Source organism: Ixodes scapularis, unplaced genomic scaffold, assembly GCF_016920785.2.
Source record: "Ixodes scapularis isolate PalLabHiFi unplaced genomic scaffold, ASM1692078v2 PGA_scaffold12__126_contigs__length_90152505, whole genome shotgun sequence".
Classification (NCBI taxonomy): domain Eukaryota; kingdom Metazoa; phylum Arthropoda; class Arachnida; order Ixodida; family Ixodidae; genus Ixodes; species Ixodes scapularis.
This window is the reverse complement of record NW_024609838.1, coordinates 38,436,823-38,508,911: the sequence shown is the minus strand read 5'-3', so window position 1 is coordinate 38,508,911 and position 72,089 is coordinate 38,436,823. Positions and strand designations below refer to the sequence as shown.

The window sequence follows — 72,089 nt, the reverse complement described above, 5'->3', positions numbered from 1 at the left end:
GAAAGACAAAATGGATTATATCAGGATTTATATCTTCTGATATATGTCATTGTTTTGCTCTGCGGAGCGCAAGTTTATCTGCTTCTCGCGCGTGGGTTGCAGTGACATCAGAACGCCGAGCTCTGATTGGCTCTGATGGAGGGATAGTGGGTATACACCTCGAAGCAAGCAGCCTTGAGGTTCATACTCACTATCCTTCCGTCAGAGCCAATCAGATCTTATCATTCCGATATCACCACAACCGCCTGCAAAAAAAGATGATCTTGCGCTCCACATAGTCATAGCCAGCATTAAAAAAAAATAACGGGTGGGCGTGACGAGTCTTATGAATAATATCATTGCCCCGCAGCCAATGAGACCGTCGTATGAGCCAACGAAAACGACAAGGAACCAATCCCGCACCCAGCGACATAATAAGCCTCACCCCGTGTTTCTTGTTCTTTAAGTGAATAAAATGTTATCATACAATGTCATAGACTAGAAAGTGGTGAGATGACTTCGGGGTGAGCAAGTCGTCTGCTTCTTGCGCAGGCGTTGTAGTGACTTCGGAACGATGCCGATCTCGGATTGACATTGATTGAAAGGATAGTGGGTAGACTCCAGTGCTGGATCCCTCGAGGTCTACCCTCTATTTGTTTCAATCCGCCAATAAGACGTCGACGTTCTGACATACTCGCAACCCCAGCCAAGAAGCAGATGAACTTGCGGTCCGCATAGCTTCCTGTGTTCTGTAACAGTTCTCTGTTATGTGAACAACACAACACTTAGCTATGTACTACCGGACCAGTCTGCAAAAATGCAGTGTTCAGTTACACATTCTGATCTACAACACGACAGGCAATATGAGTGTTGTGGCGCCTGCGAGTTAAGTATGAACACATGTCAGGTGTCCTCGCGAGCTGTCGTTTATATTTTGTAAAATAATTAAACGTCTCGTTAAAACATGGCTTACACGTAAACACGTGAAATACGCACGCACCATTAATTTCTCGAAAACGCGGTCACGTTAGATTTGAATAAGATATTCGGATTAGCCTAGCTTGTCCCGCCGCGCGCAATTTGTTGCACGCTGGTCACGATGTACGGATCGTTTCGTGTTTCGGATGTGTGCAACGCTCTTGACGGCATGATCAATGATAACCTCGCAAAAGGCTTATCAGATATAACCTTGACCGATACGATTAGGCGCGCAACTTAAGGAATCGGTATCTTCTTGACCCGCATGTGATCCTGCCTCGACCAGAGGACCCCGCGCTCCAAACAGCGCAAGCGTGAATACTAAAACTCCGTGTTTTTCTGACCCCATTCGCGGAACCAATTGAGTTCCAACGCTGGAGTGGACTTAGATTAAAACTTTGTTTTCCCCTGCTGCTATACCGCTTCTCCGATTGGATTTCCGCACCGAAGCTGTGGTCCACGGTTAGATTAAAAAAGGGAAAGATATACTGGTGTTTGGTTTTTATTTGCACGTCTGTTTTGGACCGTTTGGCATCGCCTCACAGCTCGGAGTGTTATGATTACTTCAAGTCCCCCCCCACCCCCCCCCCCCCTCCAACCCCTCCACCCTCCTCCACCCAACTGACATGATCCGATTAGGGTCCAGTCAGCGCTCTCTTCGGTGAGAGAACAAAAAGCGAAGATAGCCGCCCCTTCCGTCAGCCTAGAATAGAGAATTCTGATCCGATTGGATTGATGCTGTGCGTTGCTCGGCATTTCGGCTGGGTCGAAGCTCTTCCTTAGGAAAAAAAAAAAAATAATTCTATTTTATTTATATATTTTCTTCGGCGTCCTCCGCTGTTTATAAAGACTGGGTGTTTTCAAATTATACGTTTGAGGGCCGGGTAAGAACTGTTTCTCGAATATATTTTAGAAAGCGTATCGTTTGTTTATTTCTGTTTGTTCAACAACAATAGAAACACTGAAATCTTTTAAGTTCTCCCCCGCGAAAAAACAGTATTAAGCTTGTTAAATTCCACAAGTTTTATAATGCAACATAGGTAAAAACGTCAGTACCCCCCTCTGAAAATGAAGATATAACGAATAACATAAGAGAAATATGACAGATATGAATCTAGCTATAGATGGGTGCCACCCAAAACATTTGCAATTTTGTTTTTTTTACAGCGAAAATGAAACAACGTATTCTCGAATGCTGATTCTCCGTTCCATTTTCGTACTTGTGATCCGTAACCGATGCCAAACTTTTAGAACTAACCGTTATGCTATTCAAAATGCTTAAGTGATGTTCTGCAAAATTTTAGAAAAGAAAATGGCGGCCGATTTAGTCTTCGGATAGAGGGAGCTAAATGGTGCCAGTTACCGAAATTTGACCCCATTTCCCCATTGAATTCTTTTTAGAAAATCACTTATAACATTTGAATAGGAGAATGGTAAGACCCGGAACTTTGGCACCTCGTTAGCACCGCTGGCGCTATGTTTGGGCGGAAACTTTGCACTAGGCAATGCGCTAAAAAACAAACAAAAACATTTTTTTATGAGGAACGCTGAGTATGTTGCAATTTTTGTCTCACACACTTCGTATGAATCTCCCGCAGTGCATTGTCCGACTTGTAGCTCCAGAAAATATAATTCCACAACTTAAGAATTGGTACTACGTTATGTGTTGCTACGATTTGAACTGCAACGCTTAGCATTATAATTTTATAAAGAGAGCCTGGTACCGAGCAATAAACTAGTAACCACGGTGCGATTAACTAAGGTGTTGCTTTCGAATACCCCGGCTATCAAGATTCAGGAAGCAGTACAAGTGGTTCGTTTAGCGTGCGGACGCTCGTTTAATCCGAAGAAGGTTGTGCATGAAGATACAAGGACTGAACATAAAAGAAAACGGAGCGTTGTTTGTATGTCCAGTATTTCGTTGGAGCGCGTGAGTTGTTCGTCGCCTTCTTGTGAAGTACTACGCTTCCAAATACTTTTGTGTTTTGTGTCGGGTAAATTCGTGGAAAGGTCTCGGAGAAGAGTTTTCTCGCCCCACTGCTCGTAAAGAGCATACGAACAATTTCGACAGTCACCTTGACGGCACGGCGCAGGACAGCTAATGTACGCGGATCATCCTTTTATCACTTGCTGCATAATTGATAGTTCTAGTAATTTACGACCTCGATGTTATTGAAGAACGAAAAATATTGACGACAATAAATCTGGCCAAAACATTTAAATAAAAAGCCCAACAGTAAAAAAAAAAAAAAAAAAAAAAAACTAGTTGCGCATGTTCGCGAATGAGGACGACACAAATATTTTTTTAAGCCAGAAATCTAAGGCTTCACGTTCATCTTTTAATAGAAGAGTCTTTCTCAAGATGGCATTAAAAATAGCGAAGAGGCTGACCGCTTTGTAGGGAAAGCTCCAAGCTTGGTACCATCAGTCCACGCAACCAGATGACCCACAAATATTTATGGCCCTGGTCTCTTTTCATTTTGAGTGTCAGCACCGAAGCAACTTATTCATTCTGCCAACCACGCGCCCTTGAAGGCTTTTTTCGTCAGGCCTTGCTCATTCTGCGTACCTGAAGACGCAGTGCAAGGTCACCAGCAAGAACCTAAGAGTTGACAGGACACAGTCACCACCGTGTTCCCCGTGCAGCGTCATTCGCAATTAATAGCACTCATTTTGGAGCCGTGCTGTTTTTGATGTAACGAGAAGTTCTCTTCAACAGAAGCGAAGTGTCGAACACATACTGTTTACCGTAGCCTAGTTGTTTGTCTTTCCCCGGGAACCCATTGCTCGTAAGAGGAAGGTTCTGAAACTGCTCTTGAGTCTTCAATCGAAGTCATGTTTTCTCAACTTGAAATATTTACTTCCTTCACCACTGATAGCTCCTTTTTTTACGGATTTTTAGAGCGCGGCTCGTAGGCGCCCGTTCCCGCATGTAGCGATTTCGGCGCTGCCGTCGCCGTCAGCGAAACCGCCATATGCAGGAACGGGCGCCGAAGTGTCCCATGACGCAACACTGCGCGCGTTGCCTTATGGGGCCCCTACCGTACCCTAATAATAATAATAATAATATTAATGATAGTAATAATATATTAATATCATTATACCTGATATATATATATATATATATATATAAATATATATATATATATATATATATATATATATATATATATATATATATATATATATATATATATATATATATATATATATATATATATATATACCGGGTGTTCTTTTTATTCTCACAAATTTGTCTAAAAAAAACATAAAAGCTACACTTATGCGGTTTGTGCGAGTGAGTTATACGCCCAGGGGGACATTATGTGGGTGACTAATCTTTGCGATAAGTCGGCTAATTAATTAATATTCGTTAATTAACATTTTAATTAGTGAAAATATGCATATACTTTCAATTAGAAACTTGTTCAGCGTCATCGCAAACCACTAAATCAGTCATTTTCTGAAAGACTTTGAGCGCGTGAGAAGCGTAGTAGTGCACTAAAGTTACCACTCGTGGAGCAGGCACAAGGCTAGCGGTTGTCGTAAGCCGCGCGCGCGATTTTTCCGAGTCTTATGAGAGCCCCAGCCTTGTACCAGCTCCATGAGTGTTAACTTTAGCGCACTATGGCGCTTCTCACGCGCTCAAAGTCTTTTTAGAGATCACTGATTTGTGGGTTTGGAACGACTCAGCGAATTTCTAATTGGAACCATATGACTATATTCACTAATTAAAAAGTTGATTAACGAATTTTAAATAATTAGCCGACTTATTGCAAAGATTAACTACCCCACTCCCCTCCCCCCCCCCCCCCCCCCCGCCCCCAAAAAAAAAAGAAAAAAGAAGTTTCCCGGGCGTATAACTCACTCTCACAAACCGAATAAAACCGCATAAGTCTAGCTCTCATAGCTTTCTTTAAACATATCTGTAAGCATTAAAAAAAGCATCCTATATATATAACGAAAGTGGGGGAGATACAGGAAAGGCCTTTCTTTACTGCACCGACGTTTCAAGCGGGGACCTATTTTCTTCAGGGTGAATGGTTGTGAAATGTCCTCTTCTTCTTGTTGATGTAACGAAGAAGACGACGACGGCTGGGGCAGTGGCGTGCCTGACCATCACGCGCCAAGCTCTGCGCACACGGCCCGGCTGCCAAAACATCCTTTCTATCTCATTGAGTGGACGCGTCAGTGTCATTTGCTGCCGGCCGCACATCTTCGTAACAATATATAAATATATCATCCTTACCAACACTATATCGCAAAATCAAAATATCCTGGGAGCTGCGCTGTAATTTCGCATTCGAGAGAAGAGTCAACATCTGCAATTTTTCCTTTTTGAATTTTGTCTCTCCCTCTCCCTTTTTTCATTCAAACATTTCTGCGTTTGCCGTGAGTTGCTTTGAACGAACAAACTGCCGGCAGCATGAAAAGCCCGCGATGAAAAAATGCAATACCACCGGACTAAAGAAGTTTTTTTATTAAATTATTTGTAACATATTGCACTCACAGTCAGCCAGTCTAATTTAAAGAGAAAAACTTATTTTAATGTATTAAAAAAAACAATAAAAAACGTGCTAGTTTCCTATTTAGCATCGGGCTACCGTTCTTATAGTCTGCCCTTAATTACAGAAATACTATCTTGATTCATTGTTACAGTTTTTTCGTTTTTTTTTCTTTTTTAATCTTGAAGCTACATATAGCAGAAACGGGGACGTAGATGTAATTATCCCACATTATACACACGGACTCTTCTCACATAAAACTTACGTGTTGTCTTTTAAATTTTTACTTAATTTTGTTAACTTCATAACCATCAGACCATTATGATTGTTTTCACTGTTTTCTACCTCGGAATTCTTCATTGCAATGTTCGGGTGTCTTGAGGGACTGTAATATTCCGAGCAAGCCACCTCCTGTTTCTCAACGACTCGCCATTTTCTGCCTCTAGTACGTCGACATTGCTTCGTCTTCGTTGTAAATACAGCGATAAAACTGACTTTCGGATGAGATGTAATTTATACATGGCGCAAACCAAGAAAGCGGCCCGCGTTGCCTACGCATAAAATGTCGGAGCCATGCCTCGCACTGGCCGGTGGTGGAAGAACTTGCATATTGCCGCGGCCTCGTGCCCAAACGACGGCTCCAAGGAACCGCGTAAAAAATTTATGGCGTTTCTACCGCTTACCTTTACAGGCAAACCCGGACGTTAGCGCCGAGTGGGTTTCCTACCACGTATACCTTTTGCAGAAAAATACGTAAAAACAAAAGAGAAACTGAAAAAGAGAAACGGAAGGTGCCAAAGGAATGGAAAAGAAACCGCAGATACGGAATATTAGCAACAGGAAGAATGTTCGTCCGTCCTTTGTGACCCTTGGGGAAATTGGATGCTCCTCCGGAAAGACAATTTCTTAAGGGCGAATACCGAAGATGACTTCTACATTCAATATCGCGAGGCCGCACATTGCCCACGTCAGAAACTCTGTTGGTAATTTCGTCGTTTTTTAGTTTGCCAGCTGCTTTTTTTTTTTGGCGGAAGGAGGAGGAGATGTTATGTTTTATTGCGGCGTGCGTTCTTTGAAAGAGTATTCTCAATATAAATTGTAGCGGTGTGGCTGCACCCGCATCCTCTTTACGGAATCTTTAGGCTGAGAGGAAATATTTTTACAAATGCACTTCGAAGGTTTAGTCTCTTTTACCTAGTCAATGATGCAAGCCGGCTTTGTCTTTCTGCTTCTCGGCACAGACATTGTAGCGCGTTTCTAGCTGACTGAATATTATTTTAGGATACGGCGGCCTGAGAAGACCATCTTTAATCTAAGCCTGCGGTAGACTCTTTTTCCATAATAGAACAACTCTCGAGATGTGACAAACAAGACATGGTGGCCGATGAATACGATGACATAAGCCCTTGGGGCCAGCAACACTCTTAAGGTTACGTAACTTTAAAAAAAAAGAGCAGTTTTTTTTTTTTTTTTTTTTTTTATAAACTAACATTATGAAAACGAAAACCCGTTTTTTCATGGAAACGTCTTTTTATATTTCTGAATGTCTTTAATTTCAGTTAATGGTGAATGCATAGTTCTCAAAACGAGTAGACCATTTCCAGAAAATGTGGCACCCTCACTCTTTATTTATACGTCATGGGAATAATGAATAGCACGTGAAAAAGAATGCACAAAAAAAATTTTGTATGTTGAATATTTTGGCATTTTAGAGCACGAAGAGGGCATATCGGTGACAAAAACAGAATACGTGTATATTCTGCTGTGTGTTTTTTATGCATTTTTGTGTGTTTGAAATCATTAGGACATAAGAGGATGGTTCGTGTCGTTTTTTGGACTCTGTTTCATATTAGGGTGTTCCTCGCAGAGCCTACCGGCCACCGAAGCTCATCTATAACTAGGGGCATGTTACACATGACTTTCCGTCTGGGCGGTGCGACGCGTGGAGAGTGAAGTCACGTGGCATACGCAGCGTAGAACGCTGGATTGGTTCACATGTCTCGTAACGTCCGAGAGTATACAGGGTACACACGAACCCTGTATACCACTTGTGTGGCACAGGGCGCACGATTCCCCGCGCCGCGCGCTGCAGTCTAGGGTCGCCGGGTCGCTTTTTGGGATTTAGAGGAGATATATTTTGAGTATTCCAATTTTTCTTCCCGAAAATTCGTTTTTTTCTTCATAACACCCATAATTAAGCGAAACGAAATATGAGGAATCGGTCGCGTCCTCAAAAAAGCTTAGCGATTCGAAAGCATGAAGAGAAAGAAGATTTCCTGACATTCCCTCTGAAGTCAAATCAGTTTGACATCGCTCATACCACTTAACCATCAGAATTGTGATGTTTAGGGCGTCTGAGTTTGGCCTGTAGTCTGCCTTATTACATGTACCAGAAGGGGAAACTTCTTTAAAGCGTGTGTAGTATAAGGAAACACCTGGTATACCTGTGCGAGTAAACCGAAGGAGCGCATGAAACAACTATATAATTTTTTTTTACCTGCAGCCTTAATTTGAGACTACCTACGCTTACCACCATTGAAAGCAAGTTATTGTCCACAAATGCGCCCAACCGGGGCTCTAAATAAGCTAGACTTCAGATTAACGAGACTCCAGCCATGTTGGTTCTTAAAATCATAATTATCTGAAGCTTTATCTTAAGTCCTAGAAAACGGTTCTCTGTCATTCATAAATTTCGCAACAGTCCGCGGAAAGAGCAAGGCTATATTGCCCGAGTTTCTCGACATCCTATCTGGAGCTCAGGAAGACGCATTTTTGAATTGTAGAGATCGCCAATTGCACCCACTTTTCGGTGAGCACAAAAATGGTAGCGCCCACAAGACAATGGGTAAACAGGGTGCCGATACCCAAAGCGCATTTAGCCTGTTTATAATGACACTACTTCTGACCTTGGGGAAAATGCAAACTTCAACCCGCGAAGAGTATAGCCCTGATGGTGGATTGCCGAATCGCCCCTAAGTCGGTGATTGGTTAAAATATGAAATGCTGTAAAAGCTCGCTTGCGAGCTTCCAACCTTCGACATCGCTTTGGTGTCTCCTGACCGCGTGCAATCAAAGCACGATGGAAGGCAACGAACACGTGCTGGAGGCGGAGCTTTTACCGCATTGTTAGCCTGTCACTGACTATACCGTGCTTCACTAGGTGGTGCTGAAATATGTTCAGAAGGCATGCATTCCAATTTATAGCTCCCCATGACCCCTTAGAAAAGCTATACCTCACGTTTATTAGCGACTTCTGGGATCAAAAGCTTCTCTCCGGCCGAAGTTCGCGATCGGGAAAGTCGTAGCTCCCTCTAGTATGATAATGCCTGCCTAACCGCCGGTTCACGACGAAGAAAGCATGCCAATAAGAGCCAGGGAAATCCTGTTCGTGACGTCACAAAAAGAAACCATGAAAGGCCTTTACCGAAGCAACTCGTCATTAATAGTCTCAGACATCTTAAGAAATGCAGGGCGTGACTTATTAAGCTCCTGATTCTTGTTTCGTGATTCATTCTTCGTTGTTCTTATCAACTACTGTCTCTATCTCATTGGCCGCGGAGCGATTATAAGATTAGTGGAACTTGCCACGACCTGCGTCTCTTCAGTTTTGAGTATTGATGGTTGTGTAATCGGAAACCAACGCTTTGAATTTTCACGTTGCCGCCTACCCGAATCGGTTGATGATTCTACGCGTATAAGCGGCTGCAAGAATCTTGCTTGGGCCAATCAACGAGCCTTTCGCGAAAACTGAACCCCGCGTCCGTTTTTTCTGCATTTTCCCCAGAGCGCGCGTCTCCGATGTCGTTTTCTAAATAGTGCGTCGGGGAAATTGCGTCAACGTCGAAAGAGAGAGAGAAAGAAAGAGGACAGCCGAGCGTCGCGTCGCATCAGCCAAGCAAGTTTCGAATTACCCTCGATAGCAGGCATGCAAATTCAAAGCGAGGACCATCGCCAACCCGGAAACTGCAGGAGTAATGGGGAACCTGCGGCGTTTGAAAGGGGACACTCGAGAATTGCAGAATCCCGCTCGCTCCTCGGCTCTCCGTATCAGCTTACGATGAATCGCAGTGGACGCTACGAGCTATCCCAGCCAATCCAGCGTTGCCAACGAATCACGTGACTACGCTGCGCTTCGTCCTCAATGTCTTACGTGACACTCACACAATCATTGGATTGGCTCCCACGGCTCCTAGTACACGCTTCGGTCCATCACGAGGTGAAACGGAGCGTAGTCGGTTCTTTGCGTGGATTCCCGTTTCAAAGCGCCGAGACGATTTGGTCCAAGAAGAGAAACGAGGAACGAAAAGAAGTTGCGGCCGACAAAAAAGTTTTGTTGCACTCGCAATGACGGGTTCCTGTTTTCGCTGGAGCCGGCTTTTTGAAATTTGAAACGTCGTTGGTCCAAGTGGAGCGCTTGTTGACGTGACGCTTGCAACTTTCGAATCCGGATTTTGAGTTGTTTTTTTCAGCGCTCTTTAAGCTTTTGCCGATCGACTTACGAAATACACATTGCTGCTGAAGGTTTTTACCGAGTGGGTAATGGATGGCACTCCGGCCGTGGCGCGTAAGTGTCGGATGAGCGGACTTTTACGGCTAGAATTTGAACACTTCGCTCAAATTCCTCGTGTTACGATCTGTAGATTCCCCTGCCAAGCCGGTAGTTGTCGGCTGAGCCTCCCTCTTAAAAAAATGAAACAACCCATTTTTTTTTCCTATACGTTTAGAGTATCAATGGAGTAGACGACGGCGTCATGTTTGTCAACTTATCGTTTTGAATTCTAATACGAATTTCAACTCCTTACTGAGTCCAGAAGATAAATAACTGGTATACCGCACTATCTCATTTACCAGTTCTTTACTTATTTTCCTTACTTTTTTGCGTCATGATGTCCTGAAATTGATTTGATCATTTATTTACCTCAGTGAATCTGACTAAGGTAGTGTGTTAATCGTAAGTGTGCAACAGATCCAGCCGTTACGAACAAGGTTGGCCTCCAACTTTTCTGAATCAAGTCTGTGTTTACTCCAATTGATGTTTGTGCTCAGACCGTGTAATCGCAGCTATCCGGTCAGTCTTTCCTGTAGACCCCGAGAAGCCTGGGGGTGTTTTCTCCAGAGATGCACAAGAATCGTTGACTGACTTTCTCAAGTTATTCCTTTTTTTGCTAGGTATACCTAAAGTTTTACGTTGTTATAAAGATAATGCGCAGAACTCTTGGATCAGTTTATGCTGGGATGTGGCGACTATTGTGTTGTTATTCTTCACATCCTTCGCGCTTTCATGTGCAAATGACTGGTGAAGCAATGCCCATTTTCAAGTGTTCGCCATGCGTTGGTTCTCTTTAGTTAATGTTGGTTTTCGCTTTGTTTGCGAAGTCAATATCTGACATTTAGGTGGAAAGCAATTGGCTGAATCCATATTCAAGCGATTCCAGCCTTCATACAAAGACGAATCATTGCATACAACGTTTTTATTAAGGGGAACTCTCATATTTACGTCGCATCACACGCCCTCTTTGCGACTGGTGGCCGCTCGAGAAAACCACCTGGTTCGGAATTTAATTCCGAGAGCTCTCCAAGTGTAGCGGAGCGCTCTACCAACTAAGCTAACCGGCAGCTGGCAGTCTGTAGAGCAAAAGGACCTTAACAGTTGCCGCATGTTAACAGTTGACTACTGTTAACACGGACGTTCACAGCTGCCAGAAGGCAGACGTAAATGATTTTTTCAGCGGTCACCAGTTGCGTAGAGGGCGCTAGTTGCGCCCTATTTCAGTTGTAAATCATATTATCATTCTTTAAAAGGAATCCTATCTCCGCCAATGTTCGCATTCCACTGGCAAACTTTTCCATCAATCTAACCATGGAGAACCACGCGAGCTGAAGTGACGGGAGCGCCGAGTGGAATCAGACTAGGATTAGAATTGTCTTGCCTTTTTCCCCGTATATCTACATACCCTCAGCTGGTTCTATTAATGAGCATTACCGTACCTAGCGCAGTTAAAACACGTCGTTCAGATGATGGTGGTGCTAGAGAACAGACGTTCTACATTAATGTCCCACACTACGCGACAGCCTTAGCGTGAACAGAACGTCGGCGATATTTAGTATTAATTGTTGAATTGAATTGAAGTTTATTTGACATATGAAATGTCGGGGAGGGAGGAGCAAAAGGTTGCCGAAGCTACCTGACGAGGCTCCATTCCCCTTTTCGGCACTACAGCAGTCGCAGCAGCAGTGTGGAAGTCATAATAAAATTCAAGGTGAAAATATTTTCACAGAAACTGTTTTGACATAAATTTAACACAAACAAAACACAAATTAAACACAAACTAAACACAAACCAGACGCAAACTGGGATGATTTGCCTTAAATCTATTCATAAATGAATGCATAAAATAGTAATCATCTGAATCTGGAGAGCAAAAAGCAGCGGCCCAATATTTAAGCCGAGAGCGGAAAAATGTACTCTTTTATTTCCTTTTTAAAGCTCTGCAAAGAAGAACAGCAATTTATAAAATCTAATACTTCTGAAAATTTGTTTAAATATTCCGGAATCAAAAACGTGACGTGACATCCCCTGATGCGAATTGATTCTGCCAATTATGGTCCACGAAACTGGCGCATGTCACATATATTTTAGGCGTTATTGCAGAATTTTCCTTAAAACTAAGAATAACAAAACGATCATAAAACGGAAATTATCTTGTCGTGCTATGTTGTGCACTGTACATCAGCTACCAGTGGATACTTAGAACCTAATATATAATAATTTATTGTTAGTAATCGTTTCCGACAGGCCCAAAATTTTGACTTCAGAAGAGAGCCAGTTGAAAAGTGGACAGAATTATGTGCATGTATGATAAGAAAACATGTTTGAAGCCAGTCATTAAAAACAGGAGTCAAACTGACTTATAAAGATAAACATTGGTACAACTATATAATTACTTATGACTACGCCTGCGTAAATACACCTATTATCCTGTTAACAAGATATTAATCGGAAGAAAAAAAAATATCAAATACTGCTATACTCAGTTTCATACTTAGAGTACAACGCCGTCCAAGCTGCTGGCGTGAGCGCGTGCCTTTACTTGGCGTCTGATTTGAGCGAGAACACGTACAGATGAACCCTTCGATGTAGCCACAAGCCCCCGTACACCAAGTATGAATCTGTCGTGTACTGATCTGTGGTGGCATGCCGGCCGCGAGACAGTGCGACGGTCCACGCGAGCGCCGGCAGCTGCGCGAGCCGGGCCTCCTTCCGCGTGCTCTCGTTCGGTTACGGCGGCTCGACCTAGAGCACCACATACAACGTACATGTACAAATAAACCCTTGGTCCTCCGTGCCTAACGCACCCGACGCCTCGAGTGGACTACATTACAGAATCCGAATGTAGAATATCCTTCGTTCATTTAAAGGCATACCAGTCTTAGCCAAGGCAGCAATGCAAGGGCGAACTAGACAAGACAAAAATAAATAGAAGCGAAAAGCAAAAAAAATAAATAAATAAAATAAAATGGAAGCGTTCATGTTGTCTCATAATTCGAAATACTCTCGGCTAAAGTTTTCAACAATTATGGATAAATTTTTGGCCCCTCCTCCTACCCCCCACTCATCTTAATACTGACGGCACCAGTTTAAAACTCGAGGACATCCCTTCTGCTATTCGTAACGACGTAGGCTCAGTCCTTAAAAGCAGACACGACCAGAAAATATTCGCTGACGGAATCTGCCTTGGATGTGTACAAGACGAAGCCGCAGTCTTGACCGGCTTTAAAACACAGGGAATCAGACTCTGAATAACGTTTAAGCCATTCATTAGTTCTGAAATGGTGCAAAACGTCCAATATTTATGCTTGTTCAGTTAAGGTTACGACTCCGATGCTTAGCTGAGGAGATGCGAGAAGTACGTCTCCCGTGGGCATCGGAGCGAAGGTTTTGATACCGTTCCTGAACTCGTGGCACAAATCCCTCGGACCTGCCGCTTCAGAGAGTTGCGTATCAAACTCGTTGCTCGTTATGAGCCGGTTGTCGTCTTTTGAGGGGAAACGAAAGCTGAAGTTTTTTACCCGTGGAACATGTAGACGTTTCCGGAAGCATTCTTTCGTAATAGTTGCTTAAATGTGTTTGACAACACTTCTTAACATGTCGAGTTGCCGCTTTTCATTCAGGGTTGAATATATGTGGAATTGTATATTTTCAACCAAGTTAATTTGCGTCTGCCATCTTGCTTTGAAAAATATGAAAAGCGTCAGAACTGTCAACTTAGGCTGATACGTGTTACCCAATATAGCTTTTAGGTTTAGCAGTTCTGTGTTTTGTTGTCTTCTAAAGGACTATTGAGGTGAGATTGACGACTATTATCATTTCAGTGGTCCAAGTTTTAGAATTATGTTTTTTTGCGGCCGCAAGTTTAAGCACTTTCTATATTCATCTGAACCGCCGTGGAGCTAGCCCTCAATGACGCATTTATGAAAGTGATGTTGCAGCATGCACGACCGACAAGTAACACTTCTTTGTAGGTCTAGAAGATTCGCGTTTATTCGTATTCTGAATGTAAAAGATGATGCCAGAAGGGCCTTGCCTAGTCGGGCTCGTCGTAACTTAGTCCCGAACTTTTTAAGTCGAATACCGTAAACGACTTATTTTTCGCGGTCTTAATACTTCCCGTTTTAGGTCAATGCTGAAGTTTTGGAATAATTCGCGGGTTCTAACTTTCGCGACGCGGTGGGATCTCAATATATCGGGCGATTCAAGGAGCGGCAAGGGTCTTAAAATCAACAGCAAAATTCGGTTTTTTAACCTATCGCGTTCCGCTTTTGTACAGCGTCGGCCACAGGTGGTGTAGTTTGTCTATAAAATTCGCAAAGAGCGAGCTTACCTGAGGAAAAAATAAACAAAGAAAAAGGCTTAGCTCCTATGGAAACGCAGCGACGCAACCTGTCTTCGAACCACAGGGCGCCCTAAGGTTTGAAGACCGGTGGCTTCGCAGCGTTGTCCATAGGAGCTAAGCCTTTTCTTTTCTTTACTTTTTCCTCAGGTAAGTTCGCTCTTTGCAAACTTCGCAAAAAAATAAAAAAAAAGTGCACCATCTGTGGGCAACGCTGCACAAAGTCGTAGTGCAATAGGTCAAGAAACCGAATTTTGAGGTCGAGATAAGGAGCCTTGCCGCTCCTTGAATCACCCAGTAGATTCCAATGTGTTTACATTTTACCAGAATGGTTCGCGGGGCCCCTTTTTTGCGAAATGTAGACGATTCGCAAAATTCTCGGAAATTAGGTACCCGCAAAAATTAAGCCGTTTGCAGTATTCGAAATACTGAGTGCAGTAGATAAACAGCCGAGCGCTGCATTGTCGAGTCATTCAGTCTCGCGCTTGCCAGTTGTGACGCCGACGCACCGTCGTTCGCTTCTACCACCTTCGATGCTCGTTGCCGCTTTCTCGACGTTTGTTCTTCCTTTTGTTTCTGGCAAAAGTCCGCCGAATAAGCCTGTATTTTCAGGTTTAGGTTGCTTCAGCCTCAGGGTCACAATCAGCGAGCAAACCATTTTGTGCAGTAAATGTTTTGCTCGCTCCTTGCGTCCCTTGGTTCAATCTATTTTCCTATGTGAGAAGGCGCAGCAACGGCGTCTATTTGGCAACGCACATCTATATGATGCATGAGGCAAGAAAGTACAGATGTTCTCAGTAGAATTTAATTGATTAGACTCATTCAATATTGATTAGACTTAAAAACCCTAAATTTAATTGTAGCCAATGTCTTAAGGCTTTTTCAAACAATTCAGTTTTTCAGAGCGCAACGGTTTTGCTAAACCAATATTGTGGGAAAACGGCCTCTTCACACGTCGAGTTTAACGCGCGAAGCCTGTCAACTATTGCGTGAATTTCGCCAAACCTTGTCATCTATACCGAAAACATCAAATGTTTCCCATCAAGATGATATAAAATTCGCGAACGAAGTTACTGTTTTCTTTAATATTATCACTTGATAAACTTCGTCGAATTTGGCACAATCGGTTTGTCAGGCTTTTCAAACCAAGGAAAGACCGCGAACGCCGAAGAACACGCGGATTATCTGGAAGTATTTTGTAGGTTTTTGAACCACTCAAAAAACTTCAGTTAATTCTAGTCATTATATTTATAGTCAGTGCTTGCACTTGTCACGACTCTTGTGAAATCTGCACCGCGCCACGAACACGTACTGCACTAAACCCAACCGTCATTCAATCGGATTATCGAATTACAAGCGGATCAAATTTGCTCAATGTCTACATCATTGCGGTAGCGCGCTTTATTATCTTGAATGACGTAAATGTGTTGCTCATACAACGCTCGAAACAGTTTTGGTGTAAGATGTCCACCTCTTATTGGAACGGACAGAAGAGCAGGACATGTTCCCGCTTGAAGTTGACTGAGTCGCCTCTGGAGGAACCGCAGTAGTGAAGCGTCCGTCGTAGATTTATCTTTTTGCAGGTATATATGTTGTAATCGGTAGCAAACTCTGCCAGAGTGACGGCTTCCAATGCGGGAACGCGATCTTCGTAGCGCTCGGTCATCGTCCGTTTCCAAACACCCGTCCTGGATTCTACTAAGCCTTCCTGCGCAATCTGAGCGTTAGTCCTCCGAATGCTCCTCCTCTCTTCGGGCCAGGCAGAGTTCGCACAAACAATTATGCGACCCATTTCCGACATGTCCCGGTTCAACATACAGCTGGCGGCCCCCTGTACGGACAGTTCGACGGCCATTGCGCATCTTCACAACTAAATGTCTCAGCGCCCGCGTGCAGGCCACGTCCCCGTTCTCGTGGACAATTTCTTGCGCTGCCCGGTTACAGTGCGCTAGAAGGGGTGTAGTGGCACATACAGCGCTCCCTGTGTGAGGCCCTCGAAGCGGATACCGCTATGTGGCAGCAGCATAGTTTTCACGAGCAGTAGCGGTGGCAAGATTGGGCGTCCGACACTGGCTCGCAGTCCTATCTCGTGATGTTTTTATGACAGCACACTATTTTATCAGCTCTACGGTAGTGAGACTGAACAGAAGAGTGTTTCAAATGCTTGGAATGTGTCGAGCGGTCACGATGTGTTTTATAAATCTAGCAATTGATATAACCAATTAACCCCATAAATGTGAGGTCACCGCTCCAAACAAACCGTTGCTAGGGCGCTGTTACGGAAGAATGCACGGAACTGGATTTCGCTCCGAAATAACGATCTTTCAAAAATCGGTCGTTCAATTAAAACGTCTAAAAAAACAGATAAAGGAAGCCTAGATTACATTTACCATGACAGAAGCTTGTCGAGAATCGGCTGTATCTGATGTACTTGCGACGGCAACTTCCGGTCCTCCACACCTCTCGCGACACCTGTTGTAGACGACGAATGCATGGCGAACGCGCATGGCGAGCGCGCTGTCTGATGAAAATCATCACACGCATAGAGACCTGCTAAAAATACAGGGAGAAGAGCATCTGTTTAAAATATTATATTAAAGAGCGTTTGGCCCTCTTGTTTATTTGGCAGCTGTTGTGCATTCTAATGAAAGAACGACTATTGTTACTCTAACATGAGCAGCTCGAGAACCCAAATTTCGTTTTTGAGCCTCGAAATATAACTGTGTGTTTTGGCCTTGCCATGTAATCATCAAACTGAAAAAGACTCCTACTGAATATTTAGGTTAACTTGAACCCCAAACATAGATGACTGAGAAAAAACGCTTCTGCTTGCCTCTAAAAGATTCGAGTTTAATATTATCCCAAGTGTAAAAAATAAGGAGGCCAGAATGAGCTTGTCTACCCAGTCTTGCCCCAGCTCACTAATGAACATTCTAGGTTAAAGGATCGAGATGCCGAGTGTAGTAGATAAGGAGGCGAGCACGGCTTTGCTGACTCAGCCAGCTGTTACGCCGACGCATCGTCGCTCGCTGCTGAGGCCGTGGACGCTCATCCTTCCTATTGTTTCTAGGCATATGTTCGACGAATGAATCTTTATTTCCTATATTTTGCCCTTGTTGATCCCTTTCCATCTGCGATGTTATACTGTCACGAATGACAAGGTGAAACAAAGAATAACTGGGGAAAACTGAAATGTTTAATGAAGCGAACTTGTGCCCGAATATAAAAAGGGAACAGAAGAAAGCAGAGCGTCCCGGGCGTCGAAGTCGGTGTGACAGCAGAGTCGAATGCTGGGGCGAAACTGACTCCGGCTCGCCACGCGGAGCCCCTTTTGTACCCGCGTGTTTCTCTGGGACATTCGACCTAGAACGTTCGGCTAGTAGAACATTCGTAACTTAATAGGACGAGGAGGTTCTCAAGCTTACGAGAACGCCAAGTAGAAGGAATACATAAAAGAAGATTCCGCTCCGTGGAATCGAACCCGGATCCTTCGCGCGACAGCCAAGCGCTCTAACCACCCAGCCACGCACGCGCTCGCACAGCAACGCGCGTGGCATTACTCCCTCTTTAAAAAGAGATAAAGGCAACAGAACACAGCAAGAGAAACAAAAGAATGGGAAAAGACGGAGGCTGGAAAAACATATTCCTATCAATCGTTGCACAAGATAACAGTTCAATATCTTATCGCGCGTAGTACGGCTTGAGGCGCACGACGTTCTCGACTTCCGGCCGTGGACGGCGGCGTGATGAAGTCCGTGTTTCGTCGGGCATCTCCTTGTAGTTCAGATTCCCGAGTCGACGAAGCACTCTGTAGGGTTCGAGGTAGAGCTTCAGGAGTTTTTCACTTAAGCCGGGTCGTCGCATCGGGGTCCAAACCTACGCACGGTCTCCGGGCTTGAAGCGAACGTCGATCCGACGAAAGTTGTACCAGGTAGCGTCGAGACGTTGTTGATCTTGAATTCGGAGTCGGGCGAGCTGGCGAACTTCTTCGGCTCGTTGAGCAGCCACCTGGGCGTCGGGGATCTCATCGTCAGCTGGTTCGTGCTGTAGCATCACGTCGAGCATGGTTCGTGCGGCAGCATCGCGTCGAGAATCGCGTCGAGCACCTTCCAAACATGTACCAGCTAGAAAGGCGTGAATCAAGTAGTCTCTTGAACCACCGTATTGTAGGCGAACGTGACGTAGGGTAACACCTCGTTTCAAGTATTGTGCTCTACGTCGACGTACATGGAGCTCATGTCGGCGATAGTTTTGTTTAGCCGTTTTGTTAGTCCATTTATCTGCGGATGGTACGCACTTGTTCGACGGTGGCCGGTACCACTCAGATGAAGGATCTCTTGCGTCAGCTTGGCCATGAACGATGATCCACGGTCTGTAATGAGGGCTTCGGGGGCGCTGTGTCAGAGGACAATGGACTTGATGAAAGACTTGGGGATTTTAACAGCCGTTCCTGATGGAAGTGCTTTTTGTCTCGGCGTACCGTGTGAGATAATCGGTTGTGACGATTATCCATCGTTTTCCTTGCGTTGATGGTGGGAATGGCCCAGGTGAATCCCTTCTGATTTGCTGGAATATGGGGCAGATGGCGGCGCAAAAGGCTGAAAAAGTCCCGCCGTTCTCGTCGATGGTTTCTTCCGTCGTTGAAATTCGTGGCAGGATCGGGTGTAGCGCTGCACTATCTTTGGAAGCTTGGGCCAGTAGTACTTCTCACGTATCCTGGCGAGAGTCCTGCTGTAGACGAGGTGTCCCGCTGTCGGGTCGTCATGGCAGGCTTGAAAAATTTCTTCTCGAAGACTCGAATTGATCACCAAGAGACACGCCTTGTTGTTGTCGCTGAAGTTATTCTTGTAGAGCACACCTTGTCGGATAGAGAAGGTTGGCAGTGTTCGTACAAAACCGCGGGGGACGGCGCTTCCTCGTCCCTCTAGGTGCTCGATGAGTGCTCGCAGCTCAGGGTCGTCTCGTTGGAGTACTGCCTTGTCGCTGACATCCAGAGCGCCGAGGAAACACTCATCGTCGTCCTCTTTGGTGCAGGCAGGACCGGCCTCGACCGGGGCGCTTGTCAGGCAGTCGGCGCTATTGTGCTTCCTGCCGGATTTGTACATCACGGTCATGTCGAACTCCTGCAGTCGTAGGCTCCACAGGGCGAGGCGTCCGGAGGGGTCTTTCAGATTCGCGAGCAAGCAGAGGAAGTGGTGGTCCGTGACCACGCGAAAAAGACTTCCATACAAATATGGGCGGAACTTTGTTATTGCCCAGACTACAGCAAGGCACTCCTTTTCAGTCGTTGAGTAGTTCTTCTCCGCCTTCGACATCGTCCGACTCGCGTATGCGATGACTCGCTCTGCCCCGCCTTGTATTTGGACCAGTACCGCGCAGTATTACTGGCGTCCATGTGGATCTCTGTTTCAGTGAACTGGTCAAAATGGCCAAGAATTGGGGGCGTTTGGAGTCTTTGTTTGAGCTCGTCGAATGACCGCTGGTGTTCTTCTGTCCACTCGAAGTTTACGTCGTCCTTCGTGAAGTGCGTCAGCGGTGCAGACAGCTTGGCGAAGTCTTGAACAAAGCGCCTGTAGAAGGAACAGAGTCCGAGAAATCTTCTCACAGCCTTTTTTCAGATGGCGGCGTAAATACAGCTACGGCGCGGGTCTTCTAGGGGTCAGGGACAACACCTTTGTTGTTCACGACGTGTCCAAGGAACTTCAGTTCCCCATAGGTGAACCGACACTTTGTTGGCTTGAGTGATAGGCCGGCGGTCTTAATGGCTTGAAGCACGGCTCGAAGTCGTCTCAGGTGTTCGTCGAAATCTCGTGAGAATACCACTACATTGTCCAAGTAAACGAGGCAGCTCTGCCATTTCAGACCTGCCAGCACGGTGTCCATGACACGCTGGAAGGTCGCTGGTGCTGTACAAAGTCCGAATGGCCTCACTTTGAATTAGTACAGTCCGTCGGGGGTGACAAATGCAGTTTTCTCGTGGTCGGGTTCGTCAGTCTTCAATCTGCCAGTAACAACTCCTCAGGTCCATGGACGAAAATATATCGGGAGTGGCGCAGTCGCTCTATTGTATCGTCGATGCGGGAGAGCGGATATACGTCCTTCTTCGTCACAGCGTTCAGTCGACGATAGTCCACATAGAACCTTAGGGTTCCGTCCTTCTTTACCAGGACGACTGGGGACGCCCATGTACTTTTTGAGGGTTGGATGATGTCGTCGTTGAGCATTTCCCGGTCTTGATCTTGAATCACTTTCCTTTTCTTTAAGGTGACTCGATACGGCGACTGGTGGACAGGGAGTGCGTCGACGTCGGTAATAATGCGATGTTTCGCCATTGGTGTTTGACGAACTTTCGACGACGTGGCAAAACAGTCACTGTACTCTGCGAGCAGATCAACCAGTTGCCGGCGCTTAGGAGCTGGGTGCTCGGGGTCAATGTCGAACTGCAGCAGCGACGTGCTCTTCTCCTGTGACGACGATATCTCCTCAGAGATTGTGGTGACCACGGCTGGCGTCTGAAGCTCCTCGATCTGGCCGACGGTGGTACCCTTCGTTAGGTGCTGCGGCTTCTTTTGAAGTTTTTCACGAGCACAGTTGCACGTCCTTCTTGGAGATCCGTAACGCCTCGTGCGACGCGAATTCCTTTTTCAATTGTCGCCTTCCAGATGAGCTTCACCGTGCATGACTGCGTCGGTCTTGACGGTGATGAAAACGCTCGACCGCGGCGGAAGGTTCACATGGTCGGCGAGAACTTGGATCGTGGTTGACGTTGTGTTGGTCTCAACCGGCGGCAGAACAGGCTTTCGCTGCGTCAACTGGTTTGCCCCGAGGTCGATGACGGCACCATACTTGCAGAAAAAGTACATTCCGAGGTTAACGTCCCTCGAACAGTCTTGCAGAACGACGAACTTGACAGGACACGTCTCACCGTGAATCTCGACGCGAGCAGTGCATCTCCCGATCGGTGTAATGAGATATCCTCCGGCGGTTCTTATTTGTGGTCCATTCCACGGCGTCATGACTTTTCGAAGGCGGCGGGAGAGCCTCCCACTCAAGACTGAGAAGTTTGCTCCGGTGTCCATAAGTAGAGGTGCGTCGACGCCATCGAAAACAACGTTTAGATCGTTGGACACCGATGCAGGAGCGTCGTTGTGATGCGTAGCGTCGGGATAGTGGGAGCGCTCCGTCGTTTTTGAAGGCTTTTTAGATCGGTCTTCTTCGGCAACTACACCTTCAGTGTTTGCCGCGCCTAGTTTCCCACGCGAGGAGCGAGGTGCGACAGGCTTTCACGTCGAGGTCGGTGCATCGGCGAAGCTGGACGTCGCCACTACGGCGACCGGAACTCTCGGCGGGACGCAGGCTCGGGGAACTGGAGTCGTCGCAGGTACTCGTCGATCTCACTAGGACGTTCACCATGACGGGAGCGCGGGTCGTTCGGGTGGAACCCAAGTAGCCCTACTCGTCGGTATGGGCATTGGCGGTAGGCGTTGTCTGCTTCCCCGCAATGGAAGCACAGAGGGCGTCGGTCGGGCGTTCGCCACACGTCGGTCTTCCGGGGTGTGCGAGGCTCCGGGCAGGCGTACTGAACCGGGTCGTCGTGGCGTCTGTCGTGCTGCGGCGCAGGAGACTGACGTCGGGGTGGCGCGACATAGCTGCGAGAAAGAGGCGGTGGCCGTCGGGTCACTGCGGCGTAACTCAGCGTCTGTGGTTCCTGAGCGGTGCTGACGAGAACCTCTGGCTGCAGCGCTTGATGGATTTCTTCCCTGACGATCTCGTCAATTGAGGACGAAGCTGGGCTTGCGGCGGCATGTAGGAGCTTCTTGATCTCCCCCCGGACGACCTCCCGGATTATCTCGCGGACGTTCGTGGCCGGAAGACGAAAAAGCAACGACGCCGGGAACTCGATGATAGTTGGCGGCACGTGCTTGAAGGGCACGTTCGGTGTTGGTGGCCTCCATGATGAAGCCTTCGACGGTGGTAGGCGGGCTCCGAACAAGGCCTTCGAAGATGTTTTCCTTTACGCCGCGCATCATGATTCTCAGCCTCTTTGCTTCGGACGCTTGAGGATCGGCGCGGTTGCTGACTCGCAGGACATCCTCCACGAAGCTAACGAGGCTCTCGTTAGTGCCTTAGACCTTCGCTTGAAGCTCTTCTGTGCGTTCTCTTCGTTGTTGGTTCTTGAATTTTCTTCGCAACTCACCCTTGAGTTGCTCCCAGAAAATGATCGATGCTTCGTGGTTCTCGAACCAGGCGCGTGCCGTGCCTTCGAGAGTGAAGCAGACATTCTGAAGGCTCTGCTCCGGCGTCCATCGGTTATGGCGGGCCACTCGTTCGTAATGTTGTAGCCAATCCTCAACGTCCTCGTGGATTTCTCCGTGGAAAGGCGTCGGAGTCCGGGATGCGACGGGCAGGTATACGACGGCAGAAGCGGCCGAGGTCTCCGACTGGTTGGCCATCGTCGTTCTCCTTGTTTGCTTGGTCTTGGGTGGCAAGGGCCCTAGTTCCGGGGGTAGGCCAAGGTTCCGGCGACTTCATCCGACCTCGGTCAGGGTCTTTGTCGTATTCTTGGGGGGCTTGGGTTCGGACTTGCACTGCGGGAACTCGGAGGGGAGCGCTGTACGGACATGCGGTACCCAGCAAATCCACCAAAATGTCACGAATGACAAGGTGAAACAAAAAAGAACTGGGGAACCTGAAACGTTTAATGGGGCGAACTTGTTCCTAAATATAAAAATGAAACAGAAGAAAGCAGAGCGTCGCAAGCGTCGAAGTCGGCGTGACAGCAGAGTCGAACGCTGGGGAAAACTGACTTTGGCTCGCCACGCGGAGCACCTTTTGTATCCGCGTTTTTCTCTGGAACATTCGGCCTAGGACGTTCGGCTCGTAGAAAATTCGTAACTGGATCGGACGAGAAGGTTCTTGACTTTACGAGAACGCCAAGTAGAAGGAAATCATAAAAGAAGATTCCGCTTCCTGGAATCGAACCCGCATCCTTCACGCGCCAGCCAAGCACGCTAACACTTTCGGCGACGCACGCACTCGCTCCGCAACGCGCGTGGCAATATATATGTTCGGACAGTTCGTTTGAGCACACATATGTGCAGTAAAGCAACTGTGCTAAGAAAATTTCTTGAAACGTGTGCTGGTCTGCACTTTTACTTTGATGTACTGCACATCGCCGTCGTAGCTGAATCGGCTTCATGGTGTTTTCACCTTCTCAAATATTGCGTAAGCGAACTCCATGGGAAGGCGTTCGCGCGCTCCCGCACCTCGAGCGTCGATCAAAGCTGTGCACGAGCACCCTTCGGTTCCAAAATCCCACAGAGGCTTGACTACGAGAATACAAGTTTCGTCGATCACCACCAACCTCATTCAATGTGGTTGTGTCCTGCCTTAGAAATAACAATGAAATGATCTGATGGGCTAGTTGGGTAAACATAATTCAAAAATAGCGCAAGGACGACGGACAGAAGAACGAGAGACAGGAAAGAGCGCTAACCGACAACTGGCATTTTATTTATAAAAGAAAAGAAGACGAAAAGAAGTGAGGCAATTCAAAGAAAAAAAAAGGAGATGGAAAAAGAAGGAAGATTAAAAAGATCGCATAGGAAACAGAAGGATTCTGTTTGTAATAGACCCACCTCATTAAGCGTTGGGCGCATGCGTTAAGCCGCCATAACTTCAGTTCACAGGAGGCAGACGGCCGTGCACGCGAGGGCTCGTGCCTTCGCGCGCTCTACACGCGAAGAGCTCCAGCGAGGTTGTCGCACGTGCAAAAAGACTAAAGTTCCCTCGATGCATTGCGGCAGCGGTGGCGTAGTCAAACTGGCTCGTGAGATCGGTCTATTATATACTAAATATCATGAAGCAAAAATTAAAAAAGTAAAAAAAATAAAAATAATAAACAATAAAGAATAATAATAAACAATAATTAAAAAAAGAAAAAAAAAAGGAAGGAGATAAACAAGACAAGAAAACAATAAGAAAAAGAATTCAGAGTCAACATTATGTGTAGGAAGGACCTTCAGGGATGAAGGCTGAGGCAAAACTGTTCTTTTTCCGATAAGGCTACTGAAGGAGCACTGATGCAGGCGTTGCCCTTGGATATTATGACGTGTGCTTCGAAGAGTTCTCTACTCCTCTGACCAGAAAACCGTTTGAGGACTTTCGTGTGCTCGAAGAGTGGTACACACAGACAGTCTCTTACATGCACCGCAAGATGTCCCGCGGGAGATGACCTTAACGCTAAGGCATGTTCCCTTAGCCTGACATTTAGACAACCTCCGGATTGTCCCACATATACAGTCGCCGGTCATATGAGCTCCCCCGGCCGAACGCCAACCGGATCAGCGAAAATCCCGCACGCGGCGCGTCGAGCGTTGCCGCGTCTTGGGAGCCGGGCTATTGGGACCACACCATTCCGTTATCAAAGGCGTGGACGCATAACTTTTATCGGGATTCTAGCCTTTCGAAGTGTGAATCACAAAAACATGGCCGATTAGAATTGCCGTCTTCGGGTGTCGGCCCCAAGTGTTCGGAGATTATGTTAAAACTGCTGATAAACTGGAGCTTTCTTTGGGCGTAGATAAAGCAGCAGTGTTCGATCGATGCTTACAAATGTAAAAACCCTATGTTTAATATGATATTAGGCATGAAAACAATGATCTCTTGGCAAGCGAGAAGTGGCCGACCAGGGAGCCATCTGCAAAATCATCGAGTAGAGAGTCACCCTTAGCGAAGCAACATGCTACTGTGCGCAGAACGATAGAGTCTTCTCAATAAAACGCGTTCATGAAAAGTGCCTGAATCTTTATTCTGCTTCAGCACAAATCTTTTTTTTTTGTTATCTATAGCATGCCTGATCGATTAAATAAATTATTTCAAAATCGCTTGTCATTGTCTAGTCTAGGTTTAAGAAGATTGTAAGAAAAGAGGGGGAGGGGGGGTTGTGCGTAGGATTACTCTTCGCGTAGGAACTATCTAAAATAACAAACCAGTTTCGCAAACAAAAAAGTAGCATATAACACGTCAGAGATATTATGCAGTGAAGAATTTCGATAAGCCGTCTGCGTTTACCTACAACCGGAAGCGGGATTGAAATCGGCCTTGATTCAGATTCAGGTTCCAAAACGCGGAGTGCTGTTACTTCCTCCGTCCACCGCTTTGATAGCGGAATGGTTTGGTCCCAATAGCCCGGCTCTCAGAACGCGGCAACGCTCGACGCGCCGCATGCGGGATTTTCGCTGCTCCGGTCGGCGTTCGGCCGGGGGAGCTCATATGGCCGTCGACTGTACCTTTCCACGCGAAAAACGGTATTTCGTACACTACACCTCTCATGCAGGTGACGTATTGGTGTTGATGCTTTACAGTACATTTTGCAGTTTGTTCCTGCTTGTTGTTGATTTTTGGGCATAGCCTCCTTAGTTTATCAGGAGCTTACATCACAACCCGTACATCAAACTTGGATGCCGCCCGCTTCAAGTTATGGGAAATGCGGTGTAGTTTCTCTGGTCGACCTACGTGCCTCAACTCAAGAGGCTTCGAGCCCTAGGCAAGCAGCACAGAGGCGTATGTGTGACGTTGCTGGGGGTTCCTTCCTTGCCTGTGGAAGTGACTAAGGTTCTTCAAAAGGGTTCTAAATATTGCACCACGCCGAAGAGGGAAGGTGTACATCTGTTGTCTTACATTCACGACATTGCGGCTAAGGTTCAAGAAGCTGATAGATTCAGCTGTATAGAGTATTGCGTCGACGTACTGTTAAGAAAGGGTCCTATCAGTGAAAGCACAATGAAGATTCCTCGTATTGTAGAGTATTTTCAAGCGAATGATCTGAACCTACTTGTGTCAGATAAAGAAGGAGAGTTTATTGTGACATCTACGGTGAACTACTTAGAAAGGGCTACAGTGTACATTGAAAAGAACTTCAACACGTTGCAAGGCTTTAAAACCAAGACACTCAAGGCTAAGGCGCTTCAATTATGCCAGAGGCTTGATCTGGAGCAACTGCGAAAACACATCGAATCTACCAGACGGGACCATTTAGATATGTTTTTCACGGCCAAGACCCATAAGGTAGAATGTCCCTTTCGAGTAGTTGTGACGGAAAAAGGGTCTTGGTAGAGTATGATGTCACGATTCCTTCTACGTCCCTTGTCTGCCCTCCAACTGGACGATCCTTTTCTGGTGCCAAATTCTGAAGCGGTAATCCAATACCTGCAACAGAATGCTACGACGGTTCACTTCGGGTTCTCTCTGGACGTGGAAGATTTGTTTTATTCTATACCTCAAAAAAAAGAAAAAACTGTTTGCAGCAGTGAGTGAGTGTATCGAAGCCAATGATTCCATATCTTTTCAAAACAAATGTGGAGTCAACGTGGAATCCTTCTTAGAACTTCTGAGGTTCTACCTTTCCGCAACTGTTGTCACGTTTAATGGCAATACATATACAAAAGAAGGGTATATGTATAGGTTCGTGCGCGACACCTGTGTTATGTGACTTTTTTTTTGTCCCAATGCGACCGGGCCATCGCTAACACACTTAACACCGACCAGGTGTCAGTCATATTTAGATATGTTGACGATTATCTTGTCCTCCTGAAAGACCGACCCAATGAGAATGACACAGAGGTAACCGAGAGCAGACTTGTACACGTTACTGAAAAACAGTAAGGAATTACATTTACAATTCCTCAAGGCTAAATTGTAATTTATTACAATTACAATTACCCTCCCATAAAAGTAACTGACCGTTACCCCAAAAAGTAATCCGTTACTTTCGTGGCGTTACTTTCAGCACTATTCTCTTCAGTTAAGAAACAAAGGGGAGCCGGTCATTCAAGTTCTTATTGTTGCAACCTGTTCCATTTAATGACCCTGAGTATTTTGACCAGCAGCTGACGCTCGAAAGTCTCGTCAGACATTTTGCGTTATTTCTTACTCAATATGTCGACTGCTACGCTGAACCCCCTTTGAAATGAGGCACTGGATGGGAGTGCCCTATTGTTCCTCACGAATGTTTTATGCTCTGCATTGGGCTTCTGCAGCGAAGCAATGGAAGTACTATTCACCTGGAAGATAGAGTAAAGCTTTGTCGTTGTAGCCATCGCTCCGAAACCTCCGATACCACGGCGGCCGGATAACGATATGGTGAATGCGAAAAGGCGGCGGTGGAGTATCGAGTATCCTTCTCGGAGTCATCAGACCAATCTACTCAAATTCTTCATTGTGGAAATCGCGAAGCAGTAGAAGTCATCATACACCTAGCCAAAACTAGAATAATAATTAATTTATGTCCGTCTTACCATACCGGCCCTGCCCATATTGCCAGACCATAGCAAAACATAGTTGTAATAGTAAGGTGATAATTGAATAATAAATAAGGTTTGGCTCGATATTCTTCTTCCTTTTGTTCTGAACATGTCGAGCCTCGGTTGAGACGTTGGGGAATAAAAAAAAAGTTTCCAGTATATAAATATCAGTAATAAAAAAAAAGTACACTCGTAACAACAATTAATTAGAACGTCGATTAAAACAAAGAAATGTAAACGTACATTTGCCGTGCGTACCTTTTTTGATGCCGTTCAAAAACGCACGGAGCACGAACAGACTGAGTTTACTCCGGTGTTCTCCAGATAGACGTCCGCTGATGCCACAGCTAGGCAGCGAAGGGCAGAGTACTGTGCCCCGGGCTCACGAGTTTCCCTCTCTCCTCAAGCCCAGAATATCAAGTCTACGTTAGACACCAATATGTTTAATTTGTGGAAATATCTGCTTCAGATAAGATGCGCCCTGCTGGGGTAAAAACAGGAAGAAGAACGCTAACTCACAAAAAGTGTGACTGACATGAAGATACCTGGCTGGAATTCACAAATAAAGTGGGCCAACCCTAAAAGTTGGACTACAAAAAAATAATTATCTTTTAAAACAGAGTCAAATAGGTGAAAGAAACAGAAAAAATACATCCCGTTTTCTAAAAGATGATAAGTGTGCAGCAACGAAGGAGGATGCTTGTGATAATAACATTTTCAGATATTATCATATCTCGTTTAGTGGATTTTAGGGTAGACAAAGCGTTGTCTAGTGTTGTTGTATTATGAAAATGGTCGTAGTCACTATAACCGAGAAGGATATTGTGAGTTATTGTCTGTGCATTTACCTCCTCGAGCTTCTCGAAGAGGCACACAATCACTTGGTGTCCTCCTCTTCCCGTCTTCGATCGCAAAGAAAAAACAAAGGGACTACAAAAGCGGATATAACTTGCCCCCTCCCCCCCCCCCCCCCCCCCCCGGCCTTTTTTTTTTTTTGTGTAGAAATGCTTATTTAGGCTTGACATTGTTTTTAGGGTCTAAAAAAATGGATTCAGGGGCTTGATGTTGCAAAAAAAGGCTTTGCGGAACTGAAGAGTGCCAGCCTCCCTTTGCGCAGGTCAATTCGCGTGACAGTGTCACTGCGCCTCGACTTTAACAAAAAGAAAAAAAAAAACTTTCTTTAGAAAAGGGGGGGGGGGGTTGGTCCTGTAAAAAAATGTAACGGATTACAAGGAACCCGTTACGCAAAAAATATAAGGGAATTACTTTAAAATTACTCTAGAAAATATGTAATTATTCCGTTACTAAATTACTCATAAATGTAAGGGATTACAAGTAATTTCGTTACTTGTAACGGATTACGTACAAGTCTGAGTCCGAGAGCATACGAAACACCTTCGTAGAGCAAGCACAGGGGCTCGAGTTTACGCATGAGTTGCCGGCAAACTGCTCTCTTCAGTTTCTAGATCTGCGGTTATCGTTTCTTGATGATCAAGCTTGCTGGATGTACTCTCCAAGATCAAAGGAAATGCTCTTACAATACGACTCTGCCCATTCAAAGCTAATCAAGAGAGGGACCGTAAGGAATTGTTTAAGTGCGTCCCTCAAGAAATCGTGTGAACATACAGCCGGTAAGAGTTTTAACTCTCAAATTCAACGACTCACGGTATCTGGATATCCTTATTCGATTCAGTTCAATGTCGCTGAATCCATGATTACATCAAGTGGGAGACAAACAAGAAATAACTTCAAGGGACGCCGACCGGCTGTAGTGCCATACATGCACCGCATGTCCCATAACTTGAAGCGGGCGGCAGCTCCTGTCAGCTCCTGATAAACTAAGGAGGCTATGCCCAAAAATCAACAACAAGCAGGAACAAACTGCAAAATGTACTGTAAAGCATCAACACCAATATGTCACCTGCATCAGCAGTGTAGTGTACGAAATACCGTTTTTGTGTGGAAAGGTATATGTGGGACAATCCGGACGTTGTCTAATTGTCAGGCTAAGGAAACATGCCTTATCTTTAAGGTCAAGTCCCGCGGGACATCTTGCGGTGCACGTAAGAGACTGTCTGTATACCCCACTTTTCGAGCACACTAAAGTCCTCAAGCGGTTTTCTGGTCAGAAGAGTAGAGAACTCTTCGAAGCACACGTCATAATATCCAAGGGCAACGCCTGCATCAGTGCTCCTTCAGTAGCCTTATCGGAAAAAGAACAGTTTTACCTCAGCCTTCATCCCTGAAGGCCCTTCCTACACATTATGTTGACACTGAATTATTTTTCTTATTCTTTTCTTGTCTTGTTTATCTCCTTCCTTTTTTCTTTTCCTTTTTTGTCATTCTTGGCTTATTATTATTCTTCATTTATTTTTTTACTTTTTTGATTTTTGCCTTATGATATTTAGTATATAATTACAAGAAGCATCCTTCTGTTTTCTATCCGATCTTTTTATCTTCCTTATTTTTCCATCTCCTTTTTTTGTCTTTGAATTGCCTCACTTCTTTTCGTCTCCTTTTCCCTTGTAAATAAAACACCAGTTGTCAGCGCTCTTTCCTGTCTCCCGTTCTTCCCTCCGTCGTCGTTGCGCTATTTTTTAATTATACTTAGAAAGAACCACTGAACGCGCGAAGCCATTATACCGTCTACTAGCAAGGTGCACTTGAAGTGTCTTTATAACCCCAGTATTTTTTGCGTTCTAGTCGACAATGTGTGGCAGAGTCGTGTGAATGCCAGAAAGGAAAATATAAAAGATGATCGCTATAGAAAAACGAAAAATAATGTCACCACGCCTCAACAGAGCCGGACATTCGAATATCTATTTCGACATACAATCGAGCTTCTTCACATTATTGGACATGGAAGACGCACCGGGAAACAGGACAGTGAAGCTGACAGACAAGCACATCCTCCATGACTTAGCCGAACACGAACTAACATTTTTGGTGTCCCTCTCGCACTATGTAAGAAAAAAATGTCATGCTTGTACCTGAAATCCAAGAAACATCCGCACAAACATACAAAAATAGTAATAAAGATGTTTGCAAAAATATTTTATATATACATATTATTGCCACCTTAAAGACAGATAAGAAAACGTGCAGGCAAGTGTGTGCGAGTGAGCGCGTGCGTGGCCAAATGATTACCGTGCTTGACCTTCGCGCCGAGGCCCCAGGTTAAATTTCTGGGAGCGGGAACTACTAATATTTCTTCTTTCAATTCAGGGTTCTGGGGAATTCAAGAACCTTGCCTTCTGACCAAGTTACGAATATTCTATGAGCCGAACGTTCTCCGCCAACTTCGACGCCTGCGACGCTATAGCCTTTTTTATGTTGTTTTTCGCATAACTCCGACCTATTAAACGTTAAGTTACCTTCACTCATTCGTCGCCTGATCATTTGTAGTTCGACACATTATGGTGGAGGTGCGGGGTAACGCAGCCCATGAAGCGTACCCCTCCGAGGTCTCACAATGCAAGCGCAGTCCCCGGCTCAGGAAGATCGTCCATGTAGACCACCGAGACCCGAGGAAGCCGCTGCACCAAAGACCAACCCTGGGAATTTGAACTTCCGCCGATTAAGCCCAGGAAGAAAGAGACGTTGATGCCGCCGGCTTCGACCGCCCTATCCGCCGTGGTTATGCCCGTCGCATCCCGGACGCCTGCTTTCGTCCACGGCGACGTCCACGAAGACATGGAGGACTGCCTCAATCTGTTCGAGCAAGCTTTATGACAAAATGAAGGGACACCTGAACAGAGTCTTCAGGACGTCTATTTTTCCTTGGGCGGAACGGCTCGGCACTGGTACGAGAACCACGAGGCCTCGATGATTTCGTGGGAACAGCTCAAGGAAGAGCTCCGACGCCCCTTCGTAAGCCAGTTCCGGCGTTGACATGTGGAAGAGCTTCTTTAAGCTAGGGCTGAAAGCCCAATCGGAAGTGTCGCAAGCCTTGTCCAGGACGTACTTCGACTCAGCAACTGCGCCGATCCTGAATAGCCGAAGCAAAGGCGCTGCAAATCCTGATGCGCGGTGCTAAAAGGGACATCTTCAGAGGCCTTGTCTGATCTGCACCTACCACCGTCAAACGTGTTTTGAGGAGGCGTCCCATATTGAGCGGGCCCTGCAAGCACGAGCTGCCCACTGCCATCGATTTCCGGCGTTGCTGCCCCCACGCCGTCTAGCTGTGCCATCAGCTCCGCGGGGATCCGTGAAGTCATCCGGTCATCATCCGTGAAGAACTGAAGAAGCTGGTACCTGCCGCCGAACGTCCAGCTTCGCTTTCGATCGCTAAGACTGTTCTCGATCGCCAAACGTTCTCGCCGACGCTGCACCGGCAGCGCCACTTTTGACCTACTCCGAAATTGCTCGTCGTCCGCAGCCTCCCGTAACCCGGCAGTAGTCAGCAGTACCCCTACGATAGCTCCCTTTGCCGCAGTACGCTCCTCGTCAAGAGCAGCGTGGAACTCGAAAGACTGTCGTGAGGCGCACGGCTGACGGACGCCCAGTCTGCTTCCACTGTGGGGAAGCTGACCACGTTTACCGAAGCTGCCCTGACCGTTAACTCGGCCTGTGAGGATCTGCGCCGAACGACCGTCCACTCCGCTTTGGAGAACGACCGAGGAACGCCGAGGAGTACCTGCGCCATCGACCGTTTTCAGTGTAGGGTTCTTTCGGGCTCCTCACTCACCATCCCCACGGCATCCGGCATCGCCCCTTCGTCGGTCCCGCCGAGAAAGCTTGTTCCTCATGCCTTGCCGGGAAAACTAAGCGCAGCAACTCCACCAGTGGGGGTGGAGTTGCCGAAGACGGACGAAGAAAAGAGCCTCCAAGGACGCCGCAGATCTCCCACTCTATCCGGCACGCTCGGAAATGACATTTCCGCAACGGTGTCAAACAATTTTAACATTGTTATTGATGGCCACGACACGTCTGCACTCATGGACCACAGAGCGGACTATTCCACTTTGAGTGGGACGTTTTCTTGCCGACTTCGGAAAGTGACGACGCCATGGGAATGTCCTCAAATTCTAACCGCCTGTGGACATCGCATAGCACTTGTCGGAAGGTGCACTGCCCGCGTTGAGATTTTCCGTGAAACATGTCCGGTGAATTTCATAGTTCTACAGGAGTCTGTGAGAGACGTTACACTTAGTATGGACTTTATCGGCGATTATGGCGCCGTTATTGACCTTGAAGCAAATCGACGCTCCGAAGGCCTGTCTTATTGCCCGTGTAACCCGACGCGATGTTAGCCGCGATACAACTCCTTCCGGACCACGTGAACCTGCTGCCCAGATCGAGCGTTTTTGTACCCATCATAATCGAAGCCGCCATGAGCGGCAAAGTTCTTGAAAGAAGCGTCCGGCTGTTAATTGAAATAAGAATCGGTGTTGCCTTAGGCATAACGGATCTTCAAGAAGGACGTACAATTCGCCTCGAGACGAACTTTCAAGAGAGTCACAGCAACTAACGAAACGTACCACCATGGGCAATGCCGAAGAGCTTGAAGCGCTAGCCAAGATCACCGAAATCTCTGAGGATGCTTTACCGCCACAGCACAAGAGCACACCCCCTTCGCCGCTCGACATCGAACCCCAGCTGCCCACGACAGAACGACGACCGGTAGTTGAGCTTCTCAGCGAGTTTAGTGAGTGTTTCATTAGGTCGTCAAGGGTACGACAAACGACGATGGCAAAGCACCGCTTCGTGACGGTCGCCGACGCGATCCCTATCCAGCAGTCGGCGTACCGTGACTCCTTAAAAGAGAGGGACGTGATTTAAGAAGCAGTCCAGGAGAGGCTCGATTACGATATAATCAAGCCTTTAAATAGCTCGTGGGCATGTCTATCTGTGCTGGTAAAGAAGAAGGACGGAACGCTAAGATTCTCCGTCGACTTTTGTCCATTAAACGCTGTAACGCGCATCGACGATGGTTTGGACCCTGTGCGCGATATTAAATATTTTTCGTCGAAGGAAATGGGCAGTGGCTATTGGCAGATCGAAATTGGCTAACGGGACCGAGAGGAAACTGCTTTCACTACGTCGGACAGAACGTACGATTTTAAGGTGATCCCCTTAGGGCTATGAACAATACGACCGATTTTGATGCAGGTTATGGACATCGTGCTGGCCGGTCTGAAATGGCTGAGCTGCCTCGTTTACCTCGACGACGTACTGGTGTTCGCCAGCAACTTCGACGTGCACTTGAAGGGCAACTCCGCTCCATACTTTCCATTTTACGGTTATGACTGTCTTTAATGCAGTCAGCGTCCCTGAATTGCAAGGCGTAATTTTTTTTTCTCGTTATTGTGCGTAGCTTTAAAGATATCGACGCCTCAAAGTTTTGTTTGGGGCGCGGACAACAAAACCGAAACTAGCCGCTCGAGGCCCCGGCAACACTGGAAATCAGCCGCTATGTGAACGTGACGTGAGGATCGTTCTCGTTCAACGAGTACGCAGGCCGAGCGGCACGTACCTCTGTTGCGCTAGCCGTCTAACGATAGGAGGTAAGCTGATTTGGTTTTAATTTTGTATACGTAGTAGTTATCCTGGATATGCAGCAAAAGTTAGTGCGTATACCCAAAAGCTAGCGACTGGAAAACCCTTGAACTCGTTCGGTGCCGTACTGTGCGGCGGTCGCCGTGCGTGCGGTCTTCCGTACTCGTCGCTAGGCCTAAATTGTCATCGGGGCTCCGCGCATGGAGCGGCGTTGCTCTACGCCGCGCGGTCAGTGACGTAGAGTACTGGGGGCCCTCTCGCTTTCGCGCTGCGAGTCAGTCCCAAGCACAAAGCTTTGAGGCTCTCCGGCGTGGGCCGCCGCGCCCGAACACACGCGTGCTGGGTTGTAGAGGTCTGTTTTTTTTTTTTTTTTTCGTTTTTTTCCCCTCGGGCGCGTAAAAGGGTTGTGGTTGCGCAGCGGGTTGTTTTAGCAGCCCAGAGCGCTTCAAGTTGTACTCGGCATTGTAGCGGTGGTGCTGGCTCAAAGAAGCGTACTTCGCGCAACGCCCGGACCGGAGGAAAAAAAGAGAAGGATACTGACGTCACGTCCCAATGTTGCTTTAGCGATTGGCAACCCGCTGGCCGCCCGCTGAGGAGCAGCGGCTCGCGGCGGGTCGCATTTTTATTACCGGCATTAGTTGAGAATGCGGCGTCCCCCGGACCTAATATTTTTGGCTGGGGTCGTATTTCGTGTTACTACAGTGATACCAGTCATTTATTTCATTTTGAGTTTTGGCCGGAGTTGCCCTTTAAGGCGACTTCGAGCCGCGGTCTTTTACATTCAGACCGCTGGACTCACCCTCAAGGCGACGAAATGTCGATTTGCTTACGGGGAACTGAAGTTCCTGGGCCACTTCTAAAGCAGCGAAGGTCTTCTTACTGTCCCCGAGAAGGCAAGCGCTGTAGCCGCATTTTCACCGACATCTGACAAGAAAGCCGCAAGATTTCCCAAACTTTGTGTTTGTTAGTTGTTTTTTTGTGTTTGTTAGATTTTTTCCAAGCTGACCGTGCCAATAGCACACCTCACGAAGAACGTTGTAAAGTCAGAGTTAACGTTAAATCAAGACTATTCCTTCGATGAGCTGAAACCAATACTCCAGACGCCTCCGAATCTAGGCCACTTCGACCAGCTTCCAGAGACCAACATTCACGTCGGAGAAACTAATAGAGAACTAGGCGCGGTGCTTGTTTAACAGCAGGATGGCACAGAACCAGTCGATGCCTACACCTGTCGGACGATCTCCAAGGAGGAGAGAGATTACTCAACGACTGAGAAAGAGCGCCTTCCCGTCGTGTGGTCGATAACCAAAATTCGCCCTTACCTGTACGGGTGCCCGTTATGAGTGGTCAGAGGCCACCAGTCGCTTTTTTGGCTCGCGAACCTGAAGGACCCGTAAGGACGTCTCGCGAAGTGGAACCTTCGACTTCAAGAATTTAACGCGACTGTGGCATACAAATCCGGTCGCAAGCACAGCGACGCCGATTGCTTTCGAGGGCACCCGTCGAATTAGCATGCGGCCGCACCGACGAAAGTGACGACAAGGTTTTTGTCGGAGCAGTGACATTGAATATAAAAACAGCGCTTGAACGAGACAACCCTGAGAGTCGAGGTACTTGCCAGCATCAGCCCTTGGACTTTTACTAGAAAAGTTCGGCTGCAACAAGGGGGTCTCATTGTCAGAGTACTTGATAATTACTAAATTTTACCTGCTCCTGTGTTCCTCCACAGTCTGGTTAAACAAGTACAGTTGTCACCAAGCTCCTACGGGACACACAAACCATGTCCTATTTTGTGCGAGCCTTGTCCAGGCGGCTGCCAAATAACTGATCTATGACTCTGCACTTCACGGAAAAGACTGAGGACCCGACCTCTGTCGCTCAAAGTCGAAATCGAAGCTGGGATGGGAACAATGAAGCAATTTGCCTGTTGGTCGATCTACACTTTCCGTCACTTCCTCCCATTACTTTACTCAAGTAATAACCGAAATTGTCCGTTACGGTGTCATTCAGAAAATACGTCGAATATTAACTGACTGAGTGATTCAATTACCGACGGTCTTTAAAGTCATAAATGCAGATTTGTGTGAAAATGTGGCGATAAGTGCAGATAGTTAAAAAATAGCGCAAGGACGACGGAGGGAAGAACGAGAGACAGGAAAGAGCGCTAACTGACAACTGGCGTTTTATTTACAAGAGAAAAGAAAGAAGTTTACCCAACTAGCCCATCAGATGATTTTAAGTGCAGATAGGTTTACAGAAAACTTGCTGCAGTGTGTACGGTCCAGTCATATGTCTTACGTTGATCGAGTTCAGAATCTTACATATTTTCATTATCACAATTCAATCCCAGTGAGAAAAAAAATGAATTTGTGGCCTTCGTATAAATATTGTCAAAATATAGTGTCAGACTAAGTTTGAAAACATCTTTACATTGGCCGATGCTCACTGCAAACTGTTACTTCAAGACGATATTATATGTACTTACTCGTTCTCCAAAAGAGTTATCTAACAACTGTATTAATTATTTCACAAATTATCTCAGTTGTTTATTTAGCTACAAAATGTACCACGTTCTTGACTTTCCTTTCTGTGTCAATTCCCCACTTGTTAGCCTTTTGTTTATAAACTTGATTCATTTGAATTGTACGGAATTCCAAGCATGGCACCATTTTCTCAGCGATTCATTGAGATAAAAAGGCCATTTTATATTATTCAAATTTGCACGCAACGAATTAGGAATTTTATGAGGATTCTTTCACAAGGTAAGCAATTTTATTGCTAAAAGAACGCAAGTCCTGCAAGACATTCAACTATATTGAAGTTCGGCAGTTTACGTCTCAGCTTCATGGAATCAGTCTGATCAATAGGTAGTGGAAAAGGCAGATTTTTTTATCGTGCGATTGGGATTTTGTCAATTGGGGTTGTTGCGACGGCTGCCCACAACGGAATAGGAAATAGTAAATTGAAATCAGTGTCTCATTCATGGAGAGCCTTTTTCTCCACCTGGTGCCCAACGCTTTCACAAAAGTAATTTCTATGTATATTGAAAACTAGTGAGGCTGCAAAATTATCAGAATAATTGAAACGCATGGTCAACTGAAATTGAAATTCAGGGGCTCTTGTTACTTTAATATTCCTTTAGGGAACCACACGGCGCACAAATGACAAAGAAAACATATCTTAAAGCGTTACGTCTCAGGCTAGAATTGCTTTTTCTAATTTTCTTCGTTCTTGAAACGACCAATGAAATAAAAACGTCGTTTCTTATTCCAAAATATAATTATAAAATCGTTGAATCACGTTGTCACACAGAGTTTGCTAAACTTGGAATCGTTTCTGCGTAAAAAAGGTGAGCCAGGTCTGAACACCTGTTAAACATAGCAAGGGTTTCGAGGTTGGCGAATAGAATCCAAAATTACATGAGAAAGAAGTTTCACTTCATGGGGGCCTGCACCTGGGCATTCATCTTCGTTGTGATCCTCCAATTTGATTTTACTCCACCATGCCAAACAAGGTCGTTTGTCATTAAAAAAAATGTGTTTTTTTGTTTGTCTTTTTAAGAGAATCAGTTTTTCCGGTAAGTTTTAGGAGAAATAGGTTATTCAGGGTACCCAGGGTATCCTCGAAAGATCATGTTCACGAGATGAGGACGGCAGGCCTCGATACTTTAGCCAGCTAGGTGCAGTGAAGTAGACACGAACCTCAACCTGGGATGTTTAACATTATGGAGCAATATCGTCCAGTAACGTTCTGCAAAAAAGCCCAGCGAGAGGGCCTCTTTGTGGTTTTTAATGTCGATCTTTACATCTGCGCTACGGTGCCTGGAACGCGTCTCCGACTGGTGTGTTTACCGAGTCCAAAAAAGCGGTCCCTCGATTTCCGCCTGATGACGTCATAAAAGTGTCATGCTGTCGCCGGTCGCGAACCTGGCGGCGTCCCAATAGCTGTGGTGAATGCGGCAGACGCCTGTTCTGCTGCAGGTCGCTCTCCACTGCGGCAGTCCACGAAAGCTAAAGCAGCCGGAAGTTCGGACGCCTGGAACGCCGTAACGACAGCGACACTCGCGTTAGCCTGTGGTTTTCGCCAGCCTTTCTACGACCAACCGCCAGGTTCGCGACATGCCACAGCATAACACTCCGGCTCCTGTGACGTCATTTGTTGCCACTTTGGGACCACTTTTGATGTATGGGCGGGATAGGACGCTAAACACACCAGTCGGAGACGCGCTCCAGGCACCATATCTGCGCTGAGAGGGACAACTGCGGGTTTCCTTCCTGGCTTTACAGCACAATCACACCCAATAGCTTCCGACTGACGGATAAGGCCATTATATTCGCAATGGCAGAGATGCGGAACGGTGAGACGTTACCGAGGATAAACGCTAACTTGTTTAAATGCATTGGATCGGTAATAGCCCTTCCTCTCGAGAATGACTATGGAATTCAAATGGGCATTAGCGATGATATGCCTATAGTTTACAAAATATTCAAAATACAAGTCGCGGACGATGTCATTTTGTTTTGTTTTGGTTACTGAAGAAACAGATACAACAAAAGTGGAGGAGTCGAAGATGTTCATACTCTGCCATCAGGTACACATCAGATCCCGTGAAAATTGTTCAATCAGCGGTGTATTCCGTAGACTAACATGAAATTCTACTTTTCGTCATGGAATTCTTTGTTATATGCTGTTGCTTTTTTTAAGTGGGGAAAAAAGCACGAGGAATGCAATACATGGTCATTTTTTGGGGGGGCAGGTTTAAGTAAGTAATACGCAGAAATGCTTCTGTCAAAATCTACATGTTTCGAGGAGGGACAGACTTCGGTTGTAGTACACCCACTAGGAGGAACCCTTTGTGGTGAGTCACGATTACAATACATTGCCCTTCGAAGCGTGATATCCGACGGGTTTGTGCCACAGGTGAAAGAAAATCATCAATGACTTTGCTTTGTTTCGAAAGCGAGACGTGATAGTTGCTTCTTCTAAGCTAAATATTAGAGCTGTGAAATTAAGCGCTAGGGTTTCGGAAATAAAAATTATGAGCCATTTTAACACAAATAAATGGCTCCAAAACATAAGCAATTTGACCCAGTTACGTTCAATGGCATGTGTAAAAACTACGCCTTAGTTAGGTGGACAGCCATGGCAGGTTTCGTCAACTGTTCTTTTCTGCTCGTGTCTGGAAGGAGGAACACACGGCGCTCGGTCTGTGTTTTCCTCGTTCTTTATCCTTCGCACTTTTGGCGCTGTTTCTTTTTTCGTAATCGTGCCTACTATCAAGGACAAAGCCTGCGTCGTTTTAAATAGCAGCGTAGATGTTCTGAACTCAAAACACTGATGCAGTTAGCATTAATATAAACTCCTTGAGCGCTTTTGATTCGCCTAGCTTTTTCACCAACAGCCTTTCCCAAACTCTTTAGGACGAGTGTATCTTGTCTGAGCACCCCCGCTCACCCCTTGTCTATTGTGGACTACCCTGGCTCGTTAAGAGCTTAGTTCGTGGGGCTACCGAGAAATGACACGACGTTTTTTTTTGTTTTTTTTTTTATTATTGTGCACATTTTAAAAAATGGCACTCAGTTGGAGACGCGTGAGGCCTGGGCCGCGCTTACAATAAAAAAAAACAGAACAAATAAGATTCAGCTTAGGATCGCAAACTGAAAAAAAGAAAGAAAGAACCGTCTTGGGGTTAAAGGGTTTATGAATGCTAAAAATTAGATTTAACTATACGCTGGGACCCATTCTATGTTCCTATAATCCTGCTAAATCTGTTTGGAGAATGGCGTGATAGCTTCGTGGATATATCGATTCATATCCGTGAGCCTTGGATCCACCCCCTTCGAAAAGGACGATGTGGAGTGATGTCCAAGAGCACGAACAAAATTGTGTCTCTTAGGCCAATAATCTAGAAACAGGGAGGAGGTACTCACGCTGTAGGATTCTAGTTTGTGTACAAGGAGCGAATGGTCTACTAGGTCAAAAGCCTTAGAGAGATCAAAATATACAACGTCTAGCTGTCCACGTTGACACACAGTAGGCGAAAAAAAAATTAAAAAAAAAAACACCAGATTTGTCTCAACAAACCTTCCATGCATGAAGCCGTGTTGTGAAGTGCTTATCTTATGCTTAAAAAAAGTTTGAAATGGCCTCAGATAAAACAATTTCATAGACCTTAGCAAAGGCAGATAGTAAGGACACAGGTCTGTAATGTTTCACGTCATCCGTTCTGCCATTCTTATGTACTTATGTATGTACTGCATAGCGACTTGTTGTGAGGTTAGAAATATTGTGATAAAACAGTAAACAATTTTGGTAAACATTATGTTTTCTAAATATCTAATTACAAAGAGTTTTTCTACCGTCTCAGTACCACAAAGCCATTACGAGAACCCGTAATAAAGTTTCACAAACGGCCAATCAATTGCGTACGTGGAGAGGAGAGGAGCTGCACTTCCGGCCGCAGTGGATGGCTGAACTGGATGGTTGATGGTACCACCTAGGCCTCCGCATTGGCTTTACTGGTTGGAGCACTCGCTGCTGCTTCCAGAGTTGCTTCTCGAGCTCGCAGCTTCCAATCAGTTGGGTCTCTCCATTACTGGAGACAGTAATCCGCACGCCGGGGTCTTCATGCCTTTTAGGGAAGCGCTATCTCCAGCAGCACTTATGGAGTAGACAGGCGTCGATGAGTCTGCTGTCGGCTGAGACGCTCTGTGAGGCTTTCTCTCAATTGAGTGATTTCTTCGTCCGTCTTAGAAAGGATCCGCTGAAGTTCTTCGCTTCGTGCAACTGCCGCCTCAAATCTATAGTTTGCAACGACGCGTCCCTGCAGCTTTTTGCGCCGTCTTCGTCCATCGTTGTTAACTCTGCCGTTTATCCTTCTCGTTGATGCGAAGAGTGTATTGATCGATTTGACCGCCGCCTTAAAAAAAATTACCTCATTACGGAGTCCATGATCGGGCACCAGGTGCGACGAAGCTCGACTGGTCGTCGAAATATAACGGTTAATGTCCGGTTCCGTTGAGGCGTAGTGCCATTCTTTTCTTCTTTTTCTATATGTACCTTCTTCTTTTATTTTCTTTTTCCGTTTGGCGTTCACGCGACTCCGTCACACACACCCACGAATATGAGCCTGTGGCCTCGGCGCGCACGGTGTCGGCGCGCACGGTGTCGGCGCGCACGGTGTCGGCGCGGATGCCAAGCACGGTACCCATTCGGCCACGCACGCGCTCGCTCGACGACGCTCCTGGCAATACCTCGTCAAGGACTTGCTGTACTTTTGCTATGTGTTTTGATTTAAGGTACCAAAATATGTTGTCGTTTTTGTTTCAGCAAACCTCTTTATTACTATTTTTTGATAGTTGTTTGGATGTTTCCTGGGTTGCAAATAGAAGCACGGGGATTTAAATTGCATAGTTCGAGAGAATCACTCAAAACCGTTAGTTCGTATTTGACTGAACCATCAAGGATATGCTCGTCTACTAGCTTCACTGTTCTGTTTACCGGTGTGCCTTCCATCTCCAATATAAAGTGTCTGTATTTTTGGTACGCGGTCGCAAGTACGCATCTGGTAGGTAGCGGCCCAGACTGATTCCCATCATAAAGGCGATGCCATATATTGTTTCCGTTCGGTTCAAATACTTTCTCTTAATAGAACCTGTCCTGGCGGGAATATGAAGGACCATGGCTTTCGTCAGCTGTATTCCATAGGTTAAATTTACAACTCCGATATTTAGCTTTTGAAGAGCGCTTGGAATGTCTCCCGACAGCATCAACATATATTGTTGATTGAATATTGTCCACGGAGATGGATGGTTACGTATCGAAGGCTTTGGAAGATCTTCGACTTGTAAAAAGTCATGGCCTTTTTGTCTTCAGTGAGTGAACAAGAACATGACGTCCCCGACCTGTTTTTTCGTATATCTTGTAAACTTCAGGCATGTAATATCTAATAAACGTAGCCAGATGCGTACAGGTTACTGAAAAAAGTAAACGATTACAATTACAAATACTTCCCTGTAAAAAGTAACCGATTACAATTACTTCCCTATAAAAAGTGACCGATTACAATTACAATCACAGTCTCAAGAAAGGAATTGAAAGATTACTTTAAAGTCATCAATTACTTCCCAAGTTACTTTTCATTCAGCTTTTTTTATTGCGGAAGCATAATCCTTTGTATCTCGCGCTCAGTTTTTTTTTTTTTGCTAAGAGTTGCAGTAAGTGATGCCAACACACCCAATCCCTCTCGCGAAAAAAAAATTGAATAAAAAGAGCGCTGCTTAAATACATTACTCGCAAGAGGCTGGATAAGGTCACTTTTCCAACCCGAGCGTAGCCTCCGGTGTACAAAAAAAAAATACCTAGGAAACGAAGCCCCCCCCCCCCCCCCCCCCCCCCCCATAGTGAAGTGCCTTAATTACTAACCCTCGAGGTCCGTGCTTAGTAGTTTCGAAAAAGAGAGAAAAGAATCGACCGTTGCCCAAAGCTCAGTGACACACGCAATTCTAAACCCCCCCCCCCCCCCCCCCCCCGAAAAAACAAATTGAGAAGAGTTGTAATAGGTAATTTTGTAATCGATTACAGCATCCATTACAAGTTATAAGGATCGTTACTCCTTAACGGAAGTAATTGAGGTGTTACAAAATTACAGCAAAATGTAATCGATTACGATTAATCCATTACTTGTAACGTGTTACGTACAAGTCTGCACGTAGCAGAGCGCGTCGGCTAAAATACAGTTCACACAAATAAGAAAATCTGAAATGGAGTGACGACACAAGAACACTGAGTGTCTGTCATTCGTACATTTCACTTTTTTATTCTTTCCGTGTAAATCATGTTATATCTGTTGCACATTTGAAATCTATATTCTTTCCTACTGGAAGGGCCCATACAGTTCCACCATATTCGTACAACTTACCTTTTATCTTTTGGGACAATCCACCTAGCCTCGTCTCCGTGGCGTCCATGAATTCCTTGTCGGTCGTTCTGAAGTTATCAGGTGCTATTTTGCTCCCAAGCAAGGAAGGACGTCAGTTGTCTTTTTCATCGCAGATATAAGAGCGGATAAAAAGGATCTCCAGAAGGTCCCCTCTCCGAGCTTCTTTGCAAAATTCTACCGGATCATAGCTGTCCACAATGCTTAACTTTAGCATGTCGACTCCACTCGACGTAGCTGGCTGTGGTTGTAAGACCTGTCATCCGCATCTTGTCAAGACAACATTTCTGGTATGCCCTGACACCCTGAAGTGAACTATATATCTGAAAATGTAACGGAAAAACTTGTCGTGGAGAAGACATTTTCTTTTTTTTCTGATGCCACCAATTTCCTATGCATACCCTATTGAAAAATCCTACAAAAATTTCCAGTGACATCGGTGAACTTCCAGTGACATCCGGTGAACTTCCCGTGGCATCCGGTGAACTTCCAGTAATATCCGCTCAAAACTGGTCAAGTTTTGCCCGTTCTCATCCGAAACCAGGGTAGTTTACCAGTCTTTGCTGGAATATTTGCCGGAATTTCAGCCACAGCCACTTTTGCTTACCAGACGACCGAACTCTGCTGGAAATTTTTACCGGAAACGAGTGACTCGTTTCCCCGTTTACTCAACTTTGCTGGAAGCCGACGCGAGGGAATGCGGAAGCCGAGACGAGCCGGGGACTGGGTCTGCAATTATAGTGCCTAGAACGCAGCAACGTTGAGTCCCCATGCACCCTCTCCTTTGCATTGGGTTTGAAGAAAACTGTTTTCTTTGTATTTCAACGAGCGGCAACAAAAGGACGCTCAATGTCTGCTTCCCGCTTCATGTGTGCGACCTGCATCTTCAAAAAGCAGCTGGGTGTCCGGATAAAAATAAAATATCTTCTAGTGACCTTTTTCTTACGCCTCTTTGTCCCTCCGATTTCAGAAGCATCCAGTGAGCGAAAAAGACGCCGGAGACGCCGTGACTGTGCCCTTGGTTTCTCAACGGCGGCGGATGTTAGTTCGCCGCGTTCTTGGTTTTCGCTAAGCGTGCTCCTGAGAGTGTGTATGTGTCCGCGTGGTGCACCCGTGGCGACGGCATCGGTGACGACACCGTGACTGTGTCCATGATGTTTCCTCAACGGCGGCGGATGTTGGTGCGCGTTCGTGGTTTTCGCTAAACGCACGTGCTACTGACGGCGTGTGTGTGTCTGTGTGGTGCACCTGCTCGGCTTTATTAGTTGAACTACCGTACATCTAGGAATTTACCCAGTGGCATTGTGAGTTGCTTGACAGATATTATTTGCGACAAAGAACTTGGTTGTTCCTATTTGTTCTGATTACTTTTTTCTACAGCTGTGCAAATCGTTTCACTGATATCGACCATGTGAACAAAAAGACATAACTTTCAGGACTATATGGACTAACCGTTTAAATTGTTATGGAATTGTCCAGTATCTGATGAGCATACACCACCCACAGCTCAGAGGCTTCTTCCTAAGTGCCTTCGGTTGACACCCCCCCCCCCCCAAAAAAAAAAGAACAAAAAAAAAACAAAAAAAACACGGTATGTTCCGGTGAATTGCGGCAAATCCGTTGACTACCGGTATATTCCGGCTTTACTGGAAGTGAAAGGAGTCGCATAATCCAGTGAAATAGACTTTTCACTGGAAATGAAATTTCGGTAAAACAACTTTTTCAGTAAAGATTGTGACGTAAATCAAATGGGAGGACAATAGCTGGAGTAAATGTGCAGGAGCAGGCTCCCGTCTTAAACCACTTATTTCTCAGCTAATTATGGATGATGTCCACCTACTTAAAAATGTGTGCTTTCTATGAGCTTCTACATTATATAAATGTTATGCTGTCTTGAACAAGTGTTCGTACTTTGCTGAGTCTTCTGAGCAGAAATGGCGCCATATTTAGCGGACGGCTTTTAAAGTCATTAAGCTGTCGAGGTGCCGCTAAATGAGAGCGTTGTTAAACATTCAAGTAATATTTCAGTAAAAATAATAAAACGTGTTCATTTTCTTGGGAAAGCAAAATTAGAAATGTAAATTCTAGACTTTTACACAATACGTTAAGTTGTTGTTATTTCTTTCGTATTTGTACGCTGTGTGGGTTTTTAAATAGTTATTGAAGTAACAAGGATCAGTAAATTTAGTACAATTACAGTGAAACTGGTTTCACAGCCTTTTTTCTTCTTTTTACAGCCACACTGTTAAGCGTTTGCAGTATACATCCGAATCTTCAAGTGACAAAGTGTTGGCAGAAATGCAGGAACACACTATTAACTAACCGTGACGTTCAGTTCAATTTTCTATTTTTTATCTTAAAATTTTCTGGCGCATATAATGTTAAAAGAGGGTTTGCATGATGCAGGATGCACTCAAGTCAACATGTTTTGAGTACCTATTGAATAGACGGATTGAATACAGCCTAGGCATATGATGCCGAACTTTCTTGTAGACGAACGTCTTACTCTGTCAGCGTGCTCAGAGTAATTCTACTGCGGGCATTGTGAAAAAAACGTATTAAATTACAAAATCTGTTTTTTTTTTACTTAGATTAACAAGAAACGGCATTCGTATCTAGATAAACCAAAGAACTTTGCCAAAGGTAGAATTACGCTTGATTGAAGTTACAGTATTTTATAAAGTATAGCAATAAATATCGAAAAACAAGCAGAGCAAGAAAAGTAATAAAAAATTACATTGATTATCTAGATAAATGATTAGGATGCTGTCCGAAAATAAAGAATACTATTTTTCACATTACTCTAGAACGAAGCAAAATGTAACTATATTCTTGCAGTGTAGTAGCTATATGCATTCAGCAAAAGCCTTTATAAATATATATAGTATCTGTGCAATTTGGCACTATGCATTGATAATTGTGCACAAGAGCTGCCAATCTGTCTGTACATTGAAAATAAAATATGTTGGTGTTATTATAGAAAAGTTTCAAAAAAGCAGGCCGCTCAATGTACGTCAAAAATGTGACTGCACCGTCGATACCACCGGAATTCGTGCAGACAACCAATATTCACTCGTCGCCAATCTTTCATACAAATATGCATATGTCGCTGTGGTTACCTCAAGTGATTGAAAGACTACATCTGTAGCCATTTTGTTTTTTACTAAATGACCCCAATAACTGACAATTTCGCCAGTCACCTGAGCAAATCACGCGAAACACGTAGCTCGTCCTACATGCCATGTGCTGCATCGTCCCCATTCCAGTAACGGTCACTGCTTTGAGCGGTCGGGTTCGTCTGCTCAGGATGTACACTGAAGCAATACGTCATGGATCAGTTTTTCGGCTGCCGCCAGGACTGTACTCGAACAAATGGAACATAGTTTGTGTGTTTCGTATGATCTTAATGACCAGTGCAGTACCTTAATCAGAGTTAGTAAGAGCATTGGAGAGCGTGTCTACTTGAAACTTCAGAGCACCCTGGCAGCTCGGAAAGTTTCGGGCGGCCCAAAATATCCAAACTTGGAAGATAGATACTGGCAAGTACCCAAATTTCAGAGTCACTTGGAGTACTTACTTTCTGTCTTTTATTTTTGAGTTATGTGATGAAGTGGAAGTAATGAGTAGTGTTTCGTTTTTACAAAGTCCTTTATTGCCACCGTTGATGGCTCGCGCAATTACTTGGGTTGCACCTAGGCGCACAGAAGTTTCCATTTCATTATTCTAGACGGTTCACCAAAAATATTACTTCGTATTAGACTCGCCCATTGAGGACATGCTTGTCTACCAGTTTCACTGTTTTATTTTCGGGTGCACTTTCCATTTCCAACAAAAAAAGCCTGTTTTCCATGGGATAAGGAAGCATGAAGGCACCCGGAAGGTACAGTGTCACTTGAGGTCCTGCCCTGGGCCAGTAGCGGCCCAGGTGGATTCCGTTGATAAAGGCGACGCCGTGTTTCCAACCCGTCGGGTCCAGGAAGGTGTCTCGTATAATGCCCTCTCCTGGCGGGAGCGTGAATCTGCCATGGAAGAAGCCTGGAACCTCTGGGCTGCTCCGGTTGTCAAGGAACTGCATGACCAGGCTGACGTCTCTGTTTTCAACCACCGGCACCGCTTCCATGGTCCAACCCTCCACCTTGTGGCCATTCAGTGTCACTCGGCCTGTGATACCCTAGAAAAGAAAGTATGTCAGCCAACAGCTACATAAACAAAATGGATGATCAAACTGAATGCATTTCAAATAATGTGTGACTTTTGCTTTTTCTTTGTGGAGGAGCAACGGGGCTTGCCTGCGTTACGGGAGTTTAAGCAGTGTTTTTGCAAATATTATGCCGCTATTGGGAACTTAGTTCCGCTAAAATTTGTCTAAAGTTATAAAGTATTGGAAGCGCACAACTTTATTATGTAGATAAGGTTTGAGCACAGCAAAGAGTATCACTAATGTAACCCGTCTCGTTTTGGTAATGAGGGAGGAGTAAGGGACAATACTTCGTTTCAAATTAACTTCAGACGCAGCCGCCGGTACGAGCCAATGGGACCAATCAAGTACAGTCAAAAGCTCAAGTCAAGAGGTCCTTTTGGTTTATCAAGAGTTCAACGATAAGAGAACACGTACATAAACATGACAAACACAATGATGGTAGCTTTGTAGGTGGAATCCCTTAGACAAACTAAGGGATGCAACCTACAAGGCAAAACCACCTTTCGGTTTAGACAAGGTGGCTATATTTTGCACCCTACTTTAAAAAAACAGCAAGTACGGTGGTTTTGTTGCGGTTGTAGTTTTGTATATAAGGAGACTGGTTGAATAAAATGATTAACTGAGTTCGAGACGCTGTCTGTCCCTTTTACGTTTTCTTCAACTGTATAAAATATTTCTCTTCCTGCGCCAGTCTCGCGTTAAAATCAAATGATATTTGTAAGCTATTTAGAAACGAACAGTTTCTTTTTGCGTTTTCTTGTGTTTATTATTACGTCTGATTTGTCTGCACTTTTTTTTATATAAAACAGCAGCTTCACAACTCAGAAATTGCGCGACGAATGAGTTAGACGTTCGTGTTTAGATAGCATAAAGCCGGCCTGACTTTCAGGTTTCGCGACATTGATTTACACTGCGGATAAAAATTGGTCGCCAAATGGGATGATAATGTCACACAAATTTCGGTCGAACTACGTGTTGGTGGAACAAGAAATCTGAGGGGTTAACCCTTCACCGATTCGCGCCTGAGAGTCCCGTGAACTGCCTGTGCCACGGGAGACGTGAGCTCAACCGATCGGCCGCTGTTCAGGTTGATAAGCAAAGGTTGCGGAATTACGGCTGCCGCAGCAGCGTCCATCGTCGTTTGAATAAAACAGGAGCGCGTTGCGTTGATGTGAGGAAACGAGCAAGCCAGCAGAAATAAAATTGCTACAGAAACCGCTCTTGTTGGTTGTCTATAGATTGCGATAGCATTCTCAAAAACAACCTCAAGCGCGACGTTTAAAACGGCGTCAAAGACGACGTACGAGAGGACGACTTCAGAGATGACGTCTCGGACAACCTCTAGGGCGCTCTCAAGGATGACTTCAAAGACAATGTCGAGGGCTACGTCTAGAACGACCTCTAAAACGATAAGGACGACCTCTAGGACGACCTCAATAATGACGTCCTAGAGGACGACGTCAAAGACGACATCTAGGAGGAACTCGAGTACGGCGTTTCGGACGACATTAAAAACAATATCCAAAATGATAATGTCAAAGACGACCTCTAGGATGGTCTCTAGGACTTCCTCCAGGAGGACCTCTGGAGCGACTTCAAGGACGAAGTCCAGGAAGACGTCCTTGAGGACGACGTCAAAGGCGATGTCAAGGACGACATCAAGGACAACCTCTAGGATGACGTTAAGCTCGTGCGGTCCTCCGAAGAGAGTGCAAATGTAAAGGTGTGTGAGAATGTGATCTGAATTGCTGGGGCCCTAAGCTGGACGCTTGGCAAAAACGACGGCGAGAAATCTGGCGGCCGTGATTGGCCAACGCCACACTTGACTTTGGCGCCGATAAATTATAGCCGCCGAATTTCTCGCCGGCTTTTCCGCCAAGTGTCCAGATTAGGGCCCCTGTACTGCGCAAACCTAACTGCGTGGCTCTCGGCAGCAGGCACGGCGCGCCGTCAGGGAGCACGGCTATGCAAATCGGTGGGCGCTCCGGTGCTGTCAGAGTGACGTCACTTCCGTGACCACAATTTCGTGACATCGATCGGGTAACTTTGCACCCCCTTCCAGGCACGAAGAAAGACGTAATTCTATGTCAAAGAATCAGACATTAAAAAGAAAATGAAAAGTTATAGCTAAAATACTTGCCTTTGGGTCCTTCCCTATTTTGAAAAACTCCCTGCCAAGATTTTCCACAAATACGCGTATAGCAAAAGTTTCGCCCTCCTTAAAATGCAAGATTTGGCGGTTATGATTTGAGTCGAGAGCATGTATACTGCCATTTGTAACGACGTAGGCTCTGTCCTTAATGCCAGACGCGACCAGAGTAGGATTCCTGGAGAGACCTTCCTTGCCCTTGGCTGTATACATGACGAAGCCATAGTCCTGGCCCATGTCTTCGAACGTCATTGGGATAGACTGCTCATACTTCTTGATCCAGCCATTTGCTCGGAAATGGTCTATTACTTCCATGAGCGATACTCCTTCGGTTAAATTTACAACTCCGATATTAAGCTTTGTAGAAGCGACTGGCACGTCTCCCGGCGGTAACGGAGCAAAGTCCTTGATAATGTCCCTTAACTTGTGGTACAAATCCCTCGGATCTCCCGCTTCGGAGAGTGGTGCGTTGTAGTCGTAGCTGGTGACCAGAGGACTGCCTTCTCTTGAGGGTGCACTAAACCCGAAGTTTGTCCCTCCGTGAAACATGTAGATGTTGACGGAAGCATTTCTGCGCATTAGTTCCTTAAACGTGTCCATAAATTTAGACGGAGTACCTTTCTCGTGCGCATCACCCCACCGTAAAAACCATCCTGTATACAATTCCATTAAGAAAAGTGGACATCCTTGGGAATTTATGGAATCCATCTGTGATTGAACGGTGCTCACGTAATCGGATGTGTACATGTTGGCAGCTTTTGGAACACCATGAACTCCTCCACAGTTGTGGTCTTTCTTCCTCCAATAATCAGCAGTGAACAAGATGGCATCGTCTCCGACTTGTTTCTTGAATATATTGTAAACTCCAGGCATGTAAGCGCTGTCGCACATTTGGATCCCGTACTCGTTCTCGACTTGAAGAGCTATTACCGAACCACCATTTTTGTAGAACGTTCCTTTTATCCTCGGTAACAGTTCACCCAACCACTTCTCGGTAGCGTCCATAAAGACCTTGTCGGTCGTTCGGAACTTATTGGGCGCAATTGTTTTGTAGAGCCAAGAAGGAAATCCACCGTTGTCTCTCTCACCGCAGATGTAAGGGCCGACACGAAGGATCACCAGGAGGTCCTCTCGCTGGGCTTCTTTGCAGAACTCTACCAGATCGTAGTTGTCCACAAAGTTTAACTTCCCAGGCTGAGGTTCGTGTCCGCTCCACTCGACGTAGCTGGCTATGGTATTGAGACCTGCCATCCGCATCTTGTGCAGGCGATCCTTCCAGTATGCCCTCGGAACCCTGAAGTAATCTATTTCACCTGATATGTAGCGGAAAAATTGGTTGTCTTTTCGAAAACATTTGTTTTCTTTGTCAATTACAAACGATCGTGTCTGGCATCTTGAATAAGAAACAAATCGCAGGACTAAGGCTAGAATCAATATCCAGGAGTGGGCCCCCATGCATAGCAACTTCTTTCTCAGCTAATTGTGAATACTATCTGCCAGCTTCGAATCCCCTTGCGCTCTATTTTTATGATTCACTGCGTATAAATATTATGCCAAGTGGAACAGGTGTTGGGTTCCTGGCTGACTCTTTCGCGCACAATTGTGCCTTGTAGATGGATCTATGTTTGACAACACTATTTAACATGTCGAGTTGCCGCTGTGTTCATTCAGGGTGGAATCTATGCGGAATTGTATATTTTCAACCAAGTTAATTTGCGTTTGCCATCTTGTTTTGAAAAATATAAAAAGCGTCAGAACTGTCAACTTAGGCTGATACGTGCTACCTAATATAGTTTTTAGGTTTAGCAGTTCTGTGTTTTGTTGCCTTCTAAAGGGCTTTTGAGGTGAGATTGGCGACTACAGTATAATTTCTGTGGTTCAGGTTTTAAAATTCTGCTTTTTTTGGGGCCGCAAGTTTAAGCACTCTCTATATTCATCTGAACCGAAGTGGAGGCGGCCCTCAATGACGCGGTATCTGCATTTATGAAATTGATATTGCAGCATGCATGACCGACAAATAACGCTTCTTATTGCGTCTAGAAGATTCGTGCTTATTCGTATTCCGAATGTGAAAGATAAGGAGGCCAGAAGGGCCTTGCCTAGTTGGGCTCGCCTAAGCTTACTCCCGACCTTCTAGGTCGAATACCGTAAACGACTTACTTTTCGCGGTCTCAGTATTTCACGTTTTAGGTCAAGGCTCATGTTTTTCAAACGATTCGCGGGTTCTAATTTTTGCAACGCGGTGGGATCCCAATATAGATTACACTGTCTATACATTTTACCAGAATTGTTGGCAGGACCTATTTTCCGCAAATTGTAGACGAGTTGCGAAATTCGGGAAAATTTGGGCTTCGCAAAAGTTAAGTCGTTTACAGTATTAGAAATACTCAGTGCAGTGGATAAAGAGCCGAGCGCTGCATTGTCGACTCATCCACTTTTGCGCTAGCGGGTTCTCACGCCGACGCAGCGTTGTTCCATTCTACTATCGCCGATGCTCGCTGCCACTTTTCCGACGTTTGTTCTTCCTTTGGTTTCTGGCATAAGTCCGCCGAATAAGCTTCTTTTTTCAGCTTTAGATTGGTCCAGCCTCAGAGTCACAATCAGTGAGGAAAGCATTCTGTGCAGTAAATGTTTTGCTCGCTGCTTGTGACCCTGGGTTCAATCTCTTTTCCGATATGGGAAGGCGCTGCAACGGCGTGTATTTGGTAACTCATATCTATATGATGCATGATGCAAGAAAGTACAGATGTTCTCAGTACCATTTAACTGATTAGATTAGATTAGACTCACTATTAATTTGACGTAAAATTTTGAACTTGAACTTTGATGAATGTCTTAAGGCTTCTTCACAGAATGCATCTTTACAAAGCGAAAAGGTTTTTCGAAGCCAATATTTCGGGAACTCGGCCTATTCTCATGTCGAGTTTAACGCGCAAAGTCCGTGAACTATTGAGAGAATTTCACCAAACCTTGTCATCTTCGGCGAAAACATCAAATGTTTCGCATCAGAATGATATCAAGTTCGCAAATGAAGTTACACTCGTCTTTAATAATACGACTTCATAAACTTCGTCTATTTGGCACAATCGGTTGGCCCGGCTTGCCAAACCGAGGAAATACTGCGAACGTCAAAGGACACGCATATTATCTCGAAGTATTTTGGGAATTTTTTAACCGCTCAAAATTCAGTTATTTCGTGCTTTCTCTTCTCGCGACTCTTGTGGAATCTGCACCGTGCAACCAAGACGTACTGCGCCTAAACATTATTGCCCGTACGCACCCCTTCTCCGCCTGTGAGTTATCGTTTGCCGCCGCGCTTGTTTTTATTTTTTTATTTTCGGCTTTGACGGCAATACAGAATGGACTAAAATCCTCCAAAAGCTCGCTCCACCTCGAAGGTCGGACGGGACAGCGATGACGAGCTGCCATTGGCAGCGTCCCCGTTTCTCGTTCGGGTGATTGACAAGCCTCAGTGAAGTCTTCGCAAAATCTCGCTCAAAAAACGAGAAGCGTGCGTATCCTTTTTAGGATACGAGCGTATTTTCCCGCCTTGTTCAGACGGCACATGTCTTTCTGGAAATCGTTTCTCGACATTATATTCGCTACGACGCTGTGCAATTGTAAGTCCTTTACTGTATTAGCATTCTGAAAGCAAAAGAATTACATACATTTAGAAAAACGGTCTTGAAAGAGAATATGCAAGTCATTCTTTTTCACCCATATCCGTCGGGGGCTCTTGGTTTGCTTCGTGTACCTGTATGACATTCTTTTCTACAGCCACACTCCAGAAGAATACAAGAAGAATTATGAGAAACTAATTTCAAGATTAGACGAACATGACTTCGCCGTAGAACTCAGAAAATGTGCGTTTGGCGTGCCAGAACTAATTTCCTTCGCCATCACCCCAGCAAGAATGTAGTACGTCCCCTTACATCTCAAACTCAAGGCAGCCGGGAGACTCCTGTCCTATCAACTATACGTAAGCTACCTTAATTTCTCGGCCGACTCAACGTCTTCTTTCAAATGTTGCCAGGTGCAGCTGCGACCCTTAATCTGCTGAACGCTCTCCTCCACGAAGTTATGTGTAAAACCGCAGATCTTGTGAAAATATGGCACAGCTGATATATTCAGCAGCATTAATAAACAGTTTGCTGGTGCTACTCCTTTTACTCGTCCAAAAAGTGAGGCTCAGTCGACACTGATGGTGGGCGCTTCTGACATGGCAGTTGGAGCGGTGCGTCAATATTATGTTTATGGTCAATACCGTCCATTTGAATTTTTCTCCCATGCTTTATCACCAGTCCAGGAACGTTATAGCACGTTGGGCCCAGAGCTGCTGATGATATACCTCTCGATCAGGTACTTCCTTTTGTTCCACGCACTCACCATAGGAAATTTAAAACCTTGATTTAATTTCTTAATTTACTGCAGATATTCGGAATATTTCTAGTCTGCACAACGTAGTTGCTCAACACTATAAGGGGAGCTGTTGACACATCCTGCTCCCCAAATCTTTCCATCGATTTTTCTTGAGTCGCAACGGAACACAAACTGGACTCAAATCTTCAGTAACTTCTGTCATCGTCAGCATCACTTGTCTTGGGAAATGTTCACAAAGACTCAAATAGTGACTTTGGTGAGTGACACGTCTGCAGATACGCCTCGAACATATGTACTACATGACTTTCGGACGAACAGTTTAGCGCATGTACCTTTCTCAATTATTTACTTTCATTTGGGCCACTCAGCGTTTAATCACAACGCGGTGCGTGTGGCCTAGAATGAACATGGATATTCCTCAATGGACTTGTACATTCCTGTAATGTCAGCGACCCAAACATTATTGCCACTCAACCACTTCGATTGCATCAGTTATTAATATGGATGCATTATTCGCACATGTACACAATGACCTCGTTGGTCCTTTCCCACCATCAGGAGGGTACCCTTAGCTGTTGACTAGCTTCGACCGTTTCGCACCTCGACCCCATGTGTGTCCTGCCGTAGACCGAGTGGCGGAGTGGGTTAGCGCACGCCAGCTTGGAACACGCGGCGCGAAATCTTTCGCTGCAGATCCCAGGGACCTTTGGCTTATGCCCCCCCCCCCAGCCCGTTTAGATCTGGATGGGCATCCTACCGACGTGCGGTCGTGTATCACTGCTGGGTGGTGCACGTTAAAGGCCCTAGGCTAATGGTTGTAACGCACTGCCTGAATTTCGCATCTATAGCTGAAACACCAGGCGCCCACTGAAGCTGACCAGTTTCCGACTGTATAAACATACACACAACACAATTATCGTTGGCGCGTCTGCTGTGAGGGGTGCGAAACCTTTCGTGACAACATTGGTCGGTCGAATTGATTTACCATAAGCGATCACAACGGACCGAGGACTGCAATTCAAATGCCGACTGTTCGAGAAACATTCATGTCAGCTTGGTGTTTCACATATACCAAGGACATTAATAAGCACAATAAACGGGCGTAGCAGCATTCGTTTGCTGATGCTCGCTCCGTCTGCCATGTGACATTTTCGGCACGCGATCGAACACGCGGCTGCTTGACCCCCTCAACTACGGTACAAGGCTTAAAACAGCAATGCAATTCCTCCAGCCGTTAAATTATTAAGCCGCACCAATCACAACCGTTTATAAACCCACACCTCAAAACAGTCACCTGCGTGTGTGCGCGCAATAAATCACTGCGACGAACACTACATCCACCATACAGAGGGCATTTCAATATATTTTCACGAGCATCCATACGTTACACACTGGACACCAATGAAAAAAGTAAGTACACCATCACAGACTGAAACCTGCTGACATGACCTCCACACACGAGACAGGGAAACCAACATCAATTATTCTAATTCGCATAGGAGCCCTGACGGTAGCAACTACCTGATTGATTTAATTGACTCCCACAACTGTGCCATGGGCATACATTAGAAACTATTTATATACTTCACTTTGCCCTGATGCACCTCACCGTTGTACGCGGCCGATTCCCACCTGAGGAATGGAGTGCGCTTGTGGCGGCTTAAAGAACCCGGCAAATGGCAACAAACGACTGCCAGAACAAGAGTGCCTACATACACACAAGCGCTATGTAGACACCCTAGCCAAAGTCACCAGTGCTGACTACCGCCCATGCCCCGTGAAGCGAGACTTGAGCAGACACGAGACATAGACCATCCCCGCTAAACTTTTCTACGTTCCTTGGGGATCCTACACTGAACGACCTCCCGGCGAGGGGAATTAATAAAAGGTTCCTGTTAGCACGGGAAGACAACATTTTTTCGTCGCTGCATAGGTATGTATATTCTTGCGTTACCGTAGCAATTCATATTTAAAATAAGTAAACATAAATAAGCTATTTCTTGATGCAACTCGACCATATGTATCGACATTGTATGTACTAGGACAACGTATTTGTCTTATTTTCGTCCGTTGGAATTGGAGAGGGCAGGCCCCTCACTCAAGATCGAAAGTGTGGAAATTTTGACGGGCAACCAGTCTTCACTTCCATCACATTTTCACCCAAAGATGCATATCAGTGTGGCATCCATCTGTGATTGCATAACTGAATCAGTAGGTGATTCTATTGAATCACCCAGAAACTGACTTTTTCGGATGTTTCTTCAGCACAATAGACAAAGGAAAGAAAAAAGCATTGATTGTACAGCATGTAAAATTTCTGCATGTGCCCATTCGAGGCATCATAACAGCCGTAAGCTACTGGGCTCGCCTGCTGAGGCTGTTCCATGGAGCGCTACGTCGTGGCTCAGTTTTTTGACATCCGCCAAGACAATAGTCGCTATAACTAAAACATAATTTGTATGTTTTTTTTTAAATAATCTTTTGTAGCCAGTGTACTATTTGAATGACAGTTATTCAGAATACAGGAGCTCGTAGTATCGGGTAATAAAGGGCCGTTTACGGCCCAACACCTTGTGTTCAAGCTTCAAGGTTGATGGTCGCCAGTACCTTGCTTTTGGTATCTTGTTAAAGACTTGCTGGACATGTTCCTTTCATGTCTCACGTCTAAAAGGGGGTAAACATATTTTTGTTTTTATCATACTTATGTTACCACTGTTGATGACTCCTAAGACGTTCCTGGAGTTCCAGGTAGGCGCATGGGGATTTCATTACATAGTTGGAAAAAGGGCTCCATAGATTGTTAGCTTGTATTAGACTGGAGTTTCGAAGACGAATTTGTCTACCAGTTTCACTGTTTTGTTTTCCGGTGCTCCATCCATTTACATAAGAAAGAACTTGTTTTCCTCTAGGTGGGGCAGCAAGAACGCGCCCGGCAGGTATAGAGCATCACCTGCCGTCCTCTTTTTGGTCAGTTGCGGTCCAGGTTGATACCGTTGCTAAACGGAATACCATGTTTTCACCCCGTCGGGTAAAGACATGTGTGTCCTATTGAACACGTCCCTGGCGGGAGTGTGAATCTCCTGTGACAGAAGCTGGGGTTCCCTGGGCTGCTCACGTTCTCACTAAACCCCATGACGAGGTTGACATTTTTTTTTTCAACCACCGGCACCACTTTTGTGGTTTAGCCCTCCACACTGTCGCCATCCAGTGTCACTCTTTCAGTGATTTCCTGGACAACATAGGTTGTCACCCCCAAGGTACATACACCAAAAGAAAAAAAAATACACCCAATTCAGTATACAGTCCCGAGCAAAATATCCTGGGCTGTTTCTGCGGAGCTTGCCTACAGATTATGTAATTTCTCAAGATATAGCCACCCTTACATTGAAAGCAAATCGGGTGAAAATAAGGAGTGGGCTTACTTGTGGTGGGGAATAAGAAATGAATGAAAACAAAATGCTAGTTGTATATTTTTTGACCTGCGAAAGTTGTGATCACAACGACGGGTGGTGTACCAGAGGTGACTGTCCTTCCTAGTGAACAGTTTTGGCGTGTCTCTCGTCGTGGCTGAGTAAGACCATTTCTCTTGTGGTTACCGTTCGTCTTATAAATACTGCAAGTTGGCTTCAATAAAGAAAAAGAAGTGGGCTATCCCTTTGGCGTTTTTAAAAGAACAGCAAATCCTTTCAAAAACAACGGCGAGTTCACTTTCGGGGATGGGGCACCTCTCGAGATATTATGGCACGTCAAAATTCAACAAAAATTCGTTGTTGTTGTGGTTGTTTTTTTTTTTAACTTTTTTTTAGGCAAGTACATATGCGAATTTATTGGAGCACCGTTCATAACGCCACGATTTTGATAGATGAAGGCCGAAATTGGCCAATATTTTCGTCTCCGCGCCTAAAAAATGTTCCAAGCTATCTAGTGGGTACATATTATTCGTGATATTTGCTCTTACAATCAAGCGCATGGAGAAAATGCACTAACTTTTTGTTTTTCGTAGAAATGCATTAAGTTGTAATGCATTTCCAAAGATTTATTACAATGCAAATACATTGTAATAACTTTATGTTCTAGTATAAACCGCCAGGATCGCGCCATCCGAAAGCCGGACACACGGGATTCTGTGACGTCATTCGTTGCGACTTTGGGACTATTTTTGATATATGGGAGGAATAGGACGGCTAAACACAACAGTCGGTGAAGCGTTCCAGGCGCCCTAGTGTTACATTCAACGAGATCGTAATGCGATCGGACTCTTCGGTTCGATGCGAGGGTGTCTTGCGCAACTGATCCGCGCGGTATAGAAGGTTCCCGTGTACAGCTGGATTGCTACGCCGCGAATGCGGCAGTCAGACTTGCGGCAGCAGCCGGGCCACGGCGCAGTTCGACGCTGTCGTATTATTGATGGGTTGTTCCTTGCTGCTAGAGGGGGACTCTATCGGGCAGCAGCACTCCAGCTGCCAGCGTGATTTATGCACGCCGCTGGGGAACCATTGTGTAGCTTGGTCCGTTTGATGATATATGCGCGTGTGGGTATTGGTCCACCTCGCCTCGCTCTACTTGAATTTAAAATTTGTTTTTGATGTGTTTTTATTTTTTCGTCAAGCGTGCCACCGGTTTTCAATGTGTTATTTGCACGTTTGTTTGTTGCGCCCTTATGCGATTGCTGTAAGAGCAAGAACATGTTTCAGCGGGCTAGTTGGGCGACTCAGGTGCTCTGAACATGTAGTAATCATTTTCATTCTGCTTTCCTGAACTGGTACCGTAGTTAACTTGAAACGCGTTTGTCGGAGTTGATGGAACGGCTATATCTTGCTGATTTCTTTTGAAATGTATGGAAATCGCTATAACATTATGGAAAAGGTTTAGCGGAAATTTATGGACTATACACGGGGAAATGCTCATGTTTTATTATAAAATTTGCAGTTCAATTATGTGTGTACTCAATTTAAAGAGACAAAACGTTCGAGTCTTCCGTTCAGTCTGGGTTTTTGTGTGTGTGTTTGTTATTTTCATTTATTTGTCATTCTTTTGTCACTTCTAGGCGGGAACTCCGCAAGAAAAACAAGACATACATTCAAGTACTCTGTTACATTATTATATTAACCTATGAAAGAAAACCGAAGGTCGCGTTTGTCAGTACTACATTTCTGTTCAGAAACAGAAAATATGCGGTCCAAAATTCAATTATGGTATTTAAGTAATGCGCCTTGCCTTTCCTGCATAAGTTAAAAGTTCCATCGAGTAGTTTTAAGGGTAGGATTAGTTATGGGGGGAAATGGTACAGGTGACCTGCTGTTCCGAGGCTTAAATCTATACACCGTTTCTTCTTAAGTCCAGACGCGGGCGACGCAACGAGCTAATGGGAACAATCAGACAGCGTCAAAAGCGTACCTTTGGTATGTTTCTTGCCGTGTTCTCTCATATCATAAACAAAACAAAAGTCATTTGTCTTGCACTTTTTACCATGCATGATTAATCTTATTACCGGGTAGCGGGTTCGAATCCCGGCCGAGGTGCCCGCAATCTGACGGAGGCTTATTGCGGAGGAGGCGCCATGTAACCGAGCTTTCGGTTGCAAGTCAAAAGATCCCCAGGGGGTCCAAATTAATCCTCAGTCCTCCGCTGGGGCGTGCCAGATGCCCGTCGTTGGTTTGGCACGTAAAACCCCCAAATTTGACTTTGTTCTTATTACCGAGTAGAGTCGGCTCCGTATGAACTTCAGCTGAAATAATGTATAGACTGTTCCTATCAAAAGATAAAGAAGTCTTAAAAAATTATAACTTGAAATCTGTAAACGCCAAACTGACATGTCGTGATTCCAGAATCGCCTTGACCACCAAGTTTTTTGTTCATATTCTTCATGCCTATGTCGAGCACTGGGAAGAGCAATTGACCAATCAAATCAAATACGTGACGTGAGAATGCATGACTAAGAAAAAAAAATACAGGGGAATGCTTAAGCTCCGCCTTTAGGAGTGGAACGCAATAGCTTTAAGGCCAAGGTCCCACTGAATGTGGCCGATTAGGTACTTTTTGGCAGGTCATTACTCATCTTCTTTTGAATACTGTTTTGTGGGATTGATGTCGTTTGAAAGGCAACATAATCCTCTTTCATTTGATATTATGTATGTATTAGTTTATACTGCTCATGCGCATTTGTAGCGTTGCGAATATGATGGCGCGGACCCCCACTTGCTCCGCTGGTTCATGTTTCATGAAGAATCTATTAAAGATAACACGGTTCCAATAGAGCAGTTTTATTAAGATGATGTCCGAGCAGAATGTAACGATATACTTTTTGGTATTTGCATTACTTCGTTTTGTTCATCTCTCCAAATATTGCCCTAAAATTGTAACTTTTCAGCACAAATATGTTTTTAATGACATGCGCCAGGGCAATGCAATTAGCTACAGATGTAGAGCTTATAATAGGTAAAATTTAAAAAAAATGTATTGTTGTGTTAATTTTTTGTTTTGTTTAGATATTCTTTATCAAACGTAGCACTTTTTGTGATTCGAGTCACGGTGCTTCAAATGCCGCTGAGAAAATAATCGAACTATGATAAAATCTTTTGTGACATTTAGAACTACAATGGTTGCCGAAGAAGTGGACGATAGCTTTTTTTTTCATTTTCAAAGTCATAACGTGCCAGGAGCCCTTCAAACTTACCTGTTTTTGACGCATATCTTTTATGGACATCAAACAGATTTATTGGCATCTAATAAAATTCATTGCATGGAATAGATATACGTCGCGATGTATTCGATTTTCACAATGACCTTGCTTTGGTTTTTTTATAGGTGTAGATTTTACTTAATTTTAAAACAATTAAAAACTGGGTGTTTTTTTTTGCGCTACCTGCCGGATGGCAGAAAAAGCTGCTGATTTCAAATGTTCAAGATATTTTCGAGGGCGGCGTTGGCGTCCATATCATCATCAATGTCCGTGTCTTTTTACCTTCACATTTAGAAAATATGTTGGAAGATTTACTATCGACAAATTAATGGTTTAAGTACTGGGTCAGGTTAATAAATCTAAGGTAAATAATTACACAAGCGTAGTGTGATATAATGTGTTCATTATTCGATATGATTGAAATCGATAAACAATAAAGACGAAAAGGAAAAGAATACACCCGAGTTCACTTCGTGCCTAGAGCCACTAAATGAGCTGCGCTTAAAGTATCGGCCACTGATCTCTATTAAGTAGGCTGGATCGCAGATCGGGAGCCCGTCGGTGTCGCCATTGAGGGCCATTGCTTGACACCAGGCAATACACGCAAGTCTATGGGAGAAACGCACAAAAGTAAGATAACTGAAGCATGCACGCCGTGCTCGGAGTCGAGTATTTTATGGTGTGCTGCGATCCTTATGTCAGGTGTTCGGAGATCGAATCGGTATTTGTCAAAGGTTCGAACACCGATTAAAAAAATCAAACGTACCGGAACACCTACGGCTGAGCTGGCAAGCTTGCTCTCGTAGTAGAGTAAGGAAAGGAACTTGCCGTCAATGAGACCGTCCTCGTGGAAGCCCAGAAGTTGATGAATGACAAAGAAGTTCCATCGTAGCAAAGCCTTCGAGCTTGTCGTCCGCTAAGCCCAACTCAACGAAACTGCCGGCCGACCCCGCGATAACTCTAGGTAACTCTCGCATCATTGAGCTGCACTGCAGCGGAGTCACTCTCGACCACAAAATATTTATTTATAAGAACTTCGAGGGGCTGTCAGTTTTAATGGTTGTAAGCAAGCTATTGGACGGGCTTATCGAAAAGCTTCCAAAAAGTTTCAATGCCGAAAACACCTTAGAAACGGGGGAAACGGCACTTTACCTCGTTCTTTCCATAGAGTCCCATGCATTGGCTGGTGTCAATCAATGGCCGCCGGTGGCGACACTCGGCCCCGGCTGCCGAGGCCGCGGTTCGCTATCCAGCCTACTACAATAGAGATTAGTGGTATCGGCAGTCTGTTTTCCAACATTGTTATGGGTGCCGCCATTTTGAGTCCTGTGCAGAGCAAACGCAACTGCCGATCGTCATGATTCAAAAGTCCGTCTTCCTCAGCATTAGATCCTGTGTCAGGAAGCTGATGCAATATCGCTTTGCTCTGTCGCGGACTGTTTAAACATTTGCGGAGGACGGAAAAGCGTTTCCTGTGATTTTAGATAAAGCTTCAGATAACTGGAAACCATGATTTTAAGCCACAATATGCCCAAGTGTCGTTACTCTGAAGCGTAGCTTATTTAATGACACTAGTCATGAACTTGTTCAAGGAGCTTGTAATACCTGAAGGGGCCATGACGTAAGCCCCGTGGGTTCCACAAGCCACTACCTTTTGACGCCTGCCTCTTTCTTATTGTTCCCGCTTGTGCCACTATATTAGCTACACTTCAGAGTAGCGACACTTTATCATATTGTGGCTTAAAATCATGGTTACCAGTTATCTAAAGCTTGATCTCAAATTACTGGAAACGCTTTTCTCGTTCTCCACAAAGGTTTAAACAGTCGACGACAAAGCAAAGCAATATTACATGAGCCTCCTAACACCAAATCTAATGCTGCGGAAGTCGCACTTTTGAATCATGATGATCGGCACTTGCGTCTGCTCTGCACAAGCACCAAAATGGCGGCGCCCATAACAATGTAGGGAAACGGAGTGCCGATGCTCTAAGAGCAGCTCATTTAGCGGCTCTAGTTCCCGCGAACCTCCTTTCCCCTGACTGAAACTGAAACTAAATATGAATAATACACCATTATTATAGCTTATTTAGTTATGACCAACTACACATGATAAGAGGAGGAAGCAGCCGGGTTGGAGAAACGCGGGTTTTATGAGTGACCGTTCTAACCGTCTCAGAAGAGAGAACGCCAGCTTGCGCTGGTTTCAAAAAGATCCAAAGAAAAGAGGCGACACGCTGTGTTCTTTGTGATTGTGCGTCTAATTTATGTACAGGTATATTTGAAGATCGACGATGGACGTCGATCGTCTCGAGGTAATGTAACCGAATAACATTATAGAAACATAATGAAGGACTGAACGACTCAATTTTTCAATTCATGGATTGTAATATGGCGGTAGCCTATTGTGCTTACTGTTGATGAAGAGCAATATGAGGTGACAAAAAAATGATTAAATTACGAGGCTCTATAACGACTTTGAGTAATGCGGATTCTTGGGCGAGTTGGTACTGAAACTTGGAGAACATAATAGCGCTTCGCGAGAGGGACGAAGAGTAGGAACGAGACAACACAATGCGCTAACTTCAACTGGATTAATCGTCAGAAAATCAAGGGTATAAATACTCTGCATCATCGCGCCATTCAACCAATCCCAAGCCACGCCACTGATCGCAAGAACTGTGTCTCTTTGTCGGCCAAATTGATCGACGCCATGCTGACACATCGATCCCCGTAGTTTTTTTATCCGGTCTGCCTCAATAATTTCCTTTACCGTCTTATCTCTATGTTTTCTAATGACAGTGCACAAATTAAATTCAGGTTTGCACCCACAGTCATGGCAGTGCATCGACAAATGACCGTCAAGCTGTCCGCTCATTTTTCGGATGAGCTCGCGCAATCTGTCATTTAGACATCTTCCTGTCTGTCCAACGTACTTTTTACCGCACGTCAGCGGGATCTCATAAACGACGCCTTCTGCGCAATCCACAAACGGGCTGCGATGCTTCTTCACGCAGCCAACAGGTGGATGGCGGTAAGGGTCCGTCATTTTGCACAACTTGGCAAGTGTTTCCGGTGCAGAAAAAACCACCCGAGCATTTACGCGGTTTGCTATCCTTTTGAGATTGTGTGCGGTTTTGTGCTTGTAAGGCACAACCGCCACTCTTTGTTTCTTTTGGGCCACATCCTGGTCTGGACTCGCTACTACTCGTAACTTATTTAAAACCTTTTCCGCAACCGACACCAGGAGGGTCCCCGGAAAACCGGCAGCCACCAGGCGTTCTGACTGCTCCTTCAGACCTGAAGGCATCTCATGGTGACACGACCTTCTGATGGCGTTCACAAAGCACAAATTTACAATTCCTCTCTTAACAAGTTTCGAATGGGATGAATTGAATGGCAACAGGGGCTTATTTGCTCTTGGTTGGTATTTCCAACACACATGTGGCTCCGAAAGTGTGAGCCTGATATCTAAAAACTGTAAACAGCCTTTATCGCTGTTATATCATCATATATCGTCGATAATGAAATTAACCGATATTTTGAACCCACTTTATCGAAAAAGACCATTTTTCCTTTCGTTCAATTTTTTATTATTGCTGCCGATCTTATGAACACTCAATTGGCTTGATGCGATTTCCCCCTTTTTTGGTTGTATCTTCTCTAGAAGCGATCGAAATCGCTCCTACGTGACAATGCGGTGACATCTTCAGAGCCTTGAAACTCATGAGTTGTTATGTTTGTCGCTTACCAAATACTATGCGGCTGTAGCCCTATACATGGAATATCGACGGGCATAAGTTTATTTTATTTTATAATCACGTAATTTTTTATATGAAATTTGAAATATCGTCGAAAATTAAATTAACCGATATTTTGAACCCCTTTATCAAAAAAGGCCATTTTTATTTCGTTCCTTTTTAATTATCGCTGCCGATTTTATGAACACTCAATTGGCTTGATGCGGCTTCCCCCTTTTTTGGTTGTATCTTCTCTAGAAGCGATCGAAATCGCTCCTACGTGACAATGCGATGACATCTTCAGAGCCTTGTAACTCATGAGTTGTTATATTTGTCGCTTACCAAATACTATGCGGCTGTAGCCCTATACATGGAATATCGACGGGCATAAGTTTAGGTTATTTTATAATCACGTAATTTTTTATAGAAAATTTGAAATATCGTCGAAAATGAAATTGACCGATATTTTGAACCCACTTTATCGAAAAAGGCCATTTTTCCTTTCGTTCAATTTTTTTATTATTGCTGCTGATCATATGAACTTTAAGTTTGCTTGATGCGATTTCCCCCATTAGTTTGGTTTATCTTCTCTAGAAGTGATCGAAATCGCTTCCACGTTCTCAGAACGGCCAAACGCAGTTTTCGCAGGTCGGCTTCGCTGCAAAGACTATACTGCTTATTTGTCTGTTCAAATGCAGCGGGTAAATTCATTTTGATTGAGAACACTCGTTCTTGGCTACATATTGTATTTTCTTAATTTTTTTAATGATGCATAATGACGTTTCTTAGTCTGATAGTTAGCGGTGCAGCGGATGTTCCATTATCCGATGTTTAAAGCCAGGGCACAAAGGACGGAGAAAACAGAACGAGCTCTTCATGTAGCCAGACCGGGGTCATATATCTGTTGGTGCTACACACAACTTGTAAGGCACGTACAGCACACCCGGCCCTTCTCCGTTACACCCAGGAAGCATCCGGCACGGGCGCCAATTCATGATGTGTCTTGTCGCGTGTGATCAAATAGCCATGTAATTGCCTGTTCTTTATTGTCAGCGTGTATATCAAGAATGTGTAATATCACATGACCCTCTTTAAGAAGGAAAAGCAGTTCGCAGAAAAAAGTGAGGAAGACGGACTGACTTTACATGAAGCAAAGAAAATTTTTTACAGAACACAAACACCGATTGACGATAAATAGTAACATTTATTAATTAACGCTAATATATTTAGGATGCACTTGTAAAACAATATGCTGTTGTGCGTTAAATAGACGAGTTCGCGAGCAACGAAATATTGGAACTTTTTGACAACGGCATCGGCTTGCTTCTGCGGAGACGATCGAGCCGGGGGGAAGGGGGGGGGGGGGAGCTAAACTTTGTACCGCAGCGGTCGGATGCAGCTGACAAGTTCCACAGCGTGGCAAGTCAAGACGGTCAGAACGAAAACTGAAGCTCGAGCGAGCGAGCGGTGAACCCGAGACAGTGGCCCTTCTGTTTGAACGAGTGCGTGCAGTTAAAAATAACAGTGTTGGGTTTTGTTCAAGACTGGATCGGATACCTCTGATGACAAGAAGCAAGGATTCCCACATGCACAGAAGGCAGAGAAAGCAGTCACGTAATGTCTCTGTAGACTTTTAGTTTCTCCACTTTGTCGCACCGAGCTTTATGCAAAGATTGTACAGCCTTCAGGGCTATGAAAAAGCGATTTGACAATAATATTTTAGGTGGCTCCGGTAGATTTGCTTTAGCTAGGCACACCTTGCTTTGGTTTGGGAATAAATAAAGGTGTGCTTTATTTTCTCCTTCAAAATAAAGCGCGTCCGGCCAAGGCGGAAGGAGGCATCGGCGAATGTGTCTTCCATATTGCCGGAGACTGTGAACCTCGTGCCAATGTCACCTTAGGTTCCTGGCCCGGCTCGCGAACTGTTCACCACACATGTGAGGAGCATAATCCTGTGCGAACACCTTCTGAGGCCCATTCTTCTTTTTTGTGCTTCCTGAATATTTCGATTTCTTTCTCTGGTAAGTCGAAAAGCTGAAGGCTTCTTGTCATTGTTTTAATTTTTTTTTTTAACGAAGTCCTTTGACGTCCGCATCAAGGAGCCGTCCTGCAAACGAAAATTGTGAACTGTGGCGAGGTGCTTCAAGCCTTACAACTTGTGTATAACACAAACAGATATATGACCCTGGTCCTGCTACATGAAGAGCTCGTTCAGTTTTCTCCGCTTTTTGTACCCTGGCTTTAGACATCGGATAATGGAACATCCGCTGCACCGCTAAAAATCGGACTAAAGAATCTCAGTTGCCATCATTACAAAATTGAGAAAATACAAAATGTAGCCAAGCACGAGTGCTCTCAATCGAAATGTATTTACCCACTGCATTTGAACGCACAAATAATCAGTATAGTCTTTGCAGCGAAGCCGACCTGCGGAAACTGCGTTTGGTCGTTCTAAGAACGCAGGAGCGATTTCGATCACTCCTATAAAGAGAAGATACAACAAAAAAGGGGGAAATTGCATCAAGTTAATTGAAAGTTTATATGATAGGTAGCAATAATAAAAAAAATTTAATGAAATAAAAAAATGGCCGTTTTCGATAAAGTTGGTCCAAAATATCAGTTAATTTCATTTTCGACGATATTTCAAATTGTATATAAACAATTACGTAAAAATAAAATAAGCTAGCCTTATGCCCGTCGATAGCCCATGTGTAGGGCTACAGCCGCATAGTATTTGGTAAGCGACAAATATAACAACTCATGAGTTACAAGGCTCTGAAGATGTCACAGGATTGTCACGTGGGAGCGATTTCGATCACTTCTAGAGAAGATACAACAAAAAAGTGGGTAATCACATCAAGCCAATTGAAGGTTCATATGATCGGAAGCAATAATTAAAAAAAGTAAACAAAATAAAAAAATGGCATTTTTCGATAAAGGGGGTTCAAAATATCGGTCAATTTCATTTTCGAAGATATTTCAAATTTTATATAAAACATTCAGTTAAAATAAAATAAACTACACTTATGCCCGTCGGTAGCCTATGTATAGGGCTACACCCGCATAGTATTTGGTATGCGACAAATATAATAACTCATGAGTTAAAAGGCTCTGAAGATGTCATCGGATTGTCAAAGAAACGATGTTTGTAATTTTTTACCTCAATAAAAAAAATACAAAAATATTTTCCTTTGAACTGAAAAATAGTCAAAAGAACATACAAGATTTCAAAAATTACAGTGAGTTTTGTATACTTTTCGTATTGATACGAGCGCACAGAACTGGGTAGAAAAATCATGGAGTAAAAAACTGATTTTCACCCACCCACCCCAACAAGCGTGTTCGATTTACAATAAAACCACCCAGCTGTAAAACAGAAGCTGGTAAATGCCAAGGAGCTACGCATCAAAGACGGGCGATGCTTCGTCTTTGACCCTGCCAATACGGAAGTGAAGGTCAAGCCAGGTACGTCGGGAAATAAACGCTTTGGCAAGGTGTCTGATACTAGACGAGACTCTTTCCGTGAGAAGGGTTCTGAAAAAGTTGAGGCTAACACGCGGCTCGTTCAGATGACCCTCAAGGAGGGAACAGGAGTAGTCTACATCCCTCATGAACTCAGAGTGGAGGACTGCAAAGTTTTTTTGGTCGTACCCAGAAGAGAACCCCTAGACTATGGTGCCGAAAGACCGGGCACACACGTTGTGACTGTCCGGTTCTGCGTATAGCACAGAGTGCCATCGCTACGTTCATGTGGGCGAGGACTGTGTCAGGACGTGGGCTGCCATCGCCCATGACCGCAGAACCGGAGAGACGAACGACCTAATGATGGACGACGCGGAAACTAGTGATGGTATGAATTACCGGTGATTCGGATTCGGGCAGATTCGGAAATTTGCGAACTTCCCGCGACGTTTACTCGGCAGATTCGGAGATTTGTCAGATTCGTCGCTGGTTGCAGACGGCAGCGTGAACCTTGTTGTAAATCTCGCGAATGCGGTCAGTTGTGTTTTTTATGTACTGTTACTGCATATAACCAGATTTTGTATTGTTTATTTCAACGTATTGTATGTACTGTACTGTCATTCGAATCCCTTGCACGCGCCCAGGTCCAGCTGAGCTGAGCTGATCGGTGTGGTTGACGTAGGCCTAATGCACGGCCTCGGTTTTTGTGCAGTCTCGCGGTGACCGGTCAAATGGAGCGGAATGCTATGTATTACACATAATGTGGCGCAACGCACAATAAATATATTCAGGCAAGGAAATGATTCGTCTCAGTCTCTAGAGCTGCGTATGTCTGTACCTAAAAGGCGCGAGAGCGAGATGAATGTTGCTCGTCGCAACTTCGAACAGGAACTGGTGGCGAAAAGAAACGTCACAGTGTTGTTTCTGCGTTCTCGGAAGCAAGTGTTGTGCACTTGCTGATGAAAACGAAACACAACTCAGGGCTGTCCAGCGCAACTTTATTTTTCGGAAATAAACACTAACTAAATGGGATATCATTAACCAGAAAGGTACAAATGCAGTACAGAAGACTGTAGTGGTACGGCGCAAGGAGTTACAGTTGTTTCGTTGAAGATAATCGAATCGAACATAATCACTTGTTTGGTGTGTGCCACCACGACCGTAATTATGGACACGAAATGTGTCTATACAGATCAGCACGTGCGGTCTAACGTACGGCATCGATCTCTTGCGGTGATGAAAACATTTGGTTGTATTTCCACGTGCACCAAGCGTGCCAATTTTGGTCGTAATCCGGAACTGAAACCAATTTTCACACGATGTTTGGCTACCGTTCTTGACAAGCATCCAATATAATATAAACAAAGAGGAAAATTGTATTTATTAATATGATATTATATTACAATGGTATTTTGTGCACTTTGCAGAATTTGGTGAATTTAATTTCACGAAAAGTTGAAACTCTCATCAACGTGATTTGGCAACCGGCAATGCTCCTGATCTTTTCGAACTTTTCCGAAACGCTTGAGATTCGGCTACTCTTCCGAATCTTTCCGAATCTTCAGATTCGGCTCCGAACTCGATTCGGATAAAGATTCGTCCCATCACTAGCGGAAACCGAAGACGCGGCGCCCAGCGTCGCACCTGCAGCGCAGACCGGCATGGAGCCTGGGCAGCCGGCCACTGTCGTGGACCACGACGGAACTTCAACGACGTCCCAGCGCTTTCACGAGCCCATGACTGCTACCGTTGTTACGGTGGAGAAGCCCACCCTTCATCCTGGAGGGTATCGAAAGTTGGCCGAGGGAACGATGACCGCTGTTGAACAAGGTGAACAGTACAAGCCCGAGTAGGAGGACGCAGACATGCATCAAACAAACATTGAGAGGAACAAGGTGGGCCAGGCAGGAAAGCGGTCCTCAGATCAACAGCCTCATGTGGCCCCAACGGACGACGCGCACGGCGATACGAGCAGTGCTACGTGAAGGGCCCCAAGAAGAGCGGGATAACAGTTCAACCCCACATTCTACCGAAAGAACGCAAGGAAAGGACTCGACGTGAGTGTGCAGCTCTGTGCTTCCAACTCAGGTTCAGAGAAGTTATTTCGCCTTTCGTAGCCTGGCATCAAACCCCCGAACGGTTTCGTAGCTTAGCAAAAAAAAAAAAAAGTATGACTCAACTTTTTCACCCCATTCGCCTAGGAACTCTCAATGTCCGCGGTTTACATTAATGCAAAAAAACTGTATCGACTGCAACGCTTAACGAACTAAGAATACCTAGACATCCTTTGCTCACAAGAAACCAAAATGGAGAATGATAACGTCATTGAGAGAGCTCTGAGGCCTTTTCTTCACCTATACGAGGTGTGTGTGTGTGTGTCACGCGAAAGGTTTTCCCTAGGGCTGTTTTTTTATTCCTCTCCAGAGGACTGCAAATTCCAACAATTAGGTGTAGCAACTGACAGTCAAGGGCGATTTATAGTGTGCGACGTCGCCCTGCATAACTTCAAAAGGCGGGTAGTGTGTATGCATGCCCCAAACCATGTCGATGAAAGAGTTCGTTTCTTTGCGAGATTGTACACGTACGTGCAATGTGAGAAAGTCGTTGTGCTCGCAGGTAACTTTAATTGTGTCCGCAGTAGTGAAGGTAGTACACCGCCTAGACTGCTCTCAGAGAGGAGCGTGAAATTTTGAAGAACCTTCTAAACGAGTGCAGCTTAGAAGATGTGGCACAACTAACGCGTTCGAATTTTTTTTAACCCACTTTCAATCATTTTCTCACGCTAGTTTGGACCGCACTTATCTGTCAGTTGAAGCTGTCATTGAAGTATCCGACTATAATCTGAAGTCAGTTTATTTTACCTATAACAGCTTAGCGACAGTTACTTTGGGAAACACCACGCAACCCAGAGAGAAGTTTAATTGGGGACTGGGGAAAATTAATGTTAAACTGCTCAAAGGTGATATTATTGTCGAGTGTGAGACACAAGTTTTCTAAATATGGTCAGCGAGGACAAAACTAAACTTTTTAGAGCGATGAGAATACTTCAAATAAGATAAAAACGTCGCAATCGAAAAATCCTCTGATTAACTTTTTGGCTAAGAAAGAGGAAAAAGAGCTGCACGAATACTGCCTAGAACTACTGCGAAGCGAAAGCGAGCACACGGGGTCATGGGCGGCAGATTAAAGCAGGTTAAAGCCAAGCAGGAGCGTTACCTGCAGAACGTTCTTGTGGAGTGGTTATAAGTTCGCGATCTGAAAACATTCTTTTAGAGGAACAGCCCACAAGACGCGCTTTGGGAGATATGAAAATTTGTCGCTTGGGCGAAGGAAATCTGAGTCATCAAACCCGAATGAGTTATTTGCAAAGATGAGGCTGTAATTCAGGACGCTTTTTTGAGGCATTATCGGGCCTCTTCGGTGCGATAAAAAGCCGAAAAGCCAAGCTGCTCTCGAAGGCTTGCTTCGTAACGCGCCAGTATTATAGCAAGACGCGAACGAATGGCTGCAAGGGCCAATCACAGAAGACGAGGTGGAGCGCGCGATCGAAACTTTGCCTGAGCACAATACCCAGGACCCGACTGTCTCTGTGGAAAGTTTTACAAAAAAAAACAAAATTAAAAATGTTTTCGTCCTTTTTTTGTTTGAAGTAATTCGCGAAGCTTACGAGAATAAAACGTTGCCACCTTCCTTTCTCCATACACGCACGGTGCTGATTCCCAAGACAGATGACGTTGCGAAGATAATACATGTTAGCGGATCATGCCCGATTACACTTTACAACGTGGACTATAAAATATATGTGAGGATTTTAAGTGAAAGGCTTCAAAGCCTAAATTGGTTTCAACACACCAAACAGGTGGCATTAGGGGAAGGACCATTCAGAGCAACATTCATGTAACCCGTGCTATTCTCGACTGTTGCAACTCGGACGGGAGCCAGGTTGCAGTTATTAAGATCGATCTAGACAAAGCACTTGTTCGCGTACGACACAATGTGCTTTGAAACCTTTTAGCTCACGCGAACGCCGGAAAAGAGTACTAGAGTGCGCATGAATCTCGTGTTCCGGATGTACGACAAAACTGTTGGTGAACAGTGTTTAACCCCTAAAATACGAGCGGAGACAAAGGCTGCTCATTGTCTCCGCTGATGTTTCTTTTGCATCTGGAGACTTTGTGCCTAGGTATTTTGCAGAACGAACTAGTACGCGGAGATGTCATGGAAGGAGCAAAATTACTCGCGTACGCGACGACGTGCAGTTTTCGTACAAATAAGCCAAATGCCGGGCATGCTTTATATATATGCAGGACTTTATGTGAAGCTAGTGGTGCTGTGATTGATATGAGCAAATGTGAAGGATTAAGGCACAGCGATTGGGCCACAAC

General features: G+C 45.1%; 1 protein-coding gene across 1 annotated transcript; it reads right to left on the bottom strand.

The window, feature by feature from the left end:
- Positions 1 to 46,847: 46,847 nt before the first annotated feature.
- LOC115316708 (beta-galactosidase-1-like protein) lies at positions 46,848 to 51,088 on the bottom strand. Its single transcript, XM_040210987.1, has 3 exons — positions 51,030 to 51,088; positions 49,435 to 50,836; positions 46,848 to 47,264 (listed from the first exon to the last, which is right to left on the bottom strand). The coding sequence occupies exons 1-3, from the start codon at positions 51,086 to 51,088 to the stop codon at positions 46,848 to 46,850; spliced, it is 1,878 nt and encodes a 625-aa protein (XP_040066921.1).
- Between the last annotated feature and the right edge of the window lie 21,001 nt (positions 51,089 to 72,089).

Excerpts from the sequence above, each read along its gene's own strand:
- LOC115316708 (XM_040210987.1), bottom strand. The coding sequence starts at position 51,088 with ATGTTAAATAGTGTTGTCAAACATAGATCCATCTACAAGGCACAATTG. Across the intron at positions 50,837-51,029 it reads GCACAATTGTGCGCGAAAGA|ATGCCAGACACGATCGTTTG; the intron begins GTCAGCCAGGAA and ends TTCTTATTCAAG. Across the intron at positions 47,265-49,434 it reads AAATAGGGAAGGACCCAAAG|GGTATCACAGGCCGAGTGAC; the intron begins GCAAGTATTTTA and ends TTTCTTTTCTAG.